Raw genomic sequence first — 72,089 nt, forward strand, 5'->3', positions numbered from 1 at the left:
AAATTATTTTCTATTACTTTAGTTTCAAGCTATCAATAAGAATTTATTCACGTCTTTGATACCATCGGAATTATAAAGGGTATCAGAGCAAGTTTCAAAACGTTGATTCAAAACATCCATTCGTCGATCTTGAAGATGACAGGAAGCGGCGAACCAAAAGACAAGAACGACACAGGGGAAGGCTCGGTTACTACAATCGATCATAGTTCCCCTACTATCTTCATCCCTATGATTTCCCTAAATAGCTTCATGTTAACGAAGTGCTCACAGACACCAACTATGTCGATTGGTCACAAGAGATGAAAAACTTTCTCTTTTCTACAAACAAATTCAAGTTTCTCGACGAGACCATCATGAAACCTGAGAAAGGATCTTCGAACTACATGTCATGGATGCGCCGTGATGCGATGTTAAAATGTGGCTTACCACCGAAATGGAGAAGAACATCTGCAAGAGTATGAAATACGCTAGCACCATATCATAAATGTGGTACTTATTGGTTAATTGCAAACATATTTGGTACTTATTGAGTTAAATTACATTTTGCAGCCAAATATGACATTCTTGAGGAAACGGTCCAAAACCAACAAAAGTTAGAACTTGGAAGGACTGCAGTTTAGCTGTGAGCTTAATGGAGCATAAAAGAGGAGAAAATTGAGTCAAATAGAAGCTCACGACGTGAGCATTTACTGCTCACAATGTGAGAATGAAGATTCCAGAAGATAACAACGCGGAATGCAGTTTCCTTGCCGAACACAAATTGTACTGAGCTCACGACATGAGCCTTAATGCTCACGACGTGAGATGCGATATTTGGAAACTATAAATATCCCTTTACATATCGACTTCAAGAGGTTGGATCTGATATTCTGGATAGATAGTCGATTTTAGAGGCCATAAATTTGCATAAAACAACCCTTTGGAAGAGAGAATGTTTAAAGATTAAAGATTTGAAGATTACACATCACATTCGGTTTGCATTAGATTAATTATGTCAAACTTTTATGTTTCTGTGTGCTTATTTTCTGCTATGAGTTGCTAATCTTTAGGCTCTTGTTTAGTGTAGATGAACCCTAATAATATGTGTTTGTTTCTTATATTTGGATTTTATGAAGTTAGTTAATGCATGTGTTTGATTATCATTACCTAGCATGGTATAGTTTGCATCTTTTTTGCTTAGATTCAAGTTAAGTGTAGTTTAATGACCATTTGAATTTCATGAACTGGTTTACCTATTAGTTTATGATCATTAAATAGCTAGAGTTAGGGTTAATCACATCTTAGATTAAGTAATAAATGTAACAAATTTAAATGTATTAGAGAACATTAATTTGATCATAATTGTGTTTAATTAATTGTCTTGATCATAAATAATTATCTAGATATATCTTGCGTAGCCCAATTATCATTAATAATCAATTTTGTGTTCGCTTGTGTATGATCATTACATGGTAGTTCTTGAATTGGTGAAAATATTAGGAGATCGGATCAAGACTGATAATTACATTTAAATTGGTAACCAACTGAATAAATCCATACTTAGAAACTACACATAGGAAAAAGCTGGATTCGAAGCTAAACGAAAGTGTTTTCTTAATCTTGTTCACAGTCGTTTTTACTTAAGTGTTGAGTTTTAAGTTAATCTGAACTTGCAAAACCAGATAGAAACCCCCTCTTTAATTATTATTTTTAGATTAATTTGTAGTAAGTATATTATTAGCTATATTCGTTCCTTGTGTTCGATACCCAGCTTACCTAAATTTATTCTATAAATTTGACTAGGTACACTGTCTAAGTGCAATTAGTTACTTAAGTGGGTTAAGATTATAAATTTAAAACTAGGTAATATATAAATTGCACATCGAGTTTTTGGCGTCGTTGTCGGGGAATGGCTATTTCAATTGTTAATTTAATTGCTTTAGGTTAATCGATCCTTTTGTGGGGTAAAAACTGCAAAAATTTACTTTTATGCATTAAATAAAATTTTCTGTTTTCTACAGGTCTCACGACGTGAATGTTACTTGTCACAACGTGAGAATTGAAGTTTTTTAGTTTTTCTTTTATTTTAGTTTTTGTTCCTTTTACGCATGTTTTTCTAGTTTTGTTTTAGCAAAATTATGGGGGACATCACGACCATGTCAATAGAAGAGTACAAACGACATATAAGGAATGACAACGGATGGGGTCTTGATCCACCAAAAATTCCAACCACTACAAAGTTCGAACTAAGATGACACATTCTTGGCATGCTAAAGGAACTATCTTTTTATGGGAAGGAGCATGAGGACGCTTATGAGCATATAGAATAGGTTTTGGAAATTTCTAACTATTTTCATGCACCAAACATGAGTAAAGATGCGGTGATGCTTCGACTTTTTCCGGTCATATTGAATGGTGAAGCTAAGGAATGGTTAAAATCACTTCCCTTTGGAGAAATCATGACATGGGCTGATTTTAAGACTGAGTTCGTAAACCAGTTTATCCTTCCTTCAAAAGTGGAAAAGCTTAAAAGAAACATACATAATTTTCAACAACTAGAAGGGGAGTCCCTTTACGAAGCTTGGGAACGTTACAAGAGCTTGTTACGACATTTCCCTCAACATGACTTCAATGTGAAAAAATAAATCTAGATATTTTATGATGGAGTCAATGTGTGCGCTCGCTAACTTCTAGACTGGCAAGGTACCACGACCAAGAAGGACCCGACAACAAATAAAGCTTTGATTGAAGAATTCGCTAAGCATCCAAGAGAGTATCACAACTCAAATGAGGATTTCACTAGAGGAAAATCAAGTAAAGATGGAGGTCAAGATGCTATCAATTTAGTAATTGCAAAGCTCGACACAATGGAAGAAAAGATCACAAAAATGGGTGGATCAATTCAAGATAGATGTTGAGCTTGTGGAGGACCCCATTCTACAAAGGATTGTGAAATGGGATACAAGAGAGATTGAGATACAAAAGAACTTCAACAACTAAAGAATGATCTATACCAAATAGAACAAGTCTAATCCTAGAAAATATCTGCTTTCAAGTCAATGTTATTTAGATTTATGGAAGCTAGCGAAAAACAAATTGATGCTACAGATGCAACACTTAGAGAACAACAAGAATTTATTTTGAGCATCCGCACATAATTCATGGAATTAACAAAGATTGTGCAAGAAAAGTTATTGGATACACCTTCAAGAAAAGTCGAGTCAATCCTAATCGCTCAATTCATGTCCGTTTATACAAAAGAAGACAAATTGGTGCATATGGGGGTCCTTGAAGAATAGTCTGATCAATCACTCGAAGTAAAATCGAAAGAAAAAGAAGCAGGGTATAGTGAAGTTACCCAGTCGACACGACGTGGAGGCAATAGTGCCACATCATGGGAGATAAAAGAAAATGATTTTTCAGTAGTTGATCCGAATCGACCACTTCTCCCTTACCCATCTCGTCCAAATTAAAATCTGGTGAGATGTGAATATACAAAGTTCTTTGAACACGATGAGATTGAAGGCGTTCAAGAGGAAGCAAGGGAAGAATGGGAGGAGAATTTCCCCAAAGAGTAATCGTAAAAATAAGAAAATCATTCGAAACCTCCAATTTCAGCGCATATGATTTTTGAGGTATTTGCTTTTACAGGACCACCAGATCAAGTCACAAAGTTGATTAAAGAAAAAGAAGATGAGATTAGCAAGACGAAAATTGAGGAAGAACAATATGAGCAATTAATTACCAAGAATGAGTTAGAAAAAAGGAACAAAAAGATGATGAGAAGATAAAACGGAAAGGCAGGGGATTGAAACGCAAGCATGAAGAAAGAGCCAATCAAAGAAAGAAAGACAACTCGAAAAAGGCGTACATAAGACGATTTCAAGCATACAAAAGAAGATGGAAGGAGCGGCGGGAGAGCCCATGTAACATTCAGTTCAGGTGATCAATTGTCAAGTTTAAAAATTCAAATGTTTTAACCCTACTCATGATGTGAGGTATGTATGTCACGTTGTAAGGAGGTTAGTGCATTTGTGCACCATCTTTGGGCTCATGACGTGAGCACATACGGATCACGACGTGAGACCAACTTGAGAGGAAACCCTAATTTTGGGGGTTTTACTCCGTATTTAAAGGAAGTGAGAGATAGGGTTAGCCCACCCTCAGTCTTCATCACCTCCTTGCACTATCTCCATCAAGCATTCTCACACCTTCTGGACCTTTTGTGAATTTCAAGTTCATTGCTTTATGAATCTATAAGATTAGATCTAGGTTTTTTATGCTTAATCCTTCATATTCAAGACGAAGTAGTTGTTGAAATCCATAAAGTTGCCAACTTTATGGATCTCTAGTGTCCCTTGAGTAGTATAGATGCTAGATCTGGAATATGATTGAGTTTTAAGACTCTTGCATGAGATTTGATGTCATTTCCTCTTTTGTGCACTATTTAGTGTTTGGGAAATGCATTGGACATGCATGTCCAAAAAGCCATGATTTTTATGATGTTCTAGAGTAAATAAGACACTATGGCGGATTTGGTTGCTTGGCCAAAAAGGCATTAAGAGTTTCATTAAGAACTTCTGATCAGAGCACTCTCACGACATGAGCACATGGGTGTCATGACGTGAGGATGGTATTCCTCGACTGTTTTAACTTATTAGGTTACGACGTGACCATTAGGGGTCACGACGTGACTAGTAGATTGTGGGACTTTCGAGTGTAGATTGATTTTGAGTTTGACTAGGGTTTGACTAAGTTTGACCTAAGGGTATTTTGAGTTGTATTTGAGATTGGTCACTATTTGATGAATAGGTGACCGATAGAGCTGATATTCGGAGAAGTGTCCTATTCAACGTTCTTTTTAGACTGAGAGGTGAGTTTTCCTCACTATACTTGTGGGTCGAAGGCACAAATGTCGGCCCACTAGGTTATGTATCTGGTTATATAGGATGATGTTATGTTGGTAATATGATAGATTGGTATATCTGTACGATTTTCATGTATTTTTTGGATATGTGTTTATGTTTATCTGTTATATAAGTCGACATATTGTGGTTGGGTTGAGGCGGTCCTGCTTTTTGCTGAAGGACAAGATACTCGGGGCGGTCTGGATAGGTTGTACGCCCTGCGAGGCGGTCCAGTCAGGTCGAAGGCCCGGAGAGCGGTCCATATAGGTTGTAGGCCCTGCGAGGCGGTCTAGTCAGGCTGAAGGCTCATACTTGCATGTTATTGTTTGTTATTTTGCGCGGTAGTACATTGGGGGAACTCACTAAGATTTGGCTTATAGTTTTAGTTTATGTTTCAGGTACTTTCGATGATCGGCGCAAGGCGAAGGCGTGATCGTGCACATCTTCTTGTTTTCATGTTATTAATTCTTGGGATACTCTGATTATGATTATCCTTTTGAAACAGTGGCTTTTTTTGTAAACACTTTATGATTAATGGGTTGTTTTTGAAAATTTTAAATTTCTATGATTTTTGGGATGTTACTGCTAGGGATGAGCATCGGAACCGGGTAGCCGCTTTTGGAACCGGAACCGCCTCGAAACTGCCGGTTTTGGAACTGGAACCGCTTAAAACGGTTCCAGTTCCGGTTCTCGTTTTTTCGGAACTGCTACCCGCTGGGTACCTGTTGGAACCGGTTTATATATATATATATATATATATATATATATATATATATATATATATATATATATATATATATATATATATATATATATATATATATATATATATATATATATTATTTCATATAAATATGTGTGTTACTTAGACCGGTTTAGAATATATTGGTCTGATTTTGTCCGTCTTTGGTCCGAATTGATTTGATTTGGATCGAACTAAATTGCGGTTTTATCGACAAAAGATAACAAAATTAATGTAACCGGGTTACCCGCTCCCAGAACCGGAACCGCCGGTTCCGGGACTGGTTCCAAACATTTAAGAACTGCCTAGAGCGGTTCCGGTTCCGGTTCTAACTTTCTAGGAACCGCCGGTTCCAGTTCCGGTTCTAGTTCTGGTTCTCGCCAAATGAGGCGGGTACCCGCTTATGCTCATCCCTAGTTAGAGCCCACTCCCACCCGCAATAATGTAGAGCGGGAAGGAGTCCAGATCATGACTCCTAAAAAATAAGCAAACCCGAGCTCGGTTTTCATTTTCTTTTTCCTTTTTTTATTTAGTTTTACATTTTCATTTAATTCGTGGGATAATTCATCTTATTCATCTTTAATTTTTTAAACAAAATTAAAAAAATCAAGTGTGGATTAAACTTGTGATAATTATTTTTTTTAATGCGAAAAAATATAATTTTTTTTAAAAGCGAAAAAATATAGTTTTTAGTCAAAATTTTCGAAACCACGACGTGGGATTAAGCCCCGTGACATGGGAAATAAAAGAAAACCCGTTTTTTCCTTCAATTCAAAACTCACGATGTGAGCTTATAATGGGGAGACCAGACATATACCCAGCCACAAACATTTTGACTTTCATTATTTTAATATTACTCATACAAACAAGGTTACTATCGGCCCCCACATTAAAATTTTCCTTTGATTTACTGCAAAACTTTTATCGATTTCATGTTCCATCTTCAACCTAGTTAAGATTCTCATGCTTTATTACTTTAATTTTACTGATTTTAAGTGTTTAGGAGTTAGGGTTTGTTCTTGAGATACAAATGTTGAAATTGGTTCTATTTCTTGCGAATTTGTTGTTGCATGTGTGTTTAATGGACTTAGAAGTACTGCCTAAGCAAACCACAATTGTTGTTTTGGTTCGATTTGACCTTGATGATGACTATTTTTGTTTTTCACTTCAAACTGAACTCACGACGTGAGCTTTAAATCTCACGACGTGAGAACTTGGCTAATCAATTTTTTGTTTTATGTTAATTGCTAAATATGTGTTTTTTTTGTTTGGGTTTGGTTTGTTTTCTGTTTTGCAGGTATTATGGGCCCGAGAAGAGCTCCTCAACAACAACAAGGGAATGTATTGAGCCTACACCCATTTTATGTATTTCCCGATGATCTCCCACGTGAAATGTTAGACAATTATACCAACAAGTTGGGGTGGCTCTACAATCGTGAGTTTGCCGTTTCACCAACAATAGATTGGGACAAGCTGAACGAAATTGGGATTTTGGGAAGATTAAACTCGTATCTCATAAAGATGTTTGAAGAAAATGGGATTTATTTCACTTGCAATGGATGGGAAACTTTATTTTAGATTAAGGAACCAATTTTCAAAGAGTTATGTGTTGAATTTTTCTCAACGGTTTCTTTTGAAGCGAACACGGTTGATCCTCACTTTGCTACGAATTTAGTTTTTCATCTCGGTGGTCAATATCGAGAATGTAGTTTGGCCGAGTTCGCATGGAGAATGGGCTTGTACGAACAACATGAAGCAATGTCTCCTATTTTTTTATAGGTTTTTGAGATCAGTCACTCGACATTATTCCCAAGGTGCAAATGGGTATGGTTTTTGGATGACAATAGCTAAATACGACATTCCGAGGTCTCACAAGAAAGCCAAATACGGTCTCCCATTCATCGTCCCATCCACCTCCTTGTGACATTTTCAACCAACCATAAATAACATAGTGATAAAGTGACGAGTTCAATTTTTTTATGTGGAGCATCATAGCACCGAGTTTTTTTTTGCAATATTCCTTATTTTCATGCACAATATTTGGCAAGTAGCATAGTCACATCTAGAGTCGGGAGCCCAATAGCGGGTGGGCATTTTGTCACTCGTTTGGAAATTCGTATAAGGTGTTCATTCCAAGAGTGATGCGTACTCTTACATGCGTCAAGGGTTCCGATCTTACTTTGAGTTTTTTGGAACCAATGAATGTTGTAATCAATATGGGAACACATTGGAGTATTCTGGCTGATGATGAGGTGGAACAAGTAGAGCAACCAGCGGAGCGGGCGAGACCACAAGGACGCAAAAATGTTAGAGGACAAGGAGAACGGGGTCAACCACAACAATAATTTCAGGATGTTCCCTTTGGAGGTGTACCCACCGACCCATTTCAAAGTCGGGTTGGTTCTTATCTAGACAATCTTCGAGGGGATGTAAATTATCACAACCAATCCATGGGCGTATTATTTTCCCATTTCCATATAGAGCGTCCACCCACCATGACACCTCATTATCCTTACATACCGACTTGGGAAGAGCTTTGGGCATCAGGACAAAAATTTCGAGGCCGGGTCTAGTGGAGCACATGGAGACGATGATGATGATGCATGATGACTTACTATCCTTTTATTTGAGTTTTTGTTTTTATTTTTATTCTTAGTTATTCTTGGTGTGTTTTAAAGTGTGTTTCATTTTTAATTTGGGTTTTTTAAAATTATGTAACTGAATGATGAATGTTTGTTTTCTTTTTGCAACCTAGGAGTTTGTTTTGTTTGTAGAATTTATATTTATTGAGAGAAAAATGAGAAGAGAGAGAGAGAGAGAGAGAGAGAGAGAGAGAGAGATAAGTTTTAGCATTAGAGATAAGAACTGAAGACCACACTTTTTGATATGTGTGAGGTGACAATCGTGTGCAATTTTAGAGAAAAAAGGAAATAGTTGCAGAAAATATGGTCTTAATTTGAGTCTTAACGACTTAAGTGGGCATTAGAGTTTACACAACTTGAAGATTTTGAAGAAAAAACGCATTCTGTTGTGCTCCAACTCTCGCGACGTGAGCTCTCTACCTCATGCCGTGAGCATCATATTTTCACAATTATGAAGTCTTTTATTCCATACTTATGTCGTGGCTCACTATTATCACGACTTGAGATATCATAAAATTGTGTTCCTGCTCTTTCTTTCAACCATAAAATGTGATGCATTGCTTTGAAGATTTTATGCACCACACTTTTTGAAGATGTGAGTTCTTGGTTCACACTTTTATTCGGAAAAATTATGAGTAGCTACCCAAGTCCAGTTCCAGTACAAATTCAACATGTTCAAGTTTTCCACACACTTTCAAGAATTCGATCTCGCCACTACTATCCCAGGGGAGTCTGTTTCAATTTATCATTTTTACTTTAATGTTCTTTTATCGTTTAAGTATGCAATTGGGACATTACATCAATTAAGTGTGGGGTAGGCGGTCGAATATAGGAATGCAAGTATACTGATAAAAATAGAAAAATTATTGGGATTAAAAAAATTATTAGAAAAAATTTGAAATAATAATCTAAAACTGAATCTAGTCAAAAATTGTTGTATCGTTATGTTGAGATCTAGGTTACTAGTATTGTGTGGGACGATCCGATGCAAGTTTCAATGTTTATTTGAGCCAATATATGTTCTAGTGTATTTTTGGCTTCCCTATCTTAGTGAAATCATGTAACAAAAACACGACCTTGCTTAACTTGAGGGACACAATATGTTTAGCATCGTGTACCAGAAATATATCTACGAGAGCTTATGTAGTCATTGCACTTTAGAATAATACATTTAACCAATAAGGGTCGAAGTTAAGTTCCCTTGCTTAAACATATGTTTTTAGGATTTTTAGTTTTGAGTGAAAAAAGTGAGAAAAGAAAAAAAAAGATGCAAAAGTTTGAGAGAATAAGAGTCTATAAAGCTATGAAGATCAAGAAATATCATGAAGAAAAGTTCAAATCATAGAAGACTCAAGAATAAGGCAATTTGCCAAGTTACTATTATTTATTGTAATTTTTAATTTCTAGGTTATTTTTCCATATGTATTCTTGGGGGCTTAACTAAAAATTACCTTGAGGTTAAGAAAGATTTATGAGGATATATTCGGAGGGATGCATGAAATGAATGTTGTTCAAAAGAAGTTGGGAAGTGTTTATGAAGATTGTGAGTATTTAGGATTGGGGAGGTTCTTAGGAAAATTTAGACACAAATACATGCATTACGAGCTTGATGTAATGGAGAATCTTACAATGGATTGTCTTCTGCGATGTTGGTAGCTAGGGTTTTAATGTGATGGTATGATAATAAAAATCAGTTATGCTTGAGGGCAAGCAAAAGGAAAGTGTGGGGTATTTTGATAGTGTCATATTTATACATATTTCTAGGCATTATTTTCACATATTTTAAGCTTTAGTTTGGTTAATAGCAAAGGTATTTGGTACTTATTGAGTTAAATTATATTTTGCATCCAAATATGACATTCTTAAGGAAAATGGACCAAAGATGGAACCTGGAAAGACTGGAGCTGAGCTGGGAGCTTAATGGAGCTTAAAAAAGGAGAAAATTGAGTCAAATAGAAGCTCACGACATGAGCATTTACTGCTCACAACATGAGAATGAAGATTCCAGAAGATAACTGCATGGAATGCAGTTTCTTGTCGAACACAAATTGTACTGAGCTTACGACATGAGCCTTAATGCTCACGACGTGGGACACGATATTCGAAAACTATAAATATCACTTTACATATCAACTTCAAGAGGTTGGATCTGATATTCTTGATAGATAGTCGATTTTAGAGGCTAGATATTTGTGAAAAACAACCCTTTGCAAGAGAGAACGTTTAAAGATTAAAGATTTGAAGATTGCACATCACATTCGGTTTGCATTAGATTAATTATGTCAAACTCTTATGTTTTTGTGTGCTTATTTTCTGCTATGAGTAGCTAATCATTAGATTTTCGTTTAGTGTAGATGAACCCTAATAATATGTGCTAGTTTCTTATATTTGGATTTTATGAAGTTGGTTAATGCACATGCTTGATTATCATTACCTAGCATGTTTAAGTTTGCATCTTTGTTGCTTAGATTCAAGTTAAGTGTAGTTTAATGACCATCTGAGTTGCATGAACTTGTTTACCTAGTCGTTTATGATCATTAAATTGCTAGAGTTAGGGTTAATCACATCTTAGATTATGTATTAAAGGTAACAAACTTAAATGTGTTAGAGAACATTAATTTGATCATAATTGTGTTTAATTAATTGTCTTGATCATAGATAATTATCTAGATATATTTTACATAGCTCAATTATCATTAACAATCAATTATGTGTTTGCTTGTGTATGATCATTACACAGTAGTTCATGAATTGGTGAAAATATTAGGAGATCGGATCAAGACTGCTAATTACATTTAAATTGGTAACCAACTGAATAAATCCATACTTAGAAACTACAAATAGGAAAAAGTGGGATTCGAAGCTAAACGAAAGTGTTTTCTTAATCTGCTTTACAATCGTTTTTGTTTAAGTGTTGAGTTTTAAGTTAATCCGACCTTGCAAAACCAGATAGAAACCCCCTCTTTAATTACTATTTTTAGATTAATTTGTAGTAAGTATATTATTAGCTAAATCCGTTCCTTGTGTTCGATACCCAGCTTACCTAAATATTCTATAAATTACACTAGGTACACTGTATAAGTGCAATTAGTTAGTTAATTAGGTTAGGATTATAAATTTAAAACTAGATAGTATATAAATTTCACTTTACCCACTCCAACTTTGGGCACTGATTATCACCTGGTGGCTGAAGACGAAAGACGAGATCAATCTCAAGTGACAAAAAAAATCCACCCGAGTCCGCTGTGTTCAAGGCGTTCCAAAGAAGAGATGGAAACCCTAATGTGAATAAAGAACGAGGTTTTTCAAGAAACACCAAAGATAACTGAGAAACCATAGAAAATGAAAGTTGCATGTTTTGTGGGAGGCATTGGCGGAGCTACATGGAGCGGTGGGGGTACTACAACATCCCTGAAAAAAATGTTTTATATATAAAAAACCCTATTTCTAAACATACTCTATGTTATTGCACCCCAAATTAAAGAGATTGTATCATTTTTTTAATGCTCGAGATAGGATAACGAAATAAAATATATATCTTGACAAGCTAGTAGGATATCCAAAATGGTGGCCTGGACAGCAAGAGAAAGGGAAACAGAAGGCAGCGGCTTGCACCGAACCCAGTTCTAGCCCTGTACCATAACTAACCAATGAACAATACAGTTGTTTGTAAAAAAATTTGGCACCAACGGTGACGAGTTAACAGAGCGAGTTGCCAACATGGAAGGTAAAGAAAACAATAAAGGTGATTGGATTATTGACTCAGGTTGCACCGAACACATTACTTACTTACCTAGCTTATTGGAGAACAAGAAAATAACCTTTTTTGAGTCCCCAGTTGTTATACTAAATGGTAAATCCGTTCCTGTTGAAGGGGAGGGCGATTGTACTATCCCATGGGGATGAAATTGAATGGGGTTTTATGTGGTCCAAATTTCAAATGCAAATTACTTTATGTCAGTCACATAAGTAAAGACCTCCAGTGTGCAATAACGTTCTTTCCTGATTTTGTGTGATGTAGGGGTTACCAACGAGGAACTTGATTGGTGTGGGTAGATGTGATGGTGGATTGTATCGAATGGGAATGACCAAGGAAAGGAAGACTATGGTGACTATTGCAGACACTTGGCATAAAAGATTGGGTCACGCTTAAAGGAGAAGCTTTCTAGAATTGATTTAGTTAAAAATAATCCCATTAGTTTTAGTGATGAAGTTTGTGACTTTTGTGCTAGAGAAAAACTTACGAGAACACCTTTTCCTATTAGCTCTACTAAAACAAAAGGAATTTTTGATTTGATCCATTGTGACATATGGGGTGGGTATCGTATACCATCATATACAAAAGCTAATTATTTTCTTACTATCATTGATGATTTTAGTAGAGCTGTATGGGTCTTTCTTATCAAACATAAAAGTGACGCTAGTAGGTGTCTTGTTGATTTTCATTAAATGATAAAAGTTCAGTTTGAGAAACATATAAAAAGGGTTAGGTGTGACAATGGTGGAAAATTCACCTCTAATCTCATGCTCAAGTTCTATAAGGAATAAGAGATCTCATTAGAAACAACTTGCCCACACATACCACAACAAAACAATGTTGTGGAAAGAAAACATAGACATTTGCTTGACACAACTCGAGCAATTCGTTTTGAAGCAAACTTACCAAAAAGGTTTTGGGGGGAATGCATCCTAACGGCTGCTTACATCATCAATCGCCTTCCTTCTAAAGTCATTAAAAATAAAACCCCCTATGAAATCATTTGGAACCAAAAGCCTCAATTTGACCATATGAAGGTTTTTGGTTATCTTGTGTTTTACACGAATACCTATACAAAGGGACATAAATTTGAGAAGAAAGGAAATCCTAGTGTTTTCTTAGGTTATCCTCAAGGAACCCAAGGGTATAAAATTGATGATGTTGAATACAAGAGAATCGTCATCAGTAGGGATGTGATCTTTTGTGAAGACATCCTTCCACTCAGGAGTAATAAGGCTGAGTATTACAACAAATATGAAGAACCAACCAAATATCATGACGGTGTACACTGTAAACCAGACAATAGAATCCGTTTTCACAAAAGAGTCAATACATAATGACCATGATGGTCTTGTTAGTCCTCGAAGTGAAGACCATGAGGAGGGTATGTAACACAGTGACACCAAAATGGACCGACAGGTTGAACCCGCCAATTTTACGAGTGAACAGATACAAAGTGATGAGATAGAAAACAAAAATAACTCAAGAAGCACCAGGACCAAGTTACAACCACAGAGATTCAAATATTATTTTTTCAAGCTTCCCCATTTGATAAATCATCAACAACCCGACTCCAGTCAAGCTACCTCAACGGTACACCCTATTTATAACTTTGTTTCTTATGAAAGTTTTTCTAAAAGTCATAAAGCTTACCTAATGGCCATTACTTCCAATAATGAGCCTAAAACTTTTAAACAAGCTTCTCATGATGAACGTTGGAGACAAGCTATGTAGCAAGGAATTTGTGCCCTTAAAAACAATGGAACATGGACCCTTATTGATCTTCCAAAGGGAAAACGAGTTATTGACTCAAAATGGGTTTATAAGATCAAATATAAACCAACTGTCGAGGTGAAACGGTTCAAAGATCGATTAGTTGCAATGGGATTCACTCAATTGGAAGGCGTCGATTATCACGACACTTTTGCTCCGGTTGCAAAATTGGTAACCATGCATACTCTGTTAGTAGTTGCTGCCAAGAAGAACTGGTTCACATAATGGCTTGATGTCAACAATGCCTTCTTGCATGGAGACCTTGATGAAGAGGTGTATATGAAAGTTCCCTAAGGTTTTTCAAAAGAAAATGACACTCGCGTTTGTCGTCTACAAAAATCCATCGGTCTGAAGCAAGCTTCTCGCAACTGGTACCACAAATTGACAAAATTTCTTTTGAGCATTAATTTTTGTCAGTCAAAGGTCGATCATTCCCTGTTTTTGCAAAATTGAGATGGTTTTTTCACTGTCATCTTGGTTTATATGGACAATATCATCATATTTGGTGATAATTCTGACCGGATTCACCAAATAAAAGGACAACTCGACAAAGCTTTTAGCATTAAAGATCTTAGGCAACAAAAATACTTTCTTGGCATAGAAGTAGCAAAAAACTTCAGACAGCTTAGTTCCGAGTCAACGAAAATACATCTTGGATATTCACAAAGATAGTGGAATGTTGCGTTGCGAACCAAGTTCGTTTCGTATTGAGCAAAACTTGAAGTTAGATCGACGAGAATAAGAAACTCTGGTTGATGCTAGTCAGTATCGCAGACTTACTGGCCGGCTCCTCTATCTTCAAGCGATTCGTCCTGACGTTACATATGTTGTTAACTTGTTGAGTCAGTTTGTCTCTGACCCTCACCAAATCCATATGCAGGGAGTTACACGAGTCCTAAGGTACTTAAAATGGACCGCATGTCAAGGAATCCTTTTACCACGAACTGGAGAACCTATCTTAACTGCCTTTTGTGATTCTGATTGACTTGGTTGTCCATACACAAGTCGTTCTCGAACGGGTTACTTACTTTTGCTTGGAGGTGCTCCTATTTCTTGGAAAACTAAAAAACAATATGTCGTCTCTCGCTCTTCTGTTGAAGCTAAGTATCACCTCATGGCCTCTCCAGTTAGTGAAGTTTTGTGGGTTAGATGGCTCCTCAAGGATTTACAAATTGACATAAACACTCCAACCAATTTGTTTTGTGACAACCAGGCGGCTCGTCATGTTGCAAACAATCCAGTTTTCCATGAGACGACGAAACATGTGGAAATGGATTTCTTTTTTGTTCGAAAACGGGTTTCTTCTCAGGAAGTCTCATTGATGAAGATAAACAGTAAGATGAAAGTTGTTGACTTGCTCACTAAAGCTCTTGGTACTAACCAACTTCAGTTTCTACTTGGCAAGATGGGCATTCTTAATCTACATGCTCCATCTTGAGGGGAAGTATTAGATATTTCTAACATAGATATTGTTTACATATTTACATTTATTTCTTCCTATTGTTTAGGTTGTTTGTTTAGCTCTCTTCTTATTTAAACTCTTGTTTATTGCTTTGGTTTCAAGCTATCAATAAGAATTCATTCACATCTTTGATACCATCAGAATTCTGGAGTCCAGTGGGATTTCGATCAAGCTGTATGGTGGCTAGGGCATTTCTGTCGCCGAAAACCGCCAACAACTATCAATCAAGTTGCAGGTATTGTGGAGGTAAAGAAGACAATGTTCATTCCTATCAGTCGCTGGCAAACCTCCACCGTTCCTTTCAGTCATCGTCTTTGAAGTTTTGATGTATGCCGAAGTTCAACAATCTTGTAACACTCTAAATTTTTAAACAAATTTTTCATTTTTAAAATCACATAAAACCCCATATCACATTTCTCAAAAACCACAAATGTATAAGTTGGCAAAACACAAGTCAACAATTGTTTGATAATATCCCAGAATCCTCAAAAACATAAACTCCAACTCGTGTGTACAATCAAGTCGGTGCCTTCCTGCGATCCTGAGAAGTACCTGAAACACATATCACACAACACTGTAAGCACGATGCTTAGCGAGTTCCCCAAAATACCACACACAAAATAATTAGCCTCTCATGGCTATATCTCGATAAGGACCCTCCGGTCCATGTGTTCCAGTGAGGACCCTCCGGTCCTAACCAATAAAGCACATAATAATATACAGCATAAATCACAAAGACAAATGTTTGATATCACATAACTATGTATAAGCATATAAGACCCTCTGATCACACATTATTACCACTCAGGTAAGTATAGTGAGAAGACTCACCTCGTAAGCAAGCAAGTAGGTCTCGCACTCGATGATCTTAGACTCCGTCTACATATCATAATCATCTCTGATTAACACTTAATAATAACAACCCTAAAATGTTAGGCTACCCCTTTTCTTACTCTCGGAAAGGGTGAAAGACCATTTTACCCCTCCATCGTCTTCATAACTCATGTCTTGACCAAACCCTAAAAGTCAACGAAAGTCAACACTCGAGTCAACAGTCCATGTTGACCCAACTCGTCGAGTGCATCTATGTGAATCGTCAAGTCCTTCCTATTCTCAGAAAATCGGGAAACTCCAACTCAACTCGCCGAGTTGTCTCATCAACTCGTCGAGTTTGCACGTGTCCAAACTATCGGGGAAAACCCTAACCGACTCGTCGAGTTGGCTCATGGACTTGTCGAGTCCCTCTAGTCCATTTCTCATTCAGACGATTCTAAGAAGAACTAAAGTCCCAAACTCTAGTTCTAGCCTCCCAAGGCTGAAATACCACGTAAAGCTGCAAGCTTTACGTCCATGCATGGCACCTAGGGTTCAAAATGCCAAAACAAAGCTCTATAGAAGGTTTAATGTTTGGATGGCCAATAGCTTGATAAATATTGGATCTTTAAGCTCAAGGGACCTCATACAGTCCAGATCTGAAGTTTCAACTTTATGTCATGCTCAAATGACTCAAAGGCTAAAAAGGAAGATGAAAATGGCCACGAACTTCCTAAAGAAGAGATCTAACCAAACAATGATCAAGGTGATAGCTTTTTACCTCCAGCTAGTAGCTAGTACTAAAGGAACACTGGATCCAAGGCCTTCTTCTCATTCCAAGCCTTTTGCTCTCCTATCTCCTTCCAAGAATGCACCAAATCACACACTTTTAGCCTCTCTCTTTCTCTTTCTCTCACAGATGATACTAGCTCGTTTAGGGTTTCTCTCAGGGTGTTAAAGTGATAAGGGAGGCGGAAATGAAGGCTTAAGGTCCTTTAAATAGGGTACAAACCCTGAAAATTAGGGTTTTCACACTCAGCTCCTACTCGTCGAGTTGGGGTCCTCCAACTCGTCGAGTAGACTCTAAAAATCACGCGGACATCTCCATCTCTACTCGGCAAGTTGGAACCTCCAACTTGTCGAGTTTCCCTAACAAAATGAATATAATATAATTAAATATTATACATGGGAGTTGGGATGTTACAAATCTGGGGCACAAATCGAGGGATTTCGTGATTGATTTTGGTTGCTTCATTACCAATTTAGGTTTGGGATTTCATCTCGAAAGAATAATGATTATCGATTTTGGTTTGTTTGGGTTTCAGATTTCATAAAATTAAGTTGATTTCATTTGGGTTTGAGCTTGATGGTTTTTTAGCATCAGCTTGATGATCTTGTTGAAGGGTACGTAAGAAAAAAGTAGACGAAGGAGCTGAAAAATGGAAGGGGAATGGTGGGGGTGAATTGTTTTGTTTATTTTTTTATTTTTTAATTTAAAACTAATAAATAAATAAAACAAAATGATAAAAGAAATTATTAAGGGTAAAATAGTCATTTCATTTCAATAGGGACTAAACGTGTAAAAAAACCAAACTCAGGGACGGTCCGAGTTAATTTTTAAAAATAAGGACTGAACGTGCGTTTTGACACATGCACAAGAGACCAATGGTGTAATTTACTCTTTTTAAAATTTTCATAAATACTTTTCAATTATTAAATAATTTATATAAAATCTTTTTGTTACAGTAATATTAACTAGTTGTGAAACTTATGTATTACATGAGTTAATTTTTAAAAAAAATTTAAATATAAAAGTTAAAATATTTGAGAAATTTGAATTTTTAAGAAAATCAAAAAATAATGAATTATTATAATGGAAATGTTTTTTGTCTTTTAAATTCAAACAAATAATTTAAATAAATGAACAAAAAAAACTAATGAGCTTTAATTTTGAAAATTTTGAAATTAAAATGTAAGTTTATTAATGAAATTAATACCTATTTATTACTATATTTATTGTAATTATTACATTAAAATATTATGTGAAAATTAATAAAATAGAAAAACTCATAAAATGACATGTGCAAAAAAATTAATTCAAAATAACCATAAAATGACATTTGGCAAATTGAATGAGAGTATGACAAGTGACAAAAAAAAACATTCATTTATTATAGTAAATATTTGTGTTATTAATTAAATTTAACTAAACAAATAATCAGAAAAAAACAATTCAAACTAATTTTGATATTTTGTAAAACAAACATTTTATGACAAGTGTGTTTACGAGAGTTTGAAGTTACTAAAGTGATTTGATGTTCGGTAAAAATATATTTTTTTAGTTTATAAATAACTTATTATAGTCGATAAAAAAACTAGTTTATAAGCTATGATTCTCATCAAACATCAAATTATAATAATCTAAAAAGATAAATTAACTAATGCATGCCAACCAAAACATAATTCTATTTTTTACACAAAAAATAGAATTAATATATAAATATAATAGAATTAATATATAAATATAATGAGGTTAGAGATAGTGTGATACCCATAAGTCTACACTCATTATCTAAGATGTTAAAATGTTTATGATTCGATCTGAAAAGAAAAGAAATAGAAGGAACCATTGTTGTCAATATGGAAGACATTAAAAACATACCAACAAACCTTGTAATCTCAATGTGATAAGAATATGTTCTCAAATCAATTTTTATTTTTTATTAAAAATATTATCTCTTCTATCCACATATACAATCAAAATAATTTATATTTATTGGTTCATTAGCAATTAAAACCAACCTAATTTTTTATTTATTTTTTCTTTAATTTTAACTACTTTTTTATTATTAAGATTATGAGAAGTACAATAACTTAATTTATTAAAAAAACTGAGATTTTTTTTTATTTTTTTATTTATAATATAAGCTTGTAAAATTATAAATAAAATTTATATAAAACTATAACAATTTTGGTCTTTATTTGTTGAGGGAAAAAATAATGTATTTTAATCTATTTTGTTTATATTCTTTCATATTTATAAAGTGTAATTAATAACAAAAAAAGGTTTTATAAAAGAAAAAGTTAATCATCCACGTCAAAGTGATATTTTCTTAACCAAATATGAAATTTAGTCGGTGGATGATTGGGTTCCATATTTGTTCTTTATTCTTTGTTCATGTTTTTTTATTTATTTGTGATCAGATTTGGTTTAATCACCAATAACAATAGTCTAAAAAGAAGTTAGATACCGGTCATACAGGTGAATGTCATATACAACCTCTTAATCAGATTATTATATCACTTGATCGTGTAGTGCAAATCATTATATAGTTGAGTGCTTTCCTATTTATATTCGAAAGAAAAGGGACTGATCAAATCACTTACCAAAGTATAGGGGCGTGTCTGTATCTTTTCGAAAACGAAATTAACGATAAAAAAATGCTTAAAATATCTTGTGTTTTGTTTTTCTAATAGAAATAGAAACACCTTTTGCAGCAAGCCAGCAAGTAGCCAGATATTTATGTCTGCCCGTGAAATGCTGCCCGTTCGTTTACCACCACCCAAAATACCCACGTGTATGGATCTTAACAAAAGTAATTCCCTCACGGGCAGCCACTGCCCACCAGCTCGCTTATATACTCCTTTTTTTTTCCTTCTTTTTTTTTTTTTTTAATTACCACTTGTATCTTTATTAGAATTTAAATATCATGTAAAACTAAATATAATGTTTTTAAATATCTGTTAAAAAATACTTTTAAAGATTAAAACATTCGAGTATAGTGGTATAAAAGAACATTTCTTAATTGTATAGATTAGACATGTCTATAGATCATTTAACACATACATGAAAGAAATATGTCAAAGAGGTTGAAGAAATATAAAAAATGAAAATGTCACTATAGCTTATTAAACTTGTGTCTATGACTAAATTTGGTCACTAAAGTGTTTAATTTTTTACGCAATATACCATTAAACTTACATTTTATATGTTTATTAAGTCACTTTCGTTGGTTTTTAATAGATCTCAGTTAAACTAGTTATTCTAAATTACCGAGTGGTTCCTATGTTTTCAAGTTCTTTTGTTTTTTCTCCAGTAATCCAGTTTCAAAGTAGCAACTCAATCAAAAACTAGCTTTGGACTTCTCCACCAGGTTATCGACTTCAGCTTCATTGACTCACACCAGAACAACTATTTCTGTCACTAGCTTTGGTTTTCTCTAAATCAACCGACTTCAGGTGGCCGATTTCTCCTACCGAGAGTTATAACTTATAATCATCCATATGGATGTCGGTGTGTTTGTCTAGGGCTATCAGAATTCAGAACGAAAGCATGTTCTAAAGATCTTTGGAATCTGATGTTAAAATCAACGGCTAACAGAAGCAACACTATAATCCCCAAATCCCAATTCTTCTTATACTCCTTTAAATTATTGTTATCTTCTTCGAGAAGCAAATATTACAACTATTATGTCAGAAAAAGAATAAAATGAAAAATCATGTATGCTCAAAGTCATATTAAAATGATATTGCTAATTAATATGTGATCCATAGGGGTCACACTAACAACAACTTGATACAATTGATTATTTATTAAAAATTATTTTTAATAAATATTCATAAACTCTTATAATTAATTGGAAAATATTTATTTCATGGAAATGAATAATATTTCAATGGCAAGTAACATTATATTTCATATGGTATGAATAAACATGTCATGCACAACATTTTGGACTTATTAGATCTTTTTGTCTTTTACCAAAATGTAAAGGCTTGTAATCTTACAAACTAGTTTGTAAAATCACAAACTACTCTTTTGGTTCCTGGCTAGAACCGTAACTAGCTAGGCGACAAAGGATATGACTTATTCAATTGTTTAATGAAAAGAAATCAATTCTAGAAAACATGCATGAAAATGATAATGATCTAGCGACATGGTTGTTTAAAGTGATAATACCTTGTGGTTAAAGACTTCACTTTAACCATATAGACGAGGCTTTCATTTTGGTCTTCATTCATGCATGAAAAAACGTAGATAATTCCCTCTCTCTCGCACTTCTCTTGCAAAAGTGTTAGAAGCTTCAAGTTACTTGTATTTTCTTTATTTGAATCAAACTTGGGTTTGGTTCAAAGCTTAAGAGTTCATAAGACTAGCATCTTCTTCAAGTTAGATTATTTGTTGGTGTCTCAAAGGGTCAACCTTCTCCATCCACTTCCTAGCCTCCCCTTGAGGATCCAAAGAACAACAAAGGGTGTTATATCTTCATCTCTTCTATGGTTGATGCTATTCTTTCCATTTCTTGCAAGATGATCCTTTGTGGGTTGTAACTAGTTTATAATTGTTCAAAATATTCAAGTCTTCCGTTACTAAAATACTATGTTTTTTAAACTACTTTTGAACTAAAACCCAAAAGAAAATGCCCACACCCAGTCTACAAATCCCGTTGGCACAAGAAACTAGGCTAACAACACGCAATACAAGCTCTTTGACAACAAGCTTCATTAGCATCTCCAGCTGTTAATATCCTATTGTCTCTCATCAGTTCTTACGCTCCCTACAACTGCGAGCCAACTCTAAATTCTTACCATTTTGTCATAAAAAACCTAATTAAAACCTCACAATCCCACTACATTCCTCCCGACCTCTACCACCTTTAGAAAGTTGAGAAATTTGAAACACTCGAATCGATTTTTATTGATTTAATCGAGTTTCATGGTGAGATCAACGAGTTTTAGAAAGCAATTGACCTATTTTAAATTACCTTGTTTTAGGTGTACCCTTAGCGTGGATTCTCTCAATTGTTTGCTCTCGGTTTATGTAAGCGAAAAGAAAGCCTTGAAGTTGTGCCACAGATTATGTTAAAGAGTAGGTTAATGAACATTGACCTTGAAGAATCCAACTTTTTTATATTAATCAAAGTGCTTTGTAGATTCAAAAATCCAAAAAAAAATTGATCATAGGTGTAACATCCCAAAGATACTAAGTAAAAGTTTCATTTTAGATTAACCAAAAACATTCATCAGTTTGCTTCAAAGACATTCAGAGTAAAAGTATTTTCATACATCAGATTAAAATCATAAACATTCAATGCAGAATAAATTTATGGGGGAATGCAGTGCGATCACGTCAAGCTCTTCCCTCTGGAACTAGAAGTACCTGAAACAGCCACAACAAAAAACTGTAAGCACGAAGCTTAGTGAGTTCCCCAAAATACCACATATCATACATAAGATAGTGAATTCTATGGGCCAAATCATAGTCTTACAATCACTTCCTGTCATGGGTCAGATCATGGTCTTTCCTTGCCAATGCTAGGGGCCACATCCTAGTATATATATATATATATATATATATATATATATATATATATATATATATATATTCCATACAATTGTGAGGGGCCAGATCCTGGCCTTTCATACCGTCACACTATCGGTCGGTGGTGGAAACGTCGAGCCGTGACAGGGTACATATGATTATCCAAATCACAGAGCATAAAACGAAAAACATGATTCTTTTATTTATAACCCATAAGTACATTGATTCTTACATGATATAATCTACTAACTCCATGCTTCTTGTCCTTCCTTGCAACGTTCTTATATTCTTCCGACTTCCTAGGAATACTTGGGTTTTGAAAACATTTCAAGATAATGTTGGTGAGTTCACAGGTTTTGAAGATTTTAAATTACTCTTTATTATAGGATCTTTGTTTAAGAATATATAGGCTTTCGAATCTTTTCAACCACTATACGTTTCTAGGGAGTTTTTCCTTTCTCTATTTTAATTCGTAACTTACTAAATTTTCTTTTAATGTTTGGTTTGCTTCTTCCATCTTTTGGCAGAGATTTGGTTTACCACTCGATTAATTTCGAGGAGTTATTAGATAGGATGATTAGGAAAGTATCTATCTTTATATTTGATTATATACTTTATATCTCGTTTTTCCAAGGATAAATTAGTTAATTCGTACTTATCCTATAACTATTCCTTTCATACATATATGTTTCTTTATCTTATCTTTTCATACTCTAATTACTTCCTAGGCATTATCCTCTAAGTAGTTTAATTTATTAGGGTTGGAGAGCAGTATTACAATGAGTCCCTATGACCGAGCTATGTGACTTGAAATTTCCCCGCAACGACGCTTCATCAGACATCGTGAAAAAGACTATAAAGTTATGCCTGTCAGGTTTGTAGCTAGCAACCACTGGTGGGAGTGTCAATCTCGTATAAATCTATACATACATTTAACGCTCACTTAAGATTAACGATTATAGGTCTGAGATAGCCGTATATCAATCAACTATGGATGAATAATACGTCTCATTTAACACTTACTTTGATAAACATTTTAAGTATGATTATTTATCTTTCTTATTCTTTCTTTAGCATACTTTTTCATACACACACACACACACACACACACACACACACACATATATATATATATATATATATATATATATATATATATATACAAGGATAAATTAGTTAATTCGTACTTATCCTATAACTATTCCTTTCATACATATATGTTTCTTTATCTTATCTTTTCATACTCTAATTACTTCCTAGGCATTATCCTCTAAGTAGTTTAATTTATTAGGGTTGGCGAGCAGTATTACAATGAGTCCCTATGACCGAGCTATGTGACTTGAAATTTCCCCGCAACGACGCTTCATCAGACATCGTGAAAAAGACTACAAAGTTATGCCTGTCAGGTTTGTAGCTAGCAACCACTGGTGGGAGTGTCAATCTCGTATAAATCTATACATACCTTTAAAGCTCACTTAAGATTAACGATTATAGGTCTGAGGTATCCGAATATCAATCAGCTATGGATGAATAATACGTCTCATTTAACACTTACTTTGATAAACATTTTAAGTATGATTATTTATCTTTGTTATTCTTTCTTTAGCTTTTCCTTTAATATACTTTTTCGTACATATATATATATATATATATATATATATATATATATATATATATATATATATATATACTTTGATATCTATGATAAGATATTAGGGCATCGTACCGCTAAGTACATTGCCTACCCTTAAGTTTTATTTTGATATAATTTATTCCATAATTATTCTGATACATATATATATATATATATATATATATATATAAATAATTATTAGGTTCTTGACATTTATAAGATATTAGGGCAGAGTAACAACTATATATATATATATATATATATATATATATATATATACCATATCTATAAAATAATTATTAGGTTCTTGACATTTATAAGATATTAGGGCAGAGTAACAACTACGTACAATGCTTATCCTAACATTTGGCCAGCTTAATAACTTGAAACTAGGTTATTCTAGGGAATAAGCCAACATAATAAATAGGTATAACCATTTAGTATAATCTTAGGCATTATAATGACTAAGAATAATATTATTCTTAAAGATTAGGCGGGGTAACTACCGGGTATAATATTATCCTAACGTTTGCATTCAATTTCAAAACTATTGATATATTACAAGTAATAATCTTTTTGTAGAATCGTTGAAATAGTTTTATAGCATGTATCCCCCCCCCCCATAAAACATTTGAAGACGGTAAAAGTAGGGTCGTGAAACTCACCTTAATAGTGTGATTCGAAAAAATCAGGTTATCGTATCGGGAACTTCCAGCCATCTCGAGAGGACGAGAGAATTCCGGATCGATTCAGTGAGAAAGAGAAAGAGTTTGAGGTGTGAAGATTTGGAGAAGTGAAGCCCTCTATTTATAAGGTCTATTTTGGCATGCGCACCGCACAAATATATATATGCATGTCGTGCATCGGCTTCATGGCTCCATTCAGAAGATGCTACGTGTCATTTTCCTAATGGTCCACGTCTCTCGTATCTCACGAATTTGGGTGCCAGACATGTGTGTCGTGTGTGGCGTGCATTACGTGCGCACAATTATTATTTTGTAAAAATTCATATCTTCCTTATATGAATCTTGTTTTTAACATTCTTTATATATTTGTGTAGCTATTGATGCGTACTACAACTTTCGTTTAGGTTGTTTTGGCTAATTCCAACTTCCATTTTTAGCCAATATTTTATGTTTTTTCCAAAAATCATATATTCTTCGTATATACTCCATTTTTGGCTTTCTTTGCTTCTAAGTTCTTATCTCGAGGAGTACTACGACTTTCCTTTTAATGACTTTAGTCAAAACTCAACCAATCACTTAGTACTATTTTGGCGTTGTGAAATTTATTGACGCGATTGATTTTACTTCCTACAAAAGTCATAACTCCTCCAATCGAAGTCAAATTTTTACGAAGTTTATATTCTTGAAATCGCCTCGAAACGTACTTTCTTAATATGTTACCCATTTATACAAGTTAACACAACATTTTGTGCACTTAACCATGCGATTTGCATATATTTTGGACTATTTTCTCTTATATATTGAGGTTCTAAGCCTTGTGGTTAGATACTTATCATTTTCTGAATCCTTTTACAATCGGTAACCGGTGGCCATTGTCGCAATTGTCATACGTACATATGACAGGGGCCACATCATGGTCTTTCATGCAAGTATCACAAAGACAACTAGCACCATACATAGTATAGTGAGAAAACTCACCTCATAGACGTAATCCACATCTATCAGCTCACACAAACGAAAAGTGGATGCTTCACACCTCTTAATAAACCATATAAGGTACACCCTTAGTCTACCTTCTAAAACTAACAATTCGACCAAAAGTCAATCCAGGTCAAAAAGTCAAACAGTCAAAATTATCATCAGCTGGCTCCCACGTTGTGGCTAATGAAATCATTACCGATCCAAAACTCGATCACGGTCAAACTCAGTCACTCAGAGTTCCACTGCCACATCGTGGCAAACACGCCGTCACGCCGTGGGAGAGTCCGTCCAAAACAATCGATGAGTCCCTCACTGCCACATCGTGGCTACGAGCTGTGAACATCCTTAATGAATGAGAACTGTTGATGTTGTGAAATCTCTTGTGTTGATATTTTGAGTTTGTTTAGAGAAAAGTTGATTATTGTAAGATACTATATGTACTTTTGATCCTTTTTATGATTACCCTAATAATATATTTATTATAACTTTGGATTATGTTTCATCCGTTCGACATGCATTTTTAGGTAATTTAATTTATTAATAATACAATATAACATCAATTAGATTATTTGTTTATACAATATGCTCTTTAAAAATGTTAAATTTGTTTAGAGTAATATAACTTTTATTTTGATAGAACCATTTGAGTTGTGATGACTTGGTAAGGTATGTGGACGATGTGATGAGTTATCATTGACTAATATTCAAATTATGACACTATTCTGTCTATATGGCCATGTAGATTCGTCTGTAGTGGTTTCAGGACATAAGACATAGCCTTATGTTTAACAGGAGATTTATCGATACATAAAAAATGGTCTAAAAACACTCGTTAAGGAAATTCTTTTTTCAACAAGAAAAAAAAAAGAACTCTTTATTTTGCTAGGGAGGAATAAAATTTAAAGGTCAACCTCATATTGTGCCCACTTTGAGAAAGTGGGTCGATTGGTGGGAGGTGATTTTGCACCATCTAGAATAAAAAACTAAAAGTAGAAGTCAACGGGCATTAGCCACCATCTTAAGTGAGCCTTTGAATTCACTTGCAAGAATAAAAGAACTAAAAGTATACGTCAATAGGCATTAGCCACCATGTTAAGTGAGCCTTTGAATAATTAAATTCACTTGCAAGTTAGAATTTGATATTTGCTTTGTTATAGGCTTCCAAAAGTAATAGAATTATTAACTTTATAAGAAAGAGTTTTTATTTTGAAACTTCCATTATTGTATTATTAATTCAGTTGCGATTTAGTTATTGTACTCCTCAAAGAATAAAAGACGTTATATAAGTAATTTTGACTATCACATTTGAAGTTTTGTTACAAAATAACAAATGAAATTTCTATGATGATTGATTTGAAGATAAATTACGAGCACAATGTTTACAGAACAAATTAGTTACTAAATGAGTAACATATCTTATTTATTAGTTATAAAAAAAGAAGTGATTCGTACACAACAGTTTTTTGTCATACACAACAATTCATGCATTATATAGTTGTACAATACAATATTTTAAAGCACCAATTGTTGTGTATAGAGAAAAATTGTTGTGTACGGATCAGCTCCCATAAAAAAATAATCAATTCACAAATTTAGTTCAACACCAGGTCAAATGGTATTATGAAACATAGAGGATATTGACACGTTTTTTTTTCTCCGGACATGCATTTTAAATGTTTATTGCATGAATTTTATGCACGGGTTCCTTCATAGTAGTCATTTACTCATTATTACTTTTTAAACATTTTTCATTAATATATAATTTTATGAGAAAATGACAAAAATAGCCAATTATCCTAATCACTTTGCGGAAAATAGCCAAAAAAAATCGAAATTGCAAAAATGGCCACGAAAATCGCAGATGGGAATGGTCCATCTGCGATTTGCACATTCCATCTGCGAATGTACAAGTACCTAAAGCACAGTTGTGCTTTAGGTACTTGTACATTCGCAGATGGAAAAGTCCATCTACGATTTGTACTGTTCACCTGCGATTTTCATTCTGAAATTCTATAAAACAATTTTTTTTCCTCATTTTTCACTCTTCAATATAGAAAAACTCTCTCTCTCTCTCGGGGATTCATTTTGACGATTTCTTGAAGAAAATGAACGATTACTTCAACAATCCCGAAAATATTGTTAGATTTTAACTCTTTTTATGTTTTAATTAACATTTATTTAGTATATGTCTTTATTATTTTATTATTTATTGTATTAGTTAATGTAAAAAAAAAGAAATTATATTGTTTGTGATAGGGTAATTTTGTTGTATTTGATAGTTTTAATATTTGTTATTACTAAACTTGAAGTTTAAATGCTATTTTGTTAGTGGTTGTATGAATGTACAAGTAGAGACTGCGTAGAGTGTGCATCGGGTAGTTGTACATTTAGTAAAATAGTTAGAATATGCTTATTTTTTTAAGTTATTAGTTAAATAAATTGTTAGAATAATGTTTACAATATGTTTGGTTAGTGGTTTAAGTTGATAAATTGATATAGCATAGTTAGAATATGTTATTTTATATAATTTGAAACTTAAAAATTGTTTGTATATTTGTCGTATAAGTTGAAAAATTGTTAATTTAGTTGTCGTTTTAGTTGAAAAATTGTTTGTTTATATGGTTAGAAAATGTTATTTGATATAATTAGAAAGATAAAAATTGTTTGTATATTTGTCGTATAACTTGGAAAATTGTTTATATAGTTGCCGTTTAAGTTGAAAAATTGTTATAATATGTTATTGTTTTTTAGCGTAAATATATAAATTATTTATTAAATATTTGTATTTGCATTGTTATTATTGTTTATGTTATTATTGCATTTAATAATAATATATTTTAAAATGAAATAGTTGTTTAATTTTCTAATATGTTATTGTGTTTTTTGCAGCATAATTATAATAATTTCGATGTGAAAGCTATTCTAAACTTAAAGGGATCGGGGTGTAACATATGTGAAGTATTTGAAGTGTTAGATGGTGTGAGACGTGATATATTTAGAGATACAAGATTTGGTTACTTGTTGGACGTCCCTCGTTTACAAGGGGACGGATTGTTGTTCCACAAAATGTTCCTTCATCGGATACGGCCGGACGCTGTTTTATCTCCAGATGGAATAAAACGGTTATATTTTAGAGTAGGCGATACGAAAATGGTATATGAGCGGGAAGAGTTTTGTTTGATAACCGGGTTGAAATTTACGGAGTATCGAAAAAACATCGGGAAAAAAGTGTCAGAAAAAATAGTTAGTAGTAAAAAAAGATGTTTATTGCGTGAGCGGCTATTTCCGAACCATACAAATAATTCGGTGAAAATCGGTGACCTGAAAAGTTTTATTTTAAATCAACCATTCTTAGAAGTTGACGATGCCGATGCAGTTAGAGTATGTTTGATTTACATTTTATGCGAAGGTTTTTTGGGAAAAGAAATATATGATCGCGTGCCACAATATTGGTTTTTTTTTTGCTGAGAATTTGGATGTTTGGAACAATTATTTTTTGTTTGCTTTGAAAGTTTTATATTATTAATGTTAATTTATATTATAACTAAAATTTTTTTGTTTTGTAAGTTTCGCTTGGGGTAGCTATTTATGAGATTTTACGTATGATGACCTTGAGGATACATGGAACAAGATAAATAAATATTTATCACTTCCTGAGCGTCGTCAAACTTTAAAATACACCGTCTCAGAATTTACGGCTCCAATTAGGGTATAAAAATTTACTTATATTTAAATGGTTTTATTGTTATGTTAGTTATTTTAATTTTAACTTTTATTACTATAATTGTAAAAATTGTAGATATGGATATATGAGATGCTTCCGATTGTTCGTGCCTGTGGATTTGTATTGAGAAAAAATAGAGACATGCCTCGGATGAAACGATGGAGTGGGACAAAAAAATTGAAATGGGTTAATGTGAACAAGATTTTTTCAAAGATACAGGTTTATAAATTTTTTTAATTATTAATAAAATTCATTATTATACTTTTATATGCATTTTTAATATGTTCAATTTTTTAGGAGGGACAACCACCAAGAAATAAAATGTCACCGAGTGATGATGAGATGACATCTTTTTATTATATGTCATTTCAAGAGTATGTATATGGTGAACGGAAATCAGTTCCATCCCCAGTACGGGACCATTTTAGGAGACAAGACGAATCTTCGTCTAGTATGTCGTCTAGTGGTTGCTCTCATGGTAGAGGTGGGCGCAGTGGAAAACCCAACCTAGAGGAGGTGTTGAAACGGCTACATGCACTGGATCAACATGTGTTTACGAACCGAGAACCTACAGAGGTGTTTGTTGAAGAAGTGAATAATGAAGATCTATGGAATAACATCAATTTTGAGGAGCCTGCAGTATTCCAAACAAAACTTGATGATCGGGTTAGTTACACGCTACATTATTTTTTTTAATTTATTAACATATATTAATATTTGTGTTCATATTTTATATTTGCAAATTTAGGTCGTAGAAGATGAAGTGATGAATAAAAATAATACAAATGAAAATATTTTTGGTGATATTGAAGACGACAAGGTTATTATAGATATTACATTTACGATTTTAATAAATAATTTTTAATGTTTCTTTCGTTAATAACTATAATGTGTTAATTTTAATGTAGGAGTTGGAGGAGAGGAATGAGAATGCGGGTTGTAGTAGGAACAAATTTGATGATGATGTGTTTGATGTAAATGATAATGAAGCTAAAGAGGTTCTTATACTTACATTTATTTTAATTTTTATTTAGTAGATTGAAACATGTTTTAATTAGAGATTTTTGCTTATTAATTTAGGTGTCGGAGGAAGATGAAATACAAATTACGGGAAATGTAAATTATTATGATGCTTATGGTTTTGATGGCAAAGAAGTTACACCCGATAGACCGAGGGCTCGAAATCCATCAAAGTATTTGTGTCCTCCGTACACCGAGGTATTCATTTAATTTAAAAACTTATATCGTAATAATAGAATTTTTTTTATGTGAATTATTTGAAAGATAGAGATCTAAACATTTCAATATTGTTTTAGCTGCACACAACACCGAAACAAAAAATAAGAGCAAAAAGGAAGGTTGATATGAAATCAACAAGCCCCGTTCCTCCTCCAGCATTTGTTGTTGCTCACGACTTCTCCGTGTTGCGCCTGCAACCTTACGTAGCGGGCGGTGAGGTTGTGATCCAGAATTATTTATTTCATTCATATGACATGCAGCATCGTTTGTTTAATTTGGTGTTAGATAGAGAATTTTGGAGCGCCTTGTTTGGGCATACACACGACGGATGGTTGGAGTCAGCGGTAAAATAATACTTAATTTATTTTTTTTAAAGTATTTTCTTTTTTAGTTAATAACAAAAGTATTATAATTTTGTGCAGCATATCACCCTTTGGTATGGACTACTGATGGAGAGACGTTTTGATGGCGACCGACATACAATAATGCCGCCAAATTTTTTTGTTTGCCATGCTCTGGAGGAAGGGCAGGATTGGAGGGCGTTTATGGCTGGTATTGCTAAATACCCCAACTTCATGGTTGCTTGGTGGGATGTCGATACGGTAAACTAAATTTTATTTTTTGAAAATATTATCGTCATTGTCGTTATGTTTTTGTATTCTTATTTCTAAACAAAATTTATTTCTTTTTTATCCTTATACAGGTCCTATTTCCGATTCATTCAGCCCCTAATCACTAGTTATTTGGGGAACTACGATTGGCGAATATGGAAGTCCATATTTATGACAGTCTCGGTAGAGGGGCTTATGAAAAATTCAACTCTGATGGAACCTTTACCAAATTTGAAGTTATGGTGGCCGGTTGTTTAGACAAGATTAACTATTGGGCCCGGAGGAACATCCCAAGGATTCCATTGAATATGCAATTCATATTCGAAACAAATGTTCCCCAACAAAGTAGCAATTTGGGAGATTGCGGTGTTTTTGTTTGTATGTTTATGGAACAATTAGTTTCAGGCCAACCAATACGTGAACTTATTGACCCAAGGAACGCAACTTTAGAGTTTCGCCAACGGATGGCAAAAATTTATTGGGGGTCGAGTCTTGGTCCTATGTAGTTGGATTATATATTTGTATATGTAATTGTATGTTGGATTTAATGACCTAGTAATAACTTAAATACTTACAACATAAGAACGACACCACCATTTGTTTTAAAGTAACAAGTACACTGCTCTAAACATAACAACAAATACAACAATTTATTGATGTAACAACCTAAAAACTATCAAAACAATACTAAAAAGCTTACAACTTGTAAATAATAATTGCCAAAAACAACACCCAACTATAAACCAAGGCTATCTTTAACTGCTTATTTTCTGATTGAAAGAGTTTGTTACTGTTAGCTATTTTAGCTATTATGATAGATGATTGGTCCTTCTCTTCATCAACCCAACTGATAAACCCGCATTTTGGTCCCTGTAAATTTAAACATTGACAATAAGAATTGTTGCCATATAATGATTAGGGTGTAAATATGAATGAAGTTAAGAACATGATACCATATATGGGAAAGCGTAAAATAATCTTCCTGGGTTTTTAGTTGTACCCGAAATCCTAATGATACGTTCACCTCCGCAATTACAGTATGTCATTCGCCTTTTTTAGTCTATCTAATATGAATTACTTTCACATATAAATTTAATGGAGTTACATTACACCCATTTATAGAAGAAATTTTATTACAAACAAGTATCTTTGACTATGAAATGAACTGGTTTGACTACGAATTTAAAAAGTTGAACTATGAACTGCATACTAGTACATTGTCTTGTCTTGTCGGTCAGTGATGTTTGACTATGAAATGAACTGGTTTGACTACGAATTTAAAAAGTTGAACTATGAACTGCATACAAGTACATTGTCTTGTCTTGTCGGTCAGTGATGTTTGACTATGAAATGAACCGGTTTGACTACGAATTTAAAAAGTTGAACTATAAACTGCATACAAGTACATTGTCTTGTCTTGTCGGTCAGTGATGTTTGACTATGAAATGAACTGGTTTGACTACGAATTTAAAAAGTTGAACTATGAAATATGAACTGTAGAGAAACACCAATTTGTATATAATTAAATTTGTATTTGTGTGATGATTATAATACACTTTCATTGCTTGTGAAAATGAGTACTTACACCGAAAGAAGCTTTTCTCAGCTACCAATATTCCTACATAATCTACAAATAACAAATCCTAATACATTCACAACCATCAAGAAAACGGATACCAACCGCTTTCAATTCTGTTTTGTGGCTTTAGGTTGCGTGGTATAACATATTAGTTTTATTGACTTAATTAATCTTTCTTGCTAATGTATCTCGTGTACTATTTACTTATCACTAATTTATGTTTGTTATTTTATGCAGATTCGTACCTTCCGTAGGTGCATGATACCGTTGATATATGTGGGTTATTTACCCATTCTTGGGATCTATCTGACAACAATGTACTTCGCAGTGGCTTTGGATGGAAATCATGAACCCATACTCTTAGCAATTGGTTTGGGAACCTTAGAGTATGAAGAATCATGGAGATGGTTCATGATGAAGTTAAAAGAGTGTTTAGGTGAGGATACAGAGGTTGGTTTCATAAGCAACCTATGTGATAAAATAGACTTTGGTGTTCATAGTGCCTACCCGGATTCGTATCATGGATATTGTCCTAAAGATATAGCTCGAAAAATCGTGAGTCTGTCGGACATAACGATACGGAAGTCGAATCGTTGTTTTGGAAGTCATGGAATGCATATAGTGTTCATGATTTTTACTTGTGTCTGGAAAGGTTGCAAAGTGCATGTAGGAAACCACCTTTCTGCACCTTGCTTAGGAGTCTAATTTTCTGGCTTGACGATATAGCAATTTCAAAATGGACACGAGCATTTTTCCCAAAAGTACATTACAATGTTAAATCGATTGATGTCCCTGAAATGTTGCAAATTATATCCACACGTGAGTTTCCTATAACAACGATAATTGAGTTAATCAATATGTCGATACAATCAAAGTATGTTGAACGGGCTGAAGTGGCGGGTAAGGGAGATTGTTATATTTAGTTTTTTTCTTGTGTTATTATTTTTCTAAAATTATCAAATTTTCCAGGGAGGTTGTCTGGTGGGTTGACCCCTTATGTTGAGAGTAAGGTTCAAAAACGTGTCAACAAGTCTTATAATTGGATGGCAAGATGTTTGTATGGGGATACATTTGAAGTCGATGACAATTTTGCCACCAACAAAGTACAACTTGAACGACGGGTATGTAGTTGTGGGAAATGGAAAAAAAAGCGGTATACCATGTGGCCACGCTATAGCATCTCTAAGAACCCGTACGTCTGAAGCCATTCACGAAATGGTTGATTACAAGTTCACTGCTTTCGTGTATCGACTTGTATTCGGATCTGAGTTGGTGAATTCTATACCATCACATGTGCACTGGGAAATACCAAATGAAACGGTGGTCCTGTTACCTCCCTCAAAGAAGTAGTTATTCATGTACCCCGTTTGTATTTTATGTCGTATTATGTATTAGTTATTCATGTACCCCGTTTGCATTTTATGTCGTATTATGTATTACTTACTCATGTACCCCGTTTCATTTTATGTCGTATTATGTATTACTTATTCATGTACCCCGTTTGCATTTTATGTTGTATTATGTATTAGTTATTTATGTACCTGTTTTGTTAATTCTTTTTTAATTGCGATTGAGGAAACAACATACATTAAAAGTAAGGGACATTTATTAACTAGTCACAAAACACACGTACAACAACAACCAACTAAACTAACGAAAAACAATTAACTTAACCAACATGCATATTAAAAATGAGGGACATTCTTTAAAAGATTCCATGCATCTGTGTGGGTAAACTCGCTACCATCATATTCAAAACGGTATAGTTCCAAAGCCACCTGTCGCAGAATGTCTTCATCCGTATTTGCATGTTCATTATCAAACTCGTTATAAATACGTTGAAATTGTTTCACCTTTATTTTCAAATCCAGAAACTTCGCTTTGACATCTCTTCTTCTTCGATATTGAGTACGCCCCATTAAATGGTGAAACAAATGACAGACACGAGACCAAAATGATCCAGCGCGAACTTGTGGGGGACCCGGTGGAAAATCCTCCTCTACAGTTACAATCCAAGCTTGAACCAAAGCGACCCCCTCTTCGTTCCTCCATATATGTGGTACAGGTGAGTCCATAATTGCAAGGGGAGAAGTAATGATACAATTAAAATGGATATTAACAACTATTTATAGCGACTCCTTATTTTCCAGGTGCAATGGCTTGTCAACTCAAATAGCAGTGTATTGTGTTGTCATTCGACGGAATGACTTTGTCAACTCGAACAGTGATCTGTTGTGTTCTCACTTAGTACACTGCGTTCATCAGTTAAGTTTGACTATGAATTGCAGACATATTAGAATATTGGACTGCGATATTGTGTATAAACTACTATAAATTGACATTAAGTTAAATAAATAGTTTACTAAACGATGTTACAGTTGTTCATATATTATTTTTGAGATTTTACTCTCTTTTTTTCAATCAAAATGAGTTCTATACCATGGGGCAATGACGAGTTCTTGGTTCTTACACGTGCTTATATTCATGTGTACGAGACCAGCAAGTTGAACGATCCAATGTTTTGGAGTCGTTTAACCAATATTTTCAACGCTGAAAACCGAATGACTACAAGAAACGATCGTGACGAACTAGACATCTTAGCAAGATGGTATGAAATGAAAACCGAAGTTCTATTATTCAACGATCTTTATACCAAAATTGACGACACCCGTTTAAATGCTACTGAGGAGGTCATCTTGGAAGCTGCTAAGGAGGAATACAAGTCATTAAGTGACGGGTTGGAATTCCAGTTTGAAGCCCCTTGGAATATTTGAAATATATCCCGTTTGTTTAAAATCTATTTAAGTTTATTAGGTGAGTACTAGGTTATTTTCATGTATTACGTATGTATTGGATGCATCTCCTATGTTTAATTTTAATTAATAAATGCCCATTGCATTAGTTTTCACAATACATTAGAATACATTACTAACAACAATTTCATGAACCATTACAAACATTACAACAATTACATGAAAAACAACGAAATACTACAAACAAAGCATTAAAATAAAAAACAAGTCCATGGGTTATTATTAACGGAAATTAGAGCGGTCTACATGAAATACTGATTATTTTTAACAACCTTCCAAACTTCCTCATATTCGAAGTCTCTGCCGTCACGCTCACAGATGTAAAAATCTGTAACAACTTCCAAGAACTCTTCTTCCTCCCGACAACGAAGTTTGGTACTTTTCGCATAATTACACGCTCGATTGAACCATGTCACTTCTTCCTTTACATCCATCCATTTAGTAACAACATCTGATTGTTCTCGTTGTTGTCCTTCTCCCATCTCATGGTTGAACAAAGCTGTTATGCGAGTCCATTCATCACCTACTAGGCAATGCGGGGGAGCAAGTAACGATACACCATCCTTAACACTTAGCCATCATCGTGTAAGAACCAACACCTCGTTTGTCGTCCATGGCCTTTCAGAATTGGAACCAGGTACTTCATTCGAAGAACTTGCTGCATTCGACGACATTTCTAAATATGGGAGTTCGTTTCGTTTAGGTGATTTGGGTGTTTGGTTTTTAGATCTTAAAAATCTTTTTATATTAATAAATACAGGACTATGCATTACAACTTTGACTACGAAATGGTTGCATTTGGACTACGATTTGCAGGTTTCTGCAGTGACTTATCATGTCAAACAGTCATTTATGTCTTGTCACTTAAGATTTTGACTACGATTTGCAGGTTACTGCAGTGAATTATCATGTCGAACAATCATTTACGTCTTGTCCCTTCAGAGTTTAACTACGATTTGCAGGTTACTACAGTGACTTGTCATTAATGTCTAGTCATTTCAAAGTTGGACTATGAATTAGAACTCTGACTACGAAATGGTAGCATTTAGACTAGTATGTATAAATACCACTTATAGCACCAGTTTATTATAATGTTGACTTTATTATGAGTTCCTCACACAAATTCAAAGTTTGCTCATGCAACGAAGTAGATTGTTACTACTGTGATTCAGTCGACCCTTTTTTTACACCCTCTTCAGCCGGACCATATATGTCAGATGAAAATTTTGAAGAATTGAAGAAGGCTGAAGAACAACAAGAAGAGGACAAAGAGTCATCCCGACTTCTCACTCAACGTGGTAATGATATTGCATCAGAATGCAAACAAGCTCAAGAATGGATAAACCTCAATAAAAACAAAATCAAAGAGCATGAAGAATGGATAAAAAAGACTAAGAAGGCAATCAAAACGACTGAAAAATGGCTTGCTGAGAAGGACGAGCAATTGATACACATTATGGTGCAAAAGGATCGTTTGGAAGACAAAATGAGAATTAGGGATGACTATATAACAATGGAGAAAGAGAAGTACCCATTGCAGTTCCCTGAGTTTAATAATTAGTTACAAAATTGTTGTAATATTATCATGATACACCTTTGGTTGAAAAAGGATCGTTTGTTGTTGTTTTTTTAAATAACATCTTGTAATTGTTATAATTTGCAAACTAAATTTTATAATATAAAAGCTTCATTAATTGTTATAATCTACAAACTAAACTAAAATATGAAAGCATAGCAAAGTCTTGTAAGATTTAATAAAAAAATTACAATACATAATAAGTTAACAACTCTTCATTTCAAGGTTGTTTTATATCAAAATCAGCGTCACAGGTTTGTGAGCAACTCGCTGAACCACCAATATTAAATGTCATTTCTGCAGTAGAAATTGTGCGACGTGCTCCACTACCGGACGCCCTTCCAGTACAATTGTTTCTCGTGTGTCCTACTTGACCACATGTAGAACACTCTTTTCTAATTGGACCCTCGCATTGGGATGGAATGCGGTCTGTGTTTCTTGGCCTGCCTGGCTGACGTTTATCCATTATATGTGGCTTAACAATCATCAAATCATCGGGGATATCCCATTCAGATGGCTTTGGCAAAGGGTTTATTTATTCCTCATACGTTTTCCTCAGTGTTTCAGTAAAGTAAGCATTTAATGCATACCACGAGCAGTCTTGGTAATTGTTCACTGTTAAACATCTTATGACATGACCACAAGGTATCCCATCAAGTTGCCAATGCCTACATGTACATGTCATATGTTGGAAATCAACAATCACGTTTTGTGCCCCCTTTTTGACCTCGCATTTCGTATTTGAGATCATGCGAACATCCCACTTACTAAAAGTTTTTTTGTTTTCTTTTACAATATCATCGGCCCAAGGGGTAAGTATTGTTGTTGCTTCCACTAAAAAAACAGGCAAAATGAAGAAGTTAAGATCAATAAAATTAAACTAATAAAAAATTAATATTAAAAATTAACTTAATACCTGCAAAAAGTTACGTCTTTGAAACCACCACTGTTGCATTGTTGCACGAAAAAATCGATCAACATAAGTATCCGCACCTTACGTGCGTGTCTAGATAATGCATTTATAGACTCCGCACTGTTGGATGACATAAGATTGTATCGGTTCCCTTTAAAATGTGCCCTTGACCAAGTTTTTTGGATTTATACTTTTTAAGTACTCCCATACTGGTTCTTTTGTCTTTTTCATAACATCCATGGCAACGTCAAAAGCATCAACTGTGTACGCCCTACAAGCCTCCCAAAAAATTCCTTTAACTGTGTTACTCTTCCCGAATCTAGATACTATGTTGAAATACAAATGGACACCACATATTCCGTGATGAGCGTGAGGAAAAATGTTGGCAACGGATGTTGCTATAGATGGAGACCTATCAGATATAATTGTAAGCTCCTGCATATTCCCTATGCAATCACGTAGTTTTTGAAAAAACCATGTCCAAGAATCGGTACACTCATTTTTGCATATGCCATATGCAACCGGTAATATTTGGTTTTGTCCGTCCTTAGTAACTGCAAGTAACATGGTACCTTTGAACTCGCCCTTTAGGTGGGCTTCATCTACTACTAGGGTCGGTTTACAAAATTTGACAAAAGCGCGTACCTACAATACATTGTATATCTATTCAAATACACCAAAATAAAAACGAAAAAATTAATAAAATTTTATAATACTAACCGAGCAACCAAGTGCGACGTACAAAAACTCAAAGCGATCATCACCATCTGTTTTAATATGTGTCACCGTACCTGGATTATGTTTGACCAAATTGTGACAATAAGCCGAAAGTTTGGTAAAAGAATCCTCTTTCGTACCCCTTAACAACAACCATGCATATTGCTTCGCACGCCATGCCTGATGGTATGAGATATTGATATTCAATTGAGCATTCATATCATTAATAATATCTTTTCCCCATGGTTGTAAAAATCGGTCTAGGCGGCCGATTAATCGGCGCCTAGACGCTTGGCGGCCTCCATCCGCCTACGAATAAGGGATAGAGGGTAAAATAATCGGCCTTGGTCAATATCGGTCCAAATCGGACTAAATCGGTCCAACTCGGACTCAAAATTGGCCCAAATCGGTCCAGCTAACCAGGCTCGAAAGAACCAGCTAGCACACCGAGTAGTTGGGTTTGATTTTTTAAAGGAGCCTAAGTCTCCTTTTATAAGATATGGGTGCCTTTGTTTATTTTTCCACCACCGATGTGGGATGACAAACTTGTAACGATTCTATACATCTTTGCACATGATGGTCTATTTGTTCACAACTCCATCGATTCAATTCAAACTCACTCGATCTGTGATTGCGTTTTCTGCTAGATCGAACGTGGTAATTGGTAAAGTCGATTCCCTCACAACTCAACGACAAAAGAAGTAAAACATCAAAAAGTTGAAATCTTCTTCCTCCGTTCACGCTATCGCCTTTTGCTCTGGTTTGTCATCCCCCTCCAACCTCGCTGTCGCATTGTCGACTCAAAGTTGCTGCCCTTCTCCTCCGACGTCATCCACGACTCCGGAAGCCCTATGACCCAGTCCTTATAATCTACGAAGGTTTGTTCTTCAATCTATACTCAGATTAGTTACTAGGGTGTTTTTTGTTGGTAAAATCGATTCTCTCTTAACTCAAATTGGTAAAATAAGCTTAGTGTTCATCAATCTATACGAAGGTTTGTTCTTCATATACACTTAATTCACTGTTAAAATAGGTTTTAGACAAATCCATAAACTCGATTGAAGGCAGAATTATGTTGTTACTATGTTGGTGTAAATGGTTGTTTGATCACTATGAATCATGATTTCAGTGATTTTGGTCATATAATGCTTAAGAGAAATTCCAGTGATATGGTTGATATGGTTGTTTGATAACTAGCATGCCAAGTGTTTGTGTAAATGCTTAAGAGAAATTTCATCGATTTTGGTCATGCAATGCTTTGATGGTCCAACAACATTCACACAAATCTAAATTGCACACCACATGAATTGATGTTACATCATTCAAACATATATCATGTACCAAAAGTAAAACTTAATTAATCTGTTGGATTTGCTTTCTTTGCATACCATTGAAATCAAGAATCCGAATTGCATACCATCTGACTTGCATTCTAGTTCTTTACATACAATGTGCTCCATTGAAATCACGAATCTAAATTTCATACCATCTGAATTGAAATCTGAATTGCAATCTAGTTCTTTGCTATTGTTGCTCATTCATTAGAGTCTTCAAAGTCAAAGAAAAAAGGAATCAAAGCAAAAAGGAATCGAGAAACAAATCTTGAGACAAATCAACCAAAGAAGCCAAGAGAGAGACCAAGAAAGAAAGCTTCTTAAAATGTTATTGTTCCCTCAACATTCACAATGCAGTAGTTGGTTATTTAGATGTGATGTATTAAGAATCAAAAGGTTTTTTTTGTAATCATAGTTTCATGTTACTAATGATATATTTATTTAATTGTTAATAATTTTTTTTAATTTATAATGTTATATTTATTAATGTTGTATTTAATGTTATATTCTTAGGATTAATGATCTATTTTTTTTAATTTTTTAATATTTTTTTTAATAATTAATGGTCCCCGATTAATCCCCGCCTAGCCGATTAATCCCTTGACCCCAGTCCACCGATTAGCCTACGTCGAGCGATTTCTACAACCTTGCTTTTCCCCGATAAACTCTACTATAATCTTCAGCCAAAACATCAGCAAGATATTCACCCAAAACATATTTGTTTGTTTGTCGATGATTAGGTTGCAAAATTGTTGAAGAACATGTGTGTACATCAACAAATTTATTCACTTGGAAAAGTCCATCAGAATTTTTAATTGATTTTGCTCTTAGTAACCAAGAACAATTTTTCGAAACACACACAACCTCATACCTTGATTTGGTGGATCTACTTGTCCTCGTCTGAAAACCTTCTCGAAGACATTTTTTACCAATACACCGCTTTAAAAGTTCTTTGTTCTTAAATATACCCTCACATTCAATCTTTCGAAGATTCATGTCTACCATCTGTGTTGGGATATCTTCATTAATATCAACTGGGCATGCTGGTACAGGGGGCATACCGTAAAAAAGGTTATCGGGAAACTTAGCTTTAACTTCATCACCCAACTCATCTCTATCTGAATTGTTTTGTAAGTCGGTTATATCTAAACGTACATCAGCAACATCAGCATAATCCCCCCGTAAACATGCTTTTTTTTCATTTTTTTGACTCGATTTTTTTTTCTTTTTACTTTTATCTACTACACGCCTATTCATAACTTTAACTTCTTGGTCGGCAACATCATCACAACGACCACCCACATCATTAAGATATGTACCAACATCATCATCACCAACATACTTGTAATTCTCAGGATCCACATAGTTAATAGGTGAATAACTAACATTAACATTTTCAGCAACACTGTGAAACTGAGGTACACTAGGAGTATTGAAAGTACCTATCAGATCGTTGCTCCCTTTATAGCTGCATAAATTACCAACCGGCTGATTTTCACTGTGACCAACCTCATTAACCTCATCTCCTTCATCAACCACCACAAACACTTTGACAGCCCTTCCTCCACTACATTTGATTACATTTATCAACATTCTAACATCCATGTCTTCAACTATAGCTATATAATAATTCAATTCAGGATGATGGAAACGAAGACTAATTCTATATTTGTCTAACAAACCAATTTTGCTTCTCACCAAAGATACAAAATCACTATAACTAATATACTCAGAAAATATCAAAGCGAATTCAGAAATACCTCCATGTGGACATACTTATTCCAGATTTGTTTCAATAACTTGTCATCTCCCACCGGTTACAAGACAAACCAAATATTCAATCATTTTTTTTAGAGAGATTTTAGAGAAATTTCCTAAACAAATAACAACTAAACTGATAATTTTCTACAAAAGTTTATATATAGTAACATTATTTCGTAGTCAAACCAATTGATTTCATAGTCAAATTAAAAAAAAAATTAAAAAAAAATACGTAAAATCGCAGATGGAATACAGAGAAAATCGCAGATGGACTGTGTCCATCTGCGACCTATATATATAGAAAAAAAAAATTAAAAAATTAATCCACCTGCGAATGTACAAGTGGCTAAAGCACACTTAAGCTTTAGCCACTTGTACACCCGCATATGGAATGTGCAAATCGCAGATGGACCATTCCCATCTGCGATTTTTGTGGCCATTTTTGCAATTTCGATTTTTTTTTGTTATTTTCCGCAAAGTGATTAGGATATTTGGCTATTTTTGTCATTTTCTCTAATTTTATACATTAACGCTAGATTTGTCATTTTAATTAATTTAAAAGTATGATAGGTTAGTTTTAGTAACAAAATGATTAATTATATAATTTATTTTTAAAGATGATGTCATTTTGGTCCAAAATAATCTTTGCTTTGGTTTTAAAAGGTCTGTTATAACTTTTTTATTGTATAAATTGATGAACTTATTATTTACCTGCTAAAAGAGGGATGACCTCTATTTATCCGCTTCCACCCGTTGTTAATTAAACGAGGTTGTACATCTAAGCATTAAGGCGACAAATGAAGGCAACGGTAGTTCCAAGCTGTAAAAAGACAAAGATTGAAGCTTATTTATAAGTTTTCCGAAACTCTAGATAGGCCCCCTCTCTTCGACCTGATTCCCTTATTATATAAATCCTCATTCGATCAAGGCCGAAACCGAAACATTGATTACCAAATTGTCATCTTCCTCATAATACTTAAACAACAACAACAACAACTCCAACTAGTTCATGGTGGATAGAGTTTCTTAGACCATTGACAATCTAACTAGGAAGTTTCATAATTACCCTAATGACATGTTAAGTTTTTATAAGTGTATCGATGTTGAATGAATTTTAATTTTTTTATACCGAAGCCCTTAAAATTCTAATTTTGTACGTGGGTAGAGGGATTGGGATGTGATTTCTTTGAGTGGATTGACGAACCAATGCAAAACAACAACTACAAATACATAATGTAAGACCTGAAATATACTCTGAACAACAGAATTGGATGACGGAGGTGGATCAGTTCGAATTGATCTCAAGTTCAAGGAAATAGAATTGCAGATAGATGTTTAAGGATAAAGAGGTGTTTGATGCTCAAGTTGCTATGGCGGGGATATAATAATTACACTTAGAATAAAGTCCCACTTGTGTAAATGGTTGGTCTTTGTGAGTCTTTATATATTGTTCTGCATCCTACTTGTGCTCAATAACCGGTAGAAGGAAGAAGATAGGGGAAAGTAAAGGTAAGGTTTGTATAGTTTTGGTTTAGTGGTTTGGGTACAATTTGGTGGTTTTTGTGTATGGATCGGTTATTTTCCGGTTGAACCGACCAGATTAAACTCGGTTTTCTCTTGAATCGGCCCAATCATGAATTAGAGAACCATGTGGTTTCTATTTTAAATTCACCACCATAGATACACAATTTAATAGAAAAATAATTTTATATGAGACAAAGGATTAAAGAAGTCGTTGATCAAAATATCAAGGTCTAGAATTAAATTAATTTAAAAACAAAATATCTAAAATCTAAAAACAGTTAATAAAATGAAAATGACTCAATTTAGAACAAGTCCCTTTCACTTTTGAGAATCCAGCCACTACGAATATGCTCCAAACCTAACCTTAGCCCCCCATAGCCACGTGACAAAAGGGCATTTTTGGTATTTCGCTAATGTATCATACATGAGCATGTGGATCATGGTATGGTGATGGACACTCATAGCATACTAACATACGCGACCAGCTCGACGTGGCTATCTTAAGGCGAGAGGAAAATATCGTTGCCACGTTCGCTGTGTTAGATCCCTAAATTCACACACAACGCAGCTAAAGATCTCCTTTACTTTCTCTCTCTAAAACCATTATTTTCTCTCTCTAAAAACTATTTTTTATAAAATATTTCTCTCTCCAGCTCTTCATAACCCATTGTTTTGTTCTGTGTCTTCTCCTCTAAAATCCCAAATCGTCTCAAAATTTTACAGTCGCTGTAAATCACAACGCCGGAGCTTTTTCCAGCGAAATCCATCTCTCTCTGATTATTTTAGTTTTCGACCTTAAGAAACCAGGTACATATTATTTATTGAAATTTTATGTATTTTTTTGTTCAAATTTGTGTAATAATCTTCAGATTTGTTAACATAGATACTATGTTTGCTTTTCTATCAATATTAATATGAAGTTATTAATTAGCTCAACTTAGCTTACACTGAAAGGTGTGTGTGTGTGTGTTTCTTTTTCCTATTTTTGCGTCGTTAATGGAGATGAGTTCTAATTTGGTCGTGATGTGTTATCCATGTTAGTAAAATACAGGCTACTGCAATGAAATTGTGGTGAAGATTTTTTTATTTTATTATTATTTTTTATAAATGAATTAGAAAAACTTGAATTTGGATTTGACTTTTTAGTCGAATTTAAACGTTTCCACGGCAGTTTTCTTAGATTTTACTCACCAATTTTTCCAATTTATGGCACATTTTCTTCTACATGTTGCGTGTGTTAGGCTTGTGTAATTTTCGGTTTTTATTTTGTAATCCTTCATCCTCTCGATTATCAATGTTATCATTACTACGTTTGTTATTATTATGATTATCATCTATTGCTGTAAGTGTTGTTGTTCCATCTCATCTTAATCATCGATTTACATAATCATGTTGTTATATAAGAATAAAATTAGCTTGTTTTGCAATATAGAAGTAAATTCTTTCAGTTGTGTTGAGTTTTTTGTTGCATGTTATTTATTTACCTTTTTCAATATTAGATGTCCATTCATGTTTCTCATTGAATTTACAGTAAACCCTACTTCACCTGATACTGGTTGTTCCTGTCCCATGGTTTCAGGCTACAAATTAGTCTTATTCAACTGGGCAACTGAACTAAGAGAGGCAATAAATCTGTTTTAGAGTTAACAATTTTGAGTGGTTAATTGAACTGCTTAGTAAGAGACATCACTGCATCACAGCATCAGCTGGTGTATAAAAAAATGTTGAATTACAATCTTCTCATTCTTGATTGGTAGCAGCTGGAAAATTGAAGCTTGCAGCTTTCACCTTCTTCTTTTCCACCACAAAACCAAAGAAAGAAGCTTCTCCATTCCCATGGCTGTTGCTACATCTGAAAGGTGGATCGATGGTCTACAATTCTCTTCACTGTTTTGGCCCCCACCACCAGATCCAGAACAACGAAAGGTATTCATATTATTCAGACTTTCCATTAAGATATGCATCACTGCAAATTTTTCTTTAAGTTGATTTGTTCATTTACTTCTGTATTCAGGCACAAATCACAGCATATGTTGATTATTTGGGTCAATTCACATCAGAGCAATTTCCTGAAGATATTGCTGAGGTAGTTCTTTTAATATGCACTCACACATGTTACATGTATAGATATCAGTTAAATTACTCACTAGTGACTGATATTTTATTTTGCAGTTGATTCGCCATCGATATCCATCTACTGAAAAACGCCTCTTTGATGATGTGTTAGGTAATTTGGATATTCAAATTTTCTTATTTTGACTTTGTGTAAGGACGTATTTTGTAATGAATCTGAACTTTTTCCAATTTCCAGCAATGTTTGTACTTCATCACCCTGAGCATGGACATTCTGTTATTCATCCTATAATTTCATGCATCATTGATGGCACGATTGAGTACGATAGAAGCACTCCCCCATTTGCTTCTTTCATTTCATTAATCTGCCCAAGTGCTGATGTAAGGAAACCCTTACACTTTGTATTCGATAGATAACCAGATTAGTTATACTTCCAACTTATAATACAGCTGTTGAAAATTGAAAATTGAAATGCAGAATGAGTATTCTGAACAATGGGCATTAGCATGTGGAGAGATTTTACGAATATTAACACATTACAATCGACCAATTTTCAAAGTTGAACACCCACATGGTGAAACAGATAGAAGCAGCAGTGGTAGCCAAGCATCAACAAGTAACCCTACAGATCTTCAATCTTCTTCTTCTTCACCATCTGGACACCATGAAAGGAAACCACTAAGGCCTCTGTCTCCTTGGATCACTGATTTATTGCTTGCTGCACCTTTAGGTATCAGAAGCGACTACTTTCGTTGGTAAGTGCTTGTTTAATTTATTTAAAAAAAAAAAAAAAAAAAACTGTTTTTTTGTGTGTGTTTTCATTACTATAACCTTTTCTTACTTATTTAACATATGTAGGTGTGGGGGTGTTATGGGAAAATACGCTGCAGGGGAACTGAAGCCACCTTCTCTTGGTAAGTGGAAAAGTTTTTTTTTTTATAAAACTTTTGAAAGAAGGATAATAACAATTAACCACAGTAGTAAAATTTTGTGTTTAGTAATGTCTTCTTCACGTGGATCTGGAAAGCATCCACAGTTAATGCCATCTACACCAAGGTGGGCTGTTGCTAATGGAGCAGGTGTAATTTTAAGTGTATGTGATGAGGAAGTTGCTCGTTATGAAACTGCTACTCTAACTGCAGCTGCTGTTCCTGCTTTATTACTTCCTCCTCCAACAACAGCCATGGATGAGCATCTTGTTGCAGGGCTTCCTGCTTTAGAGCCTTATGCAAGACTCTTCCATAGGTACTATGCTATTGCTAGTCCAAGTGCTACTCAAAGACTTCTTCTTGGATTATTAGAAGCACCACCTTCATGGGCTCCAGATGCTCTTGATGCTGCTGTTCAACTAGTCGAGCTTCTTAGGGCAGCTGAAGATTATGCATCCGGGATGCGGGTAAGTTGACCTGAAACCCCAAAAGTCAAACTTTTAGTTTTTACCATTTTATGATTTTTTTTTTCAATTGTAGCTTCCTAGAAACTGGATGCATTTGCACTTCTTGCGTGCAATTGGGACTGCAATGTCAATGAGAGCAGGGATTGCAGCTGACTCAGCAGCTGCTTTGCTTTTCCGGATACTATCTCAACCGGCTTTGCTTTTTCCTCCTCTTAGACAAGTTGAAGGTGGTGAAGTCCAACATGAACAGATTAGTGGTTACATTTCTAGCCATAAAAAACAGGTATCATTATATCAAGTACTTTCATCAATTCTTATATGGCATTCCAAAATAGTCACTGAATTTCTATTTGTATACTTTCAGAGACAAATGCCAGTGGCTGAAGCAACAATTGAAGCCACAGCCCAAGGGATAGCTTCAATGCTATGTGCACATGGACCCGAAGTTGAATGGAGAATATGCACAATATGGGAAGCTGCATACGGATTAATTCCTTTAAGTTCTTCAATAATCGATCTTCCGGAAATAATCGTTGCAACACCTCTACAACCACCTATCTTATCATGGAACCTCTACATTCCTCTCCTCAAAGTTCTAGAATATCTCCCTCGTGGAAGCCCATCAGAAGCATGTCTCATGAAAATATTCGTTGCAACAGTCGAAGCAATTCTCCAAAGAACATTTCCCGCTGAGTCACCATCCCATCAAACAAGAAAAACACGATTCATTTTCGGCTCTGCCTCCAAAAATCTAGCTGTCGCCGAGCTTCGCACGATGGTCCACTCTCTGTTTCTAGAATCATGCGCCACTGTCGAGTTATCTTCTCGATTACTTTTCGTTGTATTAACCGTCTGTGTCAGTCACGAAGCGCAACTTCATGTCGGAAAGAAGCATTCCGATTCCGGCCCGGAACCGGAATCGGAATCGGAATCATCGTCTCGGAAAAGAACAAACAAACAAGGACCCGTCGCGGCGTTCGATTCCTATGTTCTCGCTGCGGTTTGTGCGCTCGCGTGCGAGCTTCAGCTTTTTCCGTTGATTTCACGAGCAAGTAACCGTTCGAATCTTAAAGATGGTGAAAAATCGAGTCACGAAGTTAAATCCATGAACGGGAATGGAATCGGAAATGGATTCCAGAGTAGTATTGATTCTGCGGTGAGTCATACGCGACGTATACTTGCGATTCTGGAGGCGCTTTTTTCTTTAAAACCGTCTTCTGTCGGGACTTCTTGGAGTTACAGTTCAAATGAGATAGTAGCTGCTGCTATGGTGGCAGCTCATATATCCGAGCTTTTCAGAAGGTCTAAAGCTTGCACACATGCTCTCTCGGTTTTAATCCGGTGCAAATGGGATAAACAAATTCATTCTACAGCATCTTCGCTTTATAATCTAATTGATATTCATAGTAAAGCGGTTGCATCGATAGTGAACAAAGCAGAACCACTGGATATTGTACATGTAGCTATAAAGGATCCTCCTCCTGTATCATCATCATCATCATCATGCTTTAATGGTAAAAGACAAAATTCTTGTATCACACAGATTAATGATCCAGTTTCAACGAGTGTGAAGAAAGCTTCTAAGTTATGTGAGGAGGGAGGAATAATGAGTTTCCCATTCAATGCTTCAGAGTTAGCCAACTTTCTCACAATGGATAGACACATTGGGTTTAATTGTAGTGCGCGTGTTCTTTTGAGATCGGTTTTAACAGAAAAACAAGAATTATGTTTTTCTGTTGTTTCGTTGTTGTGGCATAAGATGATTGCGTCACCTGAAACACAACTTAATGCAGTAAGCACATCCGCTCAGCAAGGATGGAGACAGGTAATTATTAATCTTTTTTTTTTTTTTAAATACTTCACTCTGTAATCTATATCTTATAATAATTTATCATTGATGATTGTTTATAAGGTGGTTGATGCACTGTGTAATGTGGTGGCAGCATCGCCAACAACCGCTGCAACTGCCGTTGTTCTTCAGGTCCAGATTTTGTTTAACTTTTTTTTTAAAAGCATTTTGTGAAATTTGATAATTTGTTTATTGGTTAAGTCACTTTCCTGGTTTTGTATATTTGCTTGTCAGGCGGAGAGGGAATTGCAGCCATGGATCGCGAAGGACGATGATGTCGGTCAAAAAATGTGGAGAATCAATCAACGGATTGTGAAGCTGATTGTGGAGTTAATGAGAAATCATGAAAATCTCGAGTCATTAGTGATTCTCGCCACTGCCTTAGACTTCCTCCTACGTGCCACTGATGGCATGCTTGTTGATGGCGAAGCATGCACTTTACCACAACTTGAGGTGCCATATCTGTCTATCTGTCTGTCTATCTCTGTATATGTCTGTCTATATATATATATATATATATATATATATAATTTTGGTTTATTATTCTGTTTCAGCTTCTGGAAGCAACAGCTAGAGCAGTTCAGCCGGTGTTAGAGTGTGGAGAATCTGGATTGGCAGTTGCAGATGGCCTCTCGAATCTTCTCAAGGTAAATAACTGAAACGAAACTGAACTTTAATATAAAAAATGAAATTTTTATTAAAAAATATAATGATTTTTTGTGGTGACAGTGTCGAGTGCCAGCTACTGTAAGGTGTTTATCTCATGCGAGTGCTCATGTACGCACCCTGAGTGTATCAGTTCTTAGAGCCATTTTGAATGTTGGTTGTATAAAATTGAAACAAAGTGGTGAACAAGTTAATATAGGTAGTAGCAGACATATTGCGTACATGAGTGGTGATGTCATCGATTGGGAAGCTGACCTGGCAAAGTGTTTGACGTGGGAAGCTCATAGTCGGATGGCGACTGGGATGCCAATTGAATATCTTGAGACTGCTTCTAAGGAATTGGGATGCCCGATTTTTGTCTAAGGATTGTTGATGGTTGTATAGTACCATGACATGATATATGCCCAAACTTTATTTATTTTCATAGACTTGAAAGGTGATTGTTTATTTATAAATAGAGACCAACCTCGCCTTTGGTTGTTGAGGTATTTTGATTTGTAATCTATTTTTACTTTTGACAAATTGATCTTGGACTTTTTGTTATATAGGTGAAAGTATTATGTTTTAATTTCTTGTAGGATTTGCAAATATGAAAGATTTCTTGGCAAGTTAAGGGTTGGTTTCCTTTTTAACCATTAAGATCTAGAAAGAATTGTGATAGCCAACCATTAAAGACAAAATGAGTAGTTTAGGAATAGGGTATGGAATGTGTGAGTTTGCCGTTATACTAGAATGATTTATTAAAATTTTTACATTTAGCCATCAATCATTTTAGTATGGTTGGGATTAACTTGATACATTCTAAGTTAAGCTTTGGCTATAACCCGAGATTGAGGTGTGAGTTGAACTCATTCATATAAGCTAATGTGAATTTGGGAACATAGGGGTCCCGGCGCAGTGCCTCTAATTGTTGGACAGTTGCGACTTTTCCCTCCAAAAATAACAAAAAAACATATTGTTACTCTTGCCAAATTTCTGTCTACAAAGCATCAAACAAAACCAGGTATTTATGTATTTTGATCTCCGATTTTGCCCAAATTCGATATTCTTCTTTTCTTGGATTATCCAAAGTTTGAATCTTGCTTAACCCCAAATAATTTGGTCAAATTACAGATTTCAAAAAATATTTCCTAGAAATTATCCAAGTTGCATTGATGTTTAGAACCCTTTTTTCTAACATCTTTTTGGAATGAATTTACTTATTTACTCTTGTAACTAGAGAATTGTCCACTCCATAAGGGACTAATATTTCGGTAAAGTGTTTTGAGATTCTACAATACTTCTGATTCTGTTATTTCCTTCATTGTTACCCTCTCTCATTTCTTTGGTTCTACTTCTATCAAACTGTCTAAGGCCTCGTTTGTTTTTCTACAAAAGTACTTTTTGAGCACTTTTCCCTTCTGGCGGGTAGACATTTCGCAAGTGCACGTCTTCTTCCGCAAACTTGGAAAAAGACAAAAGACATTTAACCACTTCCAAAACAAACGACACCTAAGTGAAACTAAAAGGCAATCTTACCCTTTTACATGATATTTATCAATTTTAACATTAAAGAAGTTAGTACTTAGAAGCGAAAAAGAAGAATGGCAGATAGGTAAATAATTAGTGTCTCAGATACATTAGGTCAGGTGTTTTTAGGTCCACCCGACAAGTAATTTTGTCTAAATAAAAAAGAAACAATCATGTATAACTGTCCGGATTCCCAACTATCACAATGATCTCCATATAAACATATACGCAAACGATTTCCAAGAATATGATAATAATAATAAGTTAATCAAAACAAATTCCGGGTATTAACTAAAAATTATCATATATTCTAATTCTATCCAATAATCAGACCTTATCACTTGTTTCTTCACTCTCCAATATTCCCGTTGACCCATATTTCTGATGCTGATTCGTTTTAGGAAGCAAATGTGCATGACGCTCTTTCCCACCAGGTTTTGACGATGCATTCCCATACCAAATCATCCCCACTATCGCTATAATCATCCCCACCACCACATGAACATTCAACCCTTCTCTCCCAAAAAATATAAACCCTAAAATCAACACAAGTATCGTTTTCATATGCCCTAGCACCTGAAACGACACTGCTGTAAATCTCCCTATGCAGATAAACTGACTCAAATTCGTCCCTACTGCAATCGTACAAGATAACACCAAGAAAACCTACACAAATCAAACCATGATTCTGTTAACAATGACTGATTTACAATTGTATAAATATACTCTTACTTACCATAGAGGAAAGATCATATTTAAACATGTCGACTCTCTTTTCTGTTAACCAGTAATCAAGAAACGGGCCCACAAGTAGAAGGGATCCAGCCTGGATAGGTGCTGTATGTCCCAACAGATTGAAAGAGCTTAAAGAGTATTTCCTTTGAAGATAATGAACATACTGTATTATATACATTCACAAATTCATAAGTTAATTGATTTGTAATTTTGGGTAGAGATGAAGTGAAGAAGAGAGAGGAGGGAATTAGTAGATTACGTATTGTTGGAGAGATGTAGTCCATACTGCAATGAAAGCAGCAACAAAACCTTTAGCATTAACACTCACGTCTGTAACAGTGCAGACAGCAACACCAAGAAGAACAACCAAAATACTCAGCTTTGTGTCTCGTGAATATCGAATCTTGTCAAATGTTACTTCAAATAAACATGATACTGGGATCATACTCAGCTTTGCTATCTGGGATTTTACAAATCAATCACAGAATTCAGAATTCATCCAATTTGAATGGAGTGTTATGTACATTATTTACATTATTACTAGTTTACTACTACATACCTGGTAGAATCCTACTGAGTTCCACATTAGACTGACGTTCATTCCAACAATGGAGAAGTTAGCAAACAGGACAAACTTCAAAAGTTCTGAAGTGGGAAGATGTGAGGGTTGGATGTAGCCCAGCCACCTAAGAACAAGGGTCATCAAGGTGGTCGTCACAAAATGCAATCCCGTCAATGTTGTGGCTGCATACAAAGTAGAAAGATGTAATTAGTTATAAAGGAATTTCAAGAGATTGAAGTGAAAGGAAGAGAGAATTACCAAAAGTGAAACCATATGTGGCCATTAATGCTTTGTTTACAATGATGATCCCAACAGAAGTCACGATGTTGAACATCCATGCTGCAGCATCTATTGCTGCTTTCTTATCAGCCTTACTTGATGGAGGCATGTTAAATAAATCTCAGTGTTGTTTTATTCTCTGCACACTGATGATGATAAATCTTCGTGATTCCACATTAGCTTTCTTGTTTTGTCACATAGGTCTTCTGAAAAGTACCAAAAGTTGGAAGAATAAGGATTTAACCTTAAAATTTCACCCAAAAGAATGTGAACATTGAACATTAACCATTGATATGAATATGATACTCCTCAAAAATGAAAATTAATGCAAGTTTTATCCATGTATGGAGTATAATATGTATTTCCGAAACAATTACGACACAATTCTACCCCTGAACTTGATAACATTCGTAACACAAATCAAATAGAATTCACGAGGATATTTCTAAGTACACATTTGATCGGTTTCGAGGAATTAACTAATCAACAATACAGTAACGTCCGATTATTCAGGAAAAACTAGTATCAGTCTCACTGAAGATCCATAATTAATCAGATCGAGAACGGTGTATACGTTTAACAAATAAAACGGCGTAGATTTCAGCAACGAAGTTGGATCGCGACAAAATCTGAAGTTGTTTTACAGAATTTCAGATCTACAAGCATCAAAATTTCAATTCGTAACTGAATATGACACCAACATACCTTAATGAATCGAAATAAATGAATCCGGATCTCCAGAAAGAGCTCACAGTTAAGTGTGTGTGTGTGTGTGTCTGTTAGAGGCGAGGGTGGGAGTGAGTGTTTGTCTGCGTGCGAGCGCGTGATAGGGAGGCCAGGGTGGCCTTGAATAGAATGTTTAGGTGAAGAGGGTCCGACCCAATTAAACGCAAACATTTTGTTTGTGTTTTGTGTGTTTTTGATCGGCTGGCTCACAATCCTTACCATGGGTTTGTTACATTCCAAAAAAATTTAGAAAATTTTATATAAATGGTCAAATATAGTTGGCAAAAATTATCATTATAGGTTTTGATAGATTTCTTTTTGATAGAGATGGTCACTTTAGTTTTAGGTGGTGTTTGTTTTTTTTCTGCAGATCTGCGAAATCACTTTTGTCTGCGTCACGCAGACCACACGCAGACATACATCCTCGCAGTGCGTTTGTTTTTTTGAAGTGCACAGATCTAAAAACGTCTGCACGAGGTCTTCACCACACAGACATTGACCAACCACTTCTAAGGTCTGCAAAATACTTTTAACCTAAAAAAGCACGCTTCTATTCTATTATCTGCGCCTCCATCTTCTTTCGACTTCCCACCCTCGAAGGTTCCCCCTCGACGCTGCCTAGCCTCGCTCCAGCAACAAAACGCCGTTCTTTTTCACCGATCAGAACCGCCACAGACTTCTCCGATCGCAAACCACGACCGTCGGCCGCCACCACCGCCTTCTTCTCCGATCTCCACTGAAGACGAACAGGCTTGCACATTTTGTTTCGTTTTTTTTTCACTTCTAACTTGAAATTATTGCTTAACCTTGCTGGAAAACTATCTAATTTAGTGAAATTCGTTGTCTATTTTTGCTGAAAATTGCTTCTTGTTGGTTAAATTTCTTGTTGGATGTTGGAAATCCCAAAATTATGTTGAAATTGTTTCTTGTTGGTTAAAATTCTTGTTAAATCTTGCTGAAAATGGCGTTTCCTTGATGTATTTTGCTGGAACTTCCATAAACATTGCTGAAAATCAAATTTTTTTTCTTGGTGAAAGTATTAAAATAGTGCTGGAAATATGAAATTAATGTTGGAAATTGCATAATGTAACTGAAAATAGTCATTATACGCTGAAAATCAAACTTTTTCATGATAAAAGTATGAACATAATGCTGAAAATATGAAAATAGTGCTGGAAATTGCATAATGTTGCTGAAAATAGTCATTATATACTGTTTTTTTTTCTTTTTTTTTCTTGCTGAAATGTGTGTAATATGCATGCTGTTAAATTAATTTTTGCTACAATACCTTTTGAAATTAGATTTGTGTATGCATTAATTTTTTTCCAATGTTGTACGACTATTATTGTTAAAATTTTGGTGTTGAGAAAACATTTTAAGTTTGTAAAATTTAAAATTCAGTTTATTTCAACAGTCTGCAGATGTTAAAAAACAAACAGACTTCTTATTGCAGACTGCAGACGTTTGGTCCACCTCTTCTGCTGCAGAGGCTTGCAGATGTGGTCCGCAGACTGCACATTTTGACTTCAGAAAAACAAACAGCACCTTAAAATCTTTTACCAAATGTTTTTATGGCTAACACCATTAAAAAGTGAAAGTTAAATGTTTGTGAAATAAGCCAAACCATAATTCCTTTTTTTAATGATTTAAAATTGAAAAAAAAAGGTTTTGCTCGACCCCTACTCCCTCTCTAATGGATTTTTCTCCAACACTAAACAAAGTTGGAAAGCATCATGGAGTTCTACAAAACAATTGTCTTTGCAAGCAACTTCAATCGTCAACGGTCTTCATAAGCAACTTCAGCCGTCAATGAAATCATTCAACGAACTTCATTAGGAAATGGTCGTTGAACATCAGAGAAATTATCCATAAAAGTTACTATATGATCACTATATGAAGCTACATTCTATAACCTAATCTCAATAGGACAAAGCGAGACTTTTTCTACATAAAACGATTCAGAAGCAAGGAAAAGGACATGTGATCGAGACCGCGCTTGAAATTAAGGAACTTTATCAGGTTTTCATGGGCATGTTGGTGTTGGTGGAGCATAAAGGGGACAACTTGATAACATTGAGAATCATGTGAATAGAACCAACACGTACGTGACTCGTGGAACTATAAAGATGAATGAAACAAAAAAGAACATACGAATACCATAAAATGGACTTTTTTTAAAAAAATCCTTATGTTATTGATTATCATCGATATCATCATCTTATCCATTAAACCTTGAAAGTAGAAACCCTAAACCATATATATATATATATATATATATATATATATATATATATATATATATATATATATATGAGAACACCTACAAGGTTGACAACGCGAGAACAGTTCTCGACCAATCATTTTATAAAGGTATATTAGTAACTTTATATTTATATTAAATTGTAACATATAAATATTAATTAATGATTTCCTAAAATATAGGGATAATGATTTTTATTACCTAAAAAAATTAATAATTCTTTTTAGTTAATGAAATATATATAAATATTTTTTTTTATTATTTTTCCCAAAAATAATTTATGCCCGTTTCTTTTTCTTTAGAAGGAAATCAATACAACTCAAATCACAAATGAGTTCACTTTTATTTATGATGATTTTTTTTCAAAAACTAATACAACTTCATTCCATTTTAATACAGTTCTATTCACAATCACAAATGAATATGCACTGTTATTCACAAATGGATATTGTTTTAATCACAAATGAATATAACATTTCAACATCTAAAAGAAAAAGATAAACACGAATATATGTTCATTCTCATTTATTTAGCCAAGATACAAACAACTCTAATCAATATTGAATACATTTCAATCACAAATGAAATATACTTCTTGTAACATCCCAACCGTCAAGTATTATTAATATTTTTCCTTTTAGACTTCACGTTGAAGGTCTACTCGACGAGTTGGCGCTATGACTCGTCGAGTAGCAGTGGGCCAGGACACGTCAATTAATGAGTGACTCGTCGAGTCGGCATGGGACTCGACGAGTAGGAGCTGGCAGTGGAAACCCTAATTTTCAGGGTTTTTGCACCCTATATATTGGACCAATAGCGCCTCTCACTGTCCTCTATCACCCTCTTGAGACCCAGAAACCCTAATTGATGTGAGTGAGAGCTTGGAGAGTGTTTTGGAGCTTTGGGGAGTGACTTTTGTGAAGGAAACTTGTAGATCAAGAGGCTAGCATCAAGATTTCCGTGTGGATCCAGAGTCTACTTCAGTTTGGGCACGTTTTGGAGGTAACTAACTGTTACATTAACCTCTTTTTCTTCTAGAATCATTCATATGTGAAAACTAGGGCTTTCTTTAGTTATTCATGAAGGGATTTTGGTATGAGAGCTAGATCTGAAGTTGAAACTTCAGATCTGAACATCTTTTGAGTCCTAAGTCCATAAAGTTTCCAGCTTTTGCAAGGATGAGACTCTCCTATGGTGTAAAGCTCCATTAGAAGCTTAGATTGGTCATTTAGAGCCTTTAGGGCCTTGCATGTATGTAAAGTTTGCAACTTTACGTGTTAAACATGCCTTAGAAGCTTGGATCTGTAATCTGGAACCTTGGCATGGCTTAAAAAAGTGTCTGCATGGATGAAGGTCTGCAAGGACTCGGAGAGTTGCATAGTCAACTCGGCGAGTCATATGAAGATGGTCGTGAACTCGTCGAGTTGATGAACAAACTCGGCGAGTCCGTTGAAGATTTCCTTGAACTCGGCGAGTCGTTCGAAGACTCGGCGAGTCGGCTAGGGTTTCTCCCAATTCTTGGACACGTATGAACTCGTCGAGTTAAAGGGGAACTCGACGAGCCAATCAAGGATTTCATGACTTCTTGAGTTCAGGAAGGACTCGACGAGTCGGTGAACTGCACTCAACGAGTCGAGTCAACATGGACTGTTGACTTTGACTGTGGACTTTGACTTTGACCAAGAGTTGACCAGTTGACTTCTGAGGGTATTCTGGTAATTTGGAGATTTATGAAAAAGGGTTTTATGGTAACTATAGGTGGTGGAGTTCGTGTTGGTGATCCGGGAGTTGAGCTTTCTAGTTTCGGACGACAGTTGCAAGGTGAGTTATCCTCACTATACTAAGGGGTCTAAGGCACCAAGGCCGGCCCATTGGATATGTTATTCTAGCAGTGTTAGATGTTGAGTATAAGTTAGTGTTGCATGCTAGTAGTTATGTCAGTTAGGTAGACCTGTAGGACTACTTGTGATGTTATATGATTATTGCATGCTCAGTGGTTATGTGGTATGTTATATGTTATGTGGGATGGGTTGAGGTTGTACTGCTCCGTGCGGTAGCCAACAGACCTTAGGAGCATTCCAGTTACGGGCTAAAGGGAGACTCGTACTGTGGGCTCGGGAGCATTCCAGTTACGGGCTAAAGGGAGACTCGTACTGTGGGCTCGGAAGCATTCCAGTTACGGGCTAAAGGGAGACTCGTACTGTGGGCTTAGGGGTAATCCAGTCTGTAATGTTGGGGACCCATTACATGTTTTTCAGTTTGTTATGATATGTTTATATGGACTGTATGTGTATCGGTATTTTGGGGGAACTCACTAAGCTCTCGGGCTTACAGTTTCAGTTTATTGTTTCAGGTACATCAGGGGATCGCGGCAAGGCGAAGGCGTGATCGTACAGCTCCTCATGTTTTGTCTATGTTTCTAGGAAAACTCTGATATTATACATTTTGAAAACAAAGTTGTAATGATTTTTAATGGTTTGAAATGTTTTTAAAAGTTTAAATTGGTTTGAATTTTTGGGTGTTACAAGTTGGTATCAGAGCCTTGGTTTGAGTGAATTGGAGGAACATGCGTGTAACTCCAGTCTCAAATCAAGGAAAGGATTTTCAAAATAATTTCTTTAAAAAGGTTGTCAAAATAAGTAAAGAAGGATGCAGGATGTACGATCAGCCGGAGCCAGTAAGTAGACCCTAAAATACTATACAAGTTATTTGATTATGAGATATATTAGAACAACATGTTAGTACTAGGCTAGGGATCTTCAGGGATTGCATGATAAAATTGCCTGATTACATGATGCCTGCTAGCCTAGGGTTTCCTTTACATGAGATTGACATCATTATTGTAGTTGCTTAGTGTATGCATCACGGTTATACGTAACCAAGATCTTATAGCGTGAGAATGTTTGATTTGGCCTTATGTTATGTTCTTGTTTGATTGGGAGCTTAGGGTAGGATTGGATATTCGAAAGTCTATAGGGTCCAGCGTTATGTATGGCTAGCATACACTAGGGTTGCAGGGTTGGTGGAAGTTTCATGGATAGGTGGGTTGTGTGGGGCCGAGAGGCCAGTTAAGAGATATTTAGCATTCCTCTAGGAGTGAGGACTGAGTGCTCGCTATGTTGTGTATTCAGTTAGGGAATTGTGGTGATGCTTGAGACAAATATGGGTAGGTGTGGAAGGTAGTAGGGGCCCATACTAATGAAAGCACAGGACCCATACGCGTGCCAAGTGAGTCACAATCCCTAGGGTTAATCGGGAGTTGGCTCCCAGTTATTTATATGGATTAACTGATATCTTGTGGTATGTTTCAGAATGGTGATGACGAGACGTTTTGTGGCTGGATCCGGTTCGGGATCAGGATCAAGGGACAAAGGCCAGGAAGGGCCAACAACACCTGAGCCAGTGGTGCAGATGGGTACAGAGGAGTTGGATACCAGGATTCAAGAGATCCTGCATGAGGAGGTTGCTGCTGCGTTCCGGGCACAGTTACCAGAGATGTTTGGGTCGATTAAGACCACCATGGTGGAGTACTTTGATGAGCGCTATGCAGCCCTTGCGGAGACAGCCGTCGCGGCAGCTGCATCAGCTGTATCAGCGGCAGAGGGAGGAGTTGGTAGGGGCTTCCAGTACAGGGACTTCGATGACACGGAGCCCCCTAATTTTGATGGGACGCAGGATCCCATCAAGGATATGAGATGGATTTCAGATGTGGAGGGGTGTTTCTTCACCTGCTCGTGTCCTGCTGACCAGAAGGTCAGGTGTGCTCTGAACCTGCTTAGGTCTGGGGCCAAGGACTGGTGGAGACTTGCGACTGGGTCGTACACTGATGATCAGAGAGCTGCTGTTACTTGGGAGCAGTTCAGGGACATGTTTCGCGCCCGTTACATTCCGTGGGTTGAGCGGGAACGTTTGACACAGGAGTTTCTGAGTTTGAGACAGGATGGGGAGTCGGTGACGGAGATCACCCGTATGTTCACTGAGAGGGCGATGTTTTGCCTGGAGTTTGCTTCAGAGCAGGCTCAGATGACCCATTATCTGAGCATGCTCAAGACGGATATCCGTCAGTTTGTGTCCACCCAGCGATGTGATACTCTTCTAGAGTTGCAGGAGGCCGCCAGACGGCGTGAGTTAGAGATTGAGCTGCAGTTCAGGGAGCAGCGGCAGGCCCCGGCACAGTCTCAGCCGCCGCCGAAGCGGTCTAAGACCGTTGATACTAGGACCGGGGTCAGCAGAGCCGCACTTGTGGGAAGTGTGGCAAGGGTCATTCTGGTGTGTGTCGAGCTGATAGTGGGTGCCACAGGTGTGGCAAGACGAGGCATTACGCGAAGGACTAATGCCAGGCAGTCCCGATTCAGGGTATGAGGTTATGTTATCACTGCGATCAGGTTGGCCACATTAAGGCCAACTGTCCGTTGCTAGCCGCCAAGTCGGCGCATGCTCCAGCACCGACTACCTTGAGGATCACGGATGGGAGACCAGTCAGGGCAGAGCCTCCGAAGGCTCAGGGTCGTGCTTTCCAGTTGACCGCAGAGGAGGCCAGGGCAGCATCAGATGTGGTTGCTGGTATGTTTCTATCCTTTATCTCATTTTCTATATCTGTTGTATACTTATCTGTTGTACCTGTGATTAGGTACGTTTTTAGTGAACTCTTTGCCTGCTTTGGTCTTATTTGACTCGGGGGCGAGTCGGTCCTTCGTATCTCAGTCATTTAGTAGGGAGTTCAGTGTGCCAGTAGGCGAGTTAGAGTGTCCGTTGCGAGTGTCTATCGCCAACGAACACAGGGTTTCTGCTTCTTCAGTTTATCGAGGGTGTGATTTGGAGATTTTCGGGGTGTCCTTTCCGATAGATTTGATTCTGATCCTCATGGGGGAGGTGTGCGTGATTGTAGGCATGGATTGGCTCAGTCGGTTCGGTGCTATGATTGATTGCGAGGGCCAGCGAGTGGTAGTTCGAACCCCAAGTGGGGGAGAACTGATTGTATATGGCGAGGGCACCAGAGTGGGGTCAGGGCTCGGCAGTACATTCAGCACGGGTGTGCGGGTTATCTAGCGTATGTGGTAGATACGCGGGTCAGGGATCAGATTTCGGTTTTCGATGTATTGGTGGTCAGGGAATTTGCACATGTGTTTCTGGAGGAGTTGCTAGGGATACCTCCGGAGAGACAGGTCGAGTTCAGGATCGACCTGGTGCCAGGCGTGGCCCCTATCGCTAAGGCGCTGTACCGATTGGCACCGCCAGAGATGCAGGAGCTGTCGTCACAGCTACAGGAACTGCTAGGCAAGCAGTTCATTCGTCCGAGCAGTTCTCCATGGGGAGCACCGATTCTTTTTGTCCGGAAGAAGGACGGTTCGCACCGGATGTGCATTGACTACCGGGAGTTGAATAAATTAACGTTGAAGAACCGTTACCCACTCCCGAGGATAGACGATCTCTTCGATCAGTTGCAGGGTGCATCTTGGTTTTCTAAGATAGACTTGAGGACTGGGTATCATCAGGTCAGGGTCAGAGAGGAGGACGTGGAAAAGACCGCGTTCCGAACTCGTTATGGATATTACGAGTTCGTGGTGATGCCGTTTGGGCTCACCAACGCACCAGCGGTGTTCATGGACCTGATGAATCGGGTCTGTAGACCGATGCTCGATTGCTCGGTCATAGTGTTTATAGATGATATCTTGGTGTATTCCAAGACCCAAGAGCAGCATAAGGAGCATCTGCGGGAGTTGTTGGGAGTTCTGAGACGAGAAGGGTTGTACGCCAAGTTCTCAAAGTGTGAGTTTTGGCTACGAGAGGTCCAATTCCTCGGACATCTCGTTAACCAAGAGGGGATTTTGGTCGATCCGGCCAAAATCGAGGCGGTTATGCAGTGGGAGGTTCCGAAATCTCCCTCAGACATCAGGAGCTTTTTGGGATTGGCAGGGTACTACCGGAGATTCATACAGAACTTCTCCAAGATTGCGGTACCCCTCACTCGTCTGACGAGGAAGGGGGTGGATTTCCGGTGGGGCCCTGAGCAGCAGAGGGCGTTTGAGACCCTCCGACAGCGGTTGTGCGAGGCCCCAGTCTTGACACTCCCGGAGGGAGTTGAGGATTTTGTGGTGTTCTGTGATGCATCCATCACAGGGTTAGGGGCGGTCCTCATGCAGAAAGGACGAGTGATAGCTTATGCGTCGCGACAATTGAAGCCGCATGAGACAAGATACCCTACGCATGACTTGGAGTTGGGGGCGGTGGTATTCGCCCTCAAGATATGGAGACATTACCTTTATGGGGTCCGTTGTATCATTTACACGGATCACAAGAGCTAGAGACATATCATGGATCATCTGAACCTGAACATGAGGCAGCGCATGTGGCTGGATGTAGTCAAGGACTATGATTGCGAGATCCTTTACCACCCTGGTAAAGCGAACGTGGTTACGGATGCTTTGAGCCGCAAGTCAGCTGGGTCTTCCACCCCAACGGTGTGTATGAGGATAGCAGTGGACTCCCCACTTGTGAGTCTGATCAGAGATGCCCAGGTTGAGGGCATGCGACCGGAGAATTGGAAGCTGGAGAAGATCAAGGGTGAGAATACACGGTTTGAGCAGGATAGTCGGGGATTATTGACCCGATGCGGTCGGGTTTGGGTTTCGATGTCTGGCGGGGTTAAGCAGACGGTTATGGAGGAGGCTCATAAGTCTCATTTCTCTATTCACCCGGGGGCCACCAAGATGTTCCGGGATTTGAGTTTGAGCTATTGGTGGCCGTGCATGAAGCGAGAAATCGTTTGGTACGTCGAGAGGTGCTTGACCTGTAGGATGGTCAAGACCGAGCATCAGAGGCCGCATGGCAAGCTGCAGCCCCTGGAGATCCCCATGTGGAAATGGGAACAGACCACGATGAATTTTATTACCAAGTTGCCGAGGACGGCAAAGGGGTTTGATGCTATATGGGTCATCGTGGATCGATTGACCAAGAGTGCCCATTTCTTGGCCATACGGGAGAGCTCATCAGCCGAGAAATTGGCTGACATGTACGTTCGCGAGATCGTGTCTCGCCATGGGGTTCCCGTTTCCATTGTCTCTGATCGGGATGTCAGGTTTACCTCCCGCTTCTGGCAGAAGTTTCACGAGGAGCTGGGCACACGGTTGCACTTCAACACAACCTTCCATCCGCAGACTGATGGTCAGAGCGAGTGGACCATTCAGACCCTCGAGGATATGTTGAGGGCGTGTATCATCGATTTCGGTGGGAGCTGGGATTCCCACCTACCGCTTCCAGAGTTCGCCTACAACAATAGTTATCATTCCAGCATTGGCGCCCCGCCATTCGAGCTGTTGTATGGGCGGAGATGTCGCACCCCGGTTTGTTGGGATGAGGTTGGTCACAGGGTGATGGGTCGGACGGAGGTGGTCTTGCAGACTACCGAGAAGATTCAGCAGGTTAGACAGCGGCTGCACACCACTCAGAGTTGGCAGAAAAGTTACGCTGACCGACGCCGATCCGAGTTAGAGTTTCAGGTCGGTGACATGGTACTCCTGAAGGTCTCGCCCTGGAAGGGTGTGATCCGCTTCAGGAAGAGGGGAAAATTGGGTCCCTGATATATTGGGACGTTTAGGATCATTGTCAGGGTTGGCAAGGTGGCTTACAGACTAGAGCTGCCAGAGGAGCTTAGTCGGATCCACAGTACCTTCCACGTTTCGCAGTTGCGAAAGTGTATTGTGGACCCGGAGGCAGTGGTGCCACTGGATGACATTCAGGTTGATGAGCGCCTGAATTATATTGAGAGGTCGATTGCCGTTTTGGAAAGAAAAGTGAAAGTCCTGCGCAACAAGGAGGTTCCGTTGGTAAAGATACAATGGGAGCATCAGAGGGGATCCGAGTGGACATGGGAGTCGGAGGCTGAGATGCGGGAGCATTACCCAGAGTTATTCGCTACAGCTGACTTCGAGGACGAAGTCTAAGTCAAGTGGGGGAGAATTGTAACATCCCAACCGTCAGGTATTATTAATATTTTTCCTTTTAGACTTCACGTTGAAGGTCTACTCGACGAGTTGGCGCTATGACTCGTCGAGTAGCAGCGGGCCAGGACACGTCAATTAATGAGTGACTCGTCGAGTCGGCATGGGACTCGACGAGTAGGAGCTGGCAGTGGAAACCCTAAATTTCAGGGTTTTTGCACCCTATATATTGGACCAATAGCGCCTCCCACTGTCCTCTATCACCCTCTTGAGACCCAGAAACCCTAATTACTATGAGTGAGAGCTTGGAGAGTGTTTTGGAGCTTTGGGGAGTGACTTTTCTGAAGGAAACTTGTAGATCAAGAGGCTAGCATCAAGATTTCCATGTGGATCCAGAGTCTACTTCAGTTTGGGCACGTTTTGGAGGTAACTAACTGTTACATTAACCTCTTTTTCTTCTAGAATCATTCATATGTGAAAACTAGGGCTTTCTTTAGTTATTCATGAAGGGATTTTGGTATGAGAGCTAGATCTGAAGTTGAAACTTCAGATCTGAACCTCTTTTGAGTCCTAAGTCCATAAAGTTTCCAGCTTTTGCAAGGATGAGACTCTCATATGGTGTAAAGCTCCATTAGAAGCATAGATTGGTCATTTAGAGCCTTTAGGGCCTTGCTGATGGGTTTTGAGCATTCTAACACTTCCTAAGTGTACATGCAACCCTAATAACCTTGGATCTATGTTCGTCTAATAATCATGCAAAGTTGAATTCCAAGGTTATATTCCTATCTAGCATACATGGGGAACATTTTTAACTTTAATGAAAGATAGAATAACTTACCTTGTTGTTGATTATGATCCTTGAAACCTTGTGAGCCTAGCACCCCAAGTGTGATGCCTCAAATGCTTCACACAACACCAAATGCAAAGGAGTAAACTTTGAGAGAATCTTACACTTGCAAAATTGGCTCTAGCCCTCTTGTTTCTTAGTGTAGCCTATTTTGGTGGAGAATGGGTTTCTTATATAGTGTTGACACATCTAGGGTTACACCATGTAAACCCTAATGTGTCATGACTCTTCATTTCCATGACCCATGGGTTTGTAACTCCCATGGAGCATCCTATGGGTGGAACCCAACTTGATAATCCATGGAGCCTCTTAGCCCACTATATAAGATATGGAAGATTTACATAATCTACCCATATATTTAATTAGTTATCTTTTGATCACTTAATTAATTCTTGATCAAACTAATTAAATAATATTATTAATATATTAGAAGTTATAATATATTAATAAACCATAAGTGTTATTTCTCTCATTTTAGTTTATCCAATTGCATGGTGCCATGCAACCCAAATGGACCATGCCGGGTCGGGTCAAGTACATACCAGAAATAGTTATGGACTTAGACACCTTATCCAACAGTCTCCCACTTGGATAAGTCTAATAACTATAACTGCAATACTTCAGGAACCGATCGGCAATCGTAGCTCTTTCAAGGTCTCTCGGAACTGAGAAGATGATGATACGCCATTTAAGACAAGTGATCATATAATCCTCTGTTCTAGATATCAGCCGGACAAATACATGGAACAGTGTCTTACTTTGTGTCCAGCAGTTTGTTTCCCGATTTCCGATTTGTTTGACAAAGAACTTAATTGAACACATCAACTTAGTTCTGACCGGGCCCGGTACATAGGTCAAAACAAAATCATCGAGGGGCCCAGATATCAGCTTCTAATCCAAGAAGGAACAGATAAACTTCGACTCATATGTTTGTTCTACCACTCATTGAATTATACACAAAAGCACGTTTTATAACATCGAGTTACCAATGCGTTAACGTACAATCAATGCATAACCAACTCATAAGTAACAAATCATATCTCTAGGTTTGAAGACTTATATGATATTACCGTCTCACGATCACTCGAGATAAATTCCATGAAGTGATTCCAGTGAGCGTGGGTTGAGTCCAATGCTCAGAACTTATGAGCACTCATGAGTGTTGTAGCCATGTCCAACAACTTAGACCTCTGCAACCAATCATGACAGTCTTGATTCATACCTACTTCCGACATATGACCGACTGTGGAGGTTCAAATAATATGATATACCAAACATAATTATTCTGGAAGTCAAAACATGCAAAAGAAATATAGTAAACGATCGACAAGAGATAGCAACACTTTACTCATAAATAAAACACCTTTTATTCATCATCTAATGTCAATTACACTTTACAAATTTCAAGGTTATCTAACTACTAAATCTAATATCATCCTTTAGCCCTATGCTCCGAGCATGCTGGAGATGCTTAACCCGAGTCAGTCCCTTCGTGAGGGGATCTGCTGGATTCTCATCCGATGATACCCTCTTTGCCACGAGGAGTCCTTCTTCTATTCGATGTCTGATGAAATGGTATTTTCTGTCGATGTGTCTGGATCTCCCGTGATCCCTTGGTTCCTTGGCTAAGGCAACTGCACTTTCACTATCACATAAAATTTCCAATGGCTCTTTAATAGCTGGTACAACTCCAAGGTCTCCAATGAAGTTCTTCAGCCATATCGCCTCCTTTGCTGCCTCGCTAGCTGCTATATACTCTGATTCGCAAGTTGAATCAGCCACTGTCTCTTGCTTATAACTCTTCCAAGAAATTGCTCCTCCATTTAAGGTAAAGACCCAGCCTGACTGAGAGCAGAAATTATCCCTATCAGTCTGAAAGCTAGCATCACTATACCCTACAACTCTCAAGTCTTCACTCCCACCGAGGGTAAGGACCCAGTCCTTAGTCCTCCGTAGGTACTTGAGGATATTCTTTACCGCAATCCAGTGTGCCTTGCCAGGGTTCCCCTGATACCTGCTAACCATGCTCAAAGAAAAGGCTACATCAGGTCGAGTACATGTCATAGCATACATGATCGATCCTACAGCTGAAGCATAAGGTATTCGACTCATTTCTGCTATCTCAGCCTCAGTACTAGGGCTTTGTGTCTTACTCAATCTGGCGTTACTCTGGATGGGTAACTCTCCTTTCTTGGGGTCCTGCATGCCGAATCTCTTCAACACCTTATCCAAGTAAGTACTCTGACTAAGTCCAATTAGTCTTTTACTCCGGTCTCTCAAGATCCTTATCCCTAGAATATAGGCAGCTTCTCCCAGGTCCTTCATAGAGAAACACTTCCCAAGCCAGGACTTAACTTCCTGCAGAGTTGGGATGTCATTTCCTATGAGTAGTATGTCATCCACATACAATACCAAAAAGCTAACTATACTCCCACTAGCCTTGACATATACACAAGATTCATCTTCACTCCTAGAAAAGCCAAATTCCTTGACTTTCTCATCAAAGCAAAGATTCCATCTGCGAGGTGCTTGCTTTAACCCATAAATGGATTTCTCAAGCTTACACACTCTATTAGGGTACTCTGTGTTGACAAAACCCTCTGGCTGACTCATGTAAACATCCTCAGCCAACTTTCCATTAAGGAAAGCGGTTTTGACATCCATTTGCCATATTTCATAGTCATGAAATGCGGCTATGGCTAACGGAACCCTAATAGACTTAATCTTGGCCACTGGAGAAAAGGTCTCATCATAATCAACTCCCGGAGTTTGTGAGAAACCCTTTGCAACCAGTCGTGCCTTATAAGTGTGTACATTACCATCCATGTCGGTCTTCTTCTTGAAGATCCATTTGCACCCTACAGTCTTACGACCTGGTACATTCTCAACCAAGTTCCAAACTTGATTGTCATACGTGGACTGTATCTCGCTGTCCATTGCCTCTTTCCACTTGGCTGACTCAGGGCCTGCCATGGCTTCCGCGTAACTGTTAGGTTCATCCAGACCTATCAGTGTCTCATCACTGATAAGTGTATCACCTTCCGCAGTAATATGGAATCCATAGTAATGCTCAGGTGCATTCCTAACCCTTTTGGAACGCCTCAGAGGTACAGACTTGTCAATTGGCTCAACAGAAGTTTCCTCCTCAAGTTGAGTGCTAGGGTTTGAAGTTCCTTCACCACTTGACTCTTGAATTTCTTCAAGGTCAACTTGCCTCCCACTGTCTCCTTGGCTTATGAACTCTCTCTCTCTCTCGAAAGAAAGCCCTCCTAGCTACAAAGACCACATTCTCACTAGGTCTGTAGATGAGGTAACCAAAGGATTTCTGTGGGTAGTCGATGAAAATACACCTCTCACTTCGAGGTTCGAGCTTATCATGAGTCTCGCGTCTCACGAAAGCCTCGCAACCCCAAATCTTAATGTGGTCTAGTTTGGGTACTTTACTAGCCCACATCTCATGAGGAGTTTTGGCAACTTTCTTTGTGGGAACTAGATTAAGGATATGGGCGGCAGTCTCTAAGGCATACCCCCAAAATGAGATTGGTAGCGAAGCTCGACTCATCATGGAACGAACCATATCCAACAAGGTTCGATTACGCCTCTCAGCTACACCATTCAACTGCGGTGTCCTGGGAGGTGTCAATTGTGAGACAATCCCACATTCCCTAAGATAGTCGAGGAACTCTGAACTAAGATACTCACCACCTCGATCGGATCGAAGCATCTTAATGTTCCTGCCCAATTGATTCTCGACTTCCTGTTTAAACTCTTTAAACCTCTCAAAAGTCTCTAACTTATGCTTGATTAAGTAGACATATCCATATCTACTGTAATCATCAGTAAAAGTCAAATAATAACGATTAGCATCCCTTGTGGCATGTTTGAAGGGCCCACACACATCTGTGTGTATAAGATCCAACAAACCTTCACCCCTCTCACAAGAACCTGTGAAGGGTGACTTTGTCATTTTTCCAAGTAAGCATGATTCGCAACTATCATCTGACTTTAGGTCAAATGACTCCAATACTCCATCCTTTTGGAGTTGGCCTATGCGTTTCTTGCTTATATGTCCAAGACGACAATGCCATAATGATGCTTTATCCAAGTTATTATTATTAACAGAATCAATACACAATACATTATTTCCTAAGTTATCAACCACAGATACAGTTTCATACACGCCATCACAAGGTAATGCTTTAAAATAAAGAACATTATTAAAGAAAGCATTAATCGAACCAACTTCATTATCAAATGAAAAGGTGAAACCTTGTTTATACAATGCATGAAAGGAAATAATGTTTCTTGCCATTTCTGGCGAATAACAACACTTATTCAAATCTAAACTAAACCCATTACTTAGCAATAAAGTATAAACTCCAATCTTGGTGACAGGTAAAGCTTTCCTATTCCCCATGATTAAGTTTATTCTTCCATGCTCCACATTCTCACTTCTTCTTAGTCCCTGCAAATCAGAACAGATATGAATACCACAACCGGTATCAAGGAGCCAAGAGTTAGAATGGGGTGAGTTATTAGATAAGATAGTGTAAATACCTGCATGGTTGGGTTTAACTTTCCCATCCTTCAGATCTTGCTGGTATTTTGGGCAGTTCCGCTTCCAATGTGACTTTTCATGGCAATAGAAGCATTCAGCCTCTTTTGGGTCAGAAGAAAGAGTGACACAACCTTTCTTGGTTCCACTTGAAGAAGAGCCATCAAGGGTCCTAGCATTGGTACCCTTCGAAGAGCTCTTCCTCTTCTTCCCTCTACCTTTCCCGATTGCCAAAACCGGGGCGGAGTTTGGAGTAGGAGTGTTAACAACCGACTTACCCTTAAGACCTGTTTCTGCGGTCTTGAGGAGTCCCTGAAGTTTGCTGAGTGTGACCTCTTCCTTGTTCATGTGATATGTCATGCGGAATTGATCATAGCACGATGGTAAGGAGTGCAAAATGATATCTATTACAAGCTCCTCAGGGAAGTTCACATTAAGCTTCAGCAACCGATCCACATACCTTTGCATTTTCTGCATGTGGCTCGTGACGGATTCCCCGTCCTTCATCATGGTTGTTATGATAGAGCATATGATTTCATACCTCTCTTGTCGTGCACTTTGATGGTATCTTTCCATCAGATCTTGGTGCATTTCAAAAGGGTAGAAGTCCTCATAGGACTTTTGGAGTTCCGCTGTCATGGTGGCCAACATGATGCATGCCACTTTTGTAGCATCCCTTTCATGTGCCCGGAAGTCAGCGATCTCCTGGGGAGTTGCAGTGGTCTCATCAATCTCCTTAAGCTCCTTGTCAAGGACATATTCTTTGTCCTCGTAGCGGGTAATCATCCTGATGTTTCTGATCCATTCATTGAAGTTGGATCCATCAAAAGTGACTTTCCCACACAAGTTCATAAGGGTAAAGGAGCCATTAGGATTAGAGCCAGAAGCAGCATTGTTTGAAGACATCTGAAAGAAGAGAACAAGATTAGTTTAGATATTAAGAGAGTCCTTAATAAAACACCCAAATGTAATATTAAGGCTAGGATCCAATCACAATATATTATAACTTAGAAGAGGTATGCCGTAATCCAAGCTATAACATATTTGAAAGGTAGGTGAATGACGATTCACCAATTTCCACCATGAAAAATGAAATATAAATATTAGGTTTTTAATTGGTTCTTAGAAATTCCTAGATTCTTTTGAGATTCAATGAACTTTTCAAAGGCATGTTTCAATCTCGAGTGTGCCCTCCAAGTTTTGTGACTGGGATACCGAGGATCACAAAATGAGGTGTGAAGTAACCATGCAAATCACTTGGTACCCTCAAGGTTTATCACTCAATCGATGTGCCGGTAAACCATACACGCTCCACCGATGCTATGGTAAACCTTAAGTCACCCTTTACCTACCTTGTTAAGTCCAAGTTAGTGTGCCGGTTAACCACACACGCTCCACCAACGACTTAAACAAAGTGTAAAGTGTAATTTCATGGATTAGCACCTTATTCACATTTTCCTAAAGTAACTAAGATTGGGAATTTAATAAAAGCATTTAGTTACTTTATAATATTCATCATACTTTTAATGAGAATTCATAAGTCCTTGTCTTACCCGTACGGCTAACGACCCTCCACCGATCAAGGAAGCGGTGGGTGAGAGTGGACACCCATTAAGTTGCCATTTTATAGGCAACAACCTTATACCCCCCTTATAGACCGGCTTCGTGAATGAGGCGTACTAGCGGTAAGACGACTTGTTGTTATACATATATATATTAGTAACTTATAATATTATAAAGTATAAGGGTTGAATTTTAACTTTTAAAATTCTAAGGGTTGGAACTAAAGTTTTAATCAAGACTTTACATGTTCCAAAACTTGAGGGCAAGTTTTGTAAACTTCCAAAACTTTTCATTTCTTATAACTTATGAATTAATTGAGTAACAAAAATGAAGATTCTTCATTTTTATAACTCTTGTGTTCTTTTAATGGCTTTAATAAAAGTGAGACTTTTGGTTTTCCATAACTTGAGGACAAGTTATGGACTCCATTAAAACACATTATGATCATAAATTAAACTACCACGAAGGTTACAAACAATTCCTATGATCATCTAATCTTCATAAGTTCAAGAACATGAATATGAACACTTTCAAGAATAAAAAATTACACTTAAAAAAAACTTGTAATTTTAATAATTGCCATTGTAAATGGATTAGCATAAACATTACACCATCTAAAACAAGCTTTAAAACATCAAAACAATTTAGGGTAATGTTTCTAGTCCATTTCCAGCAACAAATGTGCAAACTTTCATACGAGCAGAAAACAGAAAAACGATTTTTTTTTCAAGCTGTTTGCACACAAAAAAAAAACAACAAACAAACCTAGGCTCTGATACCACTGATGGGTTTTGAGCATTCTAACACTTCCTAAGTGTACATGCAACCCTAATAACCTTGGATCTATGTTTGTCTAATAATCATGCAAAGTTGAATTCCAAGGTTATATTCCTATCTAGCATACATGGGGAACATTTTTAACTTGAATGAAAGATAGAATAACTTACCTTGTTGTTGATTATGATCCTTGAAACCTTGTGAGCCTAGCACCCCAAGTGTGATGCCTCAAATGCTTCACACAACACCAAATGCAAAGGAGTAAACTTTGAGAGAATCTTACACTTGCAAAATCGGCTCTAGCCCTCTTGTTTCTTAGTGTAGCCTATTTTGGTGGAGAATGAGTTTCTTATATAGTGTTGACACATCTAGGGTTACACCATGTAAACCCTAATGTGTCATGACTCTTCATTTCCATGACCCATGGGTTTGTAACTCCCATGGAGCATCCTATGGGTGGAACCCAACTTGATAATCCATGGAGCCTCTTAGCCCACTATATAAGATATGGAAGATTTACATAATCTACCCATATATTTAATTAGTTATCTTTTGATCACTTAATTAATTCTTCATCAAACTAATTAAATAATATTATTAATATATTAGAACTTATAATATATTAATAAACCATAAGTGTTATTTCTCTCATTTTAGTTTATCCAATTGCATGGTGCCATGCAACCCAAATGGACCATGCCGGGTCGGGTCAAGTACATACCAGAAATAGTTATGGACTTAGACACCTTATCCAACACTTGCATGTGTGTAAAGTTTGCAACTTTACGTGTTAAACATGCCTTAGAAGCTTGGATCTGTAATCTGGAACCTTGGCATGGCTTAAAAAGTGTCTGCATGGATGA

General features: G+C 36.7%; 3 protein-coding genes, 1 non-coding gene and 1 pseudogene across 8 annotated transcripts; 3 read left to right on the forward strand and 2 right to left on the reverse strand.

Moving 5' to 3' along the window:
- Positions 1–2,501: 2,501 nt before the first annotated feature.
- On the reverse strand, positions 2,502–2,608 carry LOC145141695 (small nucleolar RNA R71). Its single transcript, XR_013722889.1, has one exon. It is a non-coding gene; the product is annotated as a small nucleolar RNA R71 (small nucleolar RNA).
- Positions 2,609–31,145: 28,537 nt separating this feature from the next.
- On the forward strand, positions 31,146–34,052 carry LOC145139422 (uncharacterized). The gene is made up of 4 exons (XM_079073249.1): positions 31,146–31,262; positions 33,088–33,413; positions 33,503–33,750; positions 33,820–34,052. Exons 1-4 carry the CDS (start codon positions 31,146–31,148, stop codon positions 34,050–34,052), a joined length of 924 nt encoding a protein of 307 aa, XP_078929375.1.
- Positions 34,053–44,048: 9,996 nt separating this feature from the next.
- Positions 44,049–50,041, forward strand: LOC145137972 (protein GIGANTEA-like). 3 transcript variants are annotated; one of them, XM_079072114.1, is made up of 14 exons: positions 44,049–44,295; positions 45,020–45,414; positions 45,503–45,574; positions 45,661–45,715; positions 45,800–45,942; positions 46,040–46,317; positions 46,421–46,476; positions 46,561–46,958; positions 47,032–47,241; positions 47,323–48,783; positions 48,871–48,939; positions 49,042–49,260; positions 49,362–49,454; positions 49,537–50,041. In XM_079072114.1, the coding sequence occupies exons 2-14, from the start codon at positions 45,325–45,327 to the stop codon at positions 49,834–49,836; spliced, it is 3,444 nt and encodes a 1,147-aa protein (XP_078928240.1). In that variant the 5' UTR covers positions 44,049–44,295; positions 45,020–45,324; the 3' UTR covers positions 49,837–50,041. The 3 variants fall into 3 exon arrangements, with proteins under 3 accessions (XP_078928240.1, XP_078928239.1, XP_078928241.1); XM_079072113.1 differs by having other exon boundaries at positions 45,068–45,414; XM_079072115.1 differs by having other exon boundaries at positions 45,249–45,414.
- A 1,025-nt stretch (positions 50,042–51,066) lies between these two features.
- LOC145138820 (UDP-rhamnose/UDP-galactose transporter 6-like) lies at positions 51,067–53,424 on the reverse strand. Of its 3 annotated transcripts, XM_079072842.1 has the most exons (7): positions 53,264–53,423; positions 53,133–53,187; positions 52,538–52,764; positions 52,277–52,461; positions 51,977–52,177; positions 51,719–51,880; positions 51,067–51,648 (listed from the first exon to the last, which is right to left on the reverse strand). In XM_079072842.1, exons 3-7 carry the CDS (start codon positions 52,665–52,667, stop codon positions 51,310–51,312), a joined length of 1,017 nt encoding a protein of 338 aa, XP_078928968.1. In that variant the 5' UTR covers positions 52,668–52,764; positions 53,133–53,187; positions 53,264–53,423; the 3' UTR covers positions 51,067–51,309. The 3 variants fall into 3 exon arrangements, with proteins under 3 accessions (XP_078928968.1, XP_078928967.1, XP_078928969.1); XM_079072841.1 differs by lacking the exon at positions 53,133–53,187 and having other exon boundaries at positions 53,264–53,424; XM_079072843.1 differs by lacking the exon at positions 53,133–53,187 and having other exon boundaries at positions 52,538–52,761.
- A 1,114-nt stretch (positions 53,425–54,538) lies between these two features.
- LOC145139423 (syntaxin-121-like) lies at positions 54,539–55,520 on the forward strand (annotated as a pseudogene).
- The last annotated feature ends 16,569 nt before the right edge of the window (positions 55,521–72,089 follow it).

Source organism: Lactuca virosa, chromosome 9 (assembly GCF_052849685.1).
Source record: "Lactuca virosa cultivar CGN04683 chromosome 9, Lactuca_virosa_CGN04683_v6, whole genome shotgun sequence".
NCBI classification, from domain to species: Eukaryota; Viridiplantae; Streptophyta; class Magnoliopsida; order Asterales; family Asteraceae; genus Lactuca; species Lactuca virosa.

What these genes read in the sequence shown, in the direction of transcription:
- LOC145139422 (XM_079073249.1), top strand. Translation starts at nt 31,146, where the DNA reads ATGCCGCCAAATTTTTTTGTTTGCCATGCTCTGGAGGAAGGGCAGGAT. An exon ending in CTTGGTGGGATGTCGATACG is followed by an intron (nt 31,263 to 33,087) that starts GTAAACTAAATT and finishes TATTTTATGCAG; the next exon opens with ATTCGTACCTTCCGTAGGTG. An exon ending in GCTCGAAAAATCGTGAGTCT is followed by an intron (nt 33,414 to 33,502) that starts GTCGGACATAAC and finishes GTGTCTGGAAAG; the next exon opens with GTTGCAAAGTGCATGTAGGA.
- LOC145138820 (XM_079072841.1), bottom strand. Translation starts at nt 52,667, where the DNA reads ATGCCTCCATCAAGTAAGGCTGATAAGAAAGCAGCAATAGATGCTGCA. An exon ending in ACTCAGTAGGATTCTACCAG is followed by an intron (nt 52,178 to 52,276) that starts GTATGTAGTAGT and finishes GTAAAATCCCAG; the next exon opens with ATAGCAAAGCTGAGTATGAT. An exon ending in CTACATCTCTCCAACAATAC is followed by an intron (nt 51,881 to 51,976) that starts GTAATCTACTAA and finishes TATATAATACAG; the next exon opens with TATGTTCATTATCTTCAAAG.
- LOC145137972 (XM_079072114.1), top strand. Translation starts at nt 45,325, where the DNA reads ATGGCTGTTGCTACATCTGAAAGGTGGATCGATGGTCTACAATTCTCT. An exon ending in CAGATCCAGAACAACGAAAG is followed by an intron (nt 45,415 to 45,502) that starts GTATTCATATTA and finishes TTCTGTATTCAG; the next exon opens with GCACAAATCACAGCATATGT. An exon ending in CTCAGCAAGGATGGAGACAG is followed by an intron (nt 48,784 to 48,870) that starts GTAATTATTAAT and finishes ATTGTTTATAAG; the next exon opens with GTGGTTGATGCACTGTGTAA.